Source organism: Mercurialis annua, linkage group LG5, assembly GCF_937616625.2.
Source record: "Mercurialis annua linkage group LG5, ddMerAnnu1.2, whole genome shotgun sequence".
NCBI lineage: Eukaryota > Viridiplantae > Streptophyta > Magnoliopsida > Malpighiales > Euphorbiaceae > Mercurialis > Mercurialis annua.
This window is the reverse complement of record NC_065574.1, coordinates 47,406,792-47,478,880: the sequence shown is the minus strand read 5'-3', so window position 1 is coordinate 47,478,880 and position 72,089 is coordinate 47,406,792. Positions and strand designations below refer to the sequence as shown.

The following is a 72,089-nucleotide window of genomic DNA, read 5'->3' as shown; positions in this document are numbered from 1 at the left end:
CCAAAGGTTTTTTTATATTTTTTTCCTAAAACATTTCTCATCCTTTATATATTATTCATAAATGTTTCATTCGTTTTTGTATATGTTTATTTCCTGCCATATATACAAGAATAGTTACTAAAATTTGTCAATTATTTTATATATCAACCATAAATTTACAACTCTTTTTTTATTAGTGTATAGTTATATTCTACTATATTTATAAGATTAATTACCAAAATTCTACCTTCTTTTTATAGATTTATCATAAATCTCTTTCTACTTTTGTATGAGTGTATGATTATGGCATATACCATATATGCACGATGAATTATTAAAATTTTCCTTTCCTTTTAAATATTAACCATAAATATACCCTTCCTTTTGTATCATTCTACCTTATACAGAAGACTAACTGCAAAAAATTGACTACTCCATAAATTTGCCTTCATTTTGTACCGGTGTATGATTATGTCCTAGCATATATACAAGACGTTACCAAAATTTGCCCATATATTTGTATATTAATGTCCTAAAAGACTTCGACTTTTTAATTTCTTTTCAATTTCACCTTTATATTATAAAATCGTAAATATTATCCAAATACACATTTTTGGTTTTTAACTGTACCGGGTGGGACTCTCTTTTTATTAAAAAATAACTAGAAAAAACTTCAAAATGACTTATGTAAACTGTTTTCTATTTGAAAATTCAAAATGAATGACTTACATGTAGATTCATGGGCAATTTTGTTCTTTTAGAGGATGAACCTGAATTAGATGTCTTCATGAAAGCTATAGGAATTTAAGTTAAAATTTTACAAAGGCGTTTGAATAAGTAAAATCAAATTTTGGAAAAACGAGTTATGCATAAATAGTTGGGATTATTTTGAAAGTACTAATATAAGTTTCTATTATTTTCTTGAATTATCACTAAGCAAACTTAAAAAATATGGATATATACGATTACAAGAGCATGTAAAATTAAATCTATTGTCAATTTCATAGGCAGTCGGACTGAGCTATCAAAAATGCTCGTATCTATCGGATATCTTAGTATTATCTTAGTGATTTAGTGAAGAGTCATCATGCCTCTACACATGCAAAAGGTTCAAGAGCAATTTTGTTATTTTTAGAGGACGAATGCGAACTCAATGTACGCTTAAAACTTGTACGTATTCGAGTCAGTTTTTCAAGGACATTCATATCAGTAAAAGCGGACATCGAAAAAACGAGTTATGCCATAAATACTTAGACGGAAAATAGTAGATTATACAATGCTCTACACGGGTAGCAGCTACAAGGGCGCTTTCGTCCATATCATGAATCTAATGCCTATATGAAAGATGTAGGTATTTCAATTAACTTTTTAGAAGTGTTTGAATCGTTTAAAGTGGATGTTCGGAAGAAAAGTTATGACATAAATAATAAAACTGCCGTTTAAAAATACTTTTTGTGTCTTTTGAATTATCACAAGTAAACTTAAAAAAAATGAATTTCAATTAAAAAAAATCATATAGAAATTGAACGCATGTTAAATTATTTGGATAGAATATTTATTATAAATTAATAAAAATAACATAAATTTATATTTAAAAAATAATTAAATATATATTTTACTAGAATTTAATATAAATAATTTTAAACCATTACCATATCCATATCATTTAAATAAATTCATCTAATGAAGACAAATGAACAAAGTAAACATAGAAAACCCCCTTTTATAGAGTTTGAAATCCAGTTGGTGAAAAGTTATATGTAGTTTGGTGAAGAGTCAACATGCCTATACACAGACAGCAATTTCAACGGCAATTTTAACCTTTTTAGAGGATGAATTCGAATAGGTTGTGTTTTCAAAAGATGTAGATATTTGAATTTAAGCTTTTTAGAAGCGTTTGAAATTGTTAAATTGGAACTGAGAAAATAGAGATATACTGGAAATAGTCTGCTTGGTTTACAGAAATACTTATATCATTTCTATAGTACCTTAAATTGCATCTAAGTAAACTAAAAAATAGATGGATATATACGATTATAGACAGATGTACACTTGTATCTATGAACCATGCTTCTTTAGAAGTAACAACATCAAGGGCGATTGGTCCTTTTTAGAGGACGAATATGAATATATTGTCTTTCTGAAAATTGTACGTATGCGAGTTAGTTTTCTAGGAGTGTCTAGATAAGTTAATTTAGACATCGAAAAAACGAGTTATGTCATAAATATTCATACTGAAAATAAATAGATTTCACCATGCTTTACACAATCGGAAGCGTCAAGGGAAATTTTGTCCTTTTTGGAGGAGGAATCTGATCACGTCTTTATAAAACTTGTAGGTATTTTAGTTAGCTTTCCAGAAACGTCCAGATCAATTAAATCGGATGTCAGAAAAAAGAGTTATGCTATAAATACTCTGACTGACTTTTAAAAATACTTAAAAACAATAAATATCAATTAAAGGAAAATTATCAAGCAATTGAACATGTGTTGAATTATTCAAATAAAATTATTTATTATAAAATAATAAATACAACTATAATTTAAATTAAAATATAAAATAATTAAATATATGTTTTACTAAAATAAAATATAAATAATTTTACACCATTAGTATGTCCATATTTTTAGAAATAAATTCGTCTAATGCGAATAAATTGACAAAATAAACATTAAAAATTCCCTTTTAATAGAGTTTGATAATCCAATTAGTGAAGATCTATAAACATTTCATCCCAAAAATAAGTAATGTCAACATGCCTCTACACATGTAGCTAGTAGCTTCAATAACAATTTTGTCCTTTTAGAGGAAGAATTCGAATTTTCTCTCTTCACGAAAGGTGTAGATTTTCGAGTTAATTTTCAACGGTCGTTTGAATCACTTAAAATTGAATTTCGGGAAAAAAAGTTTCTCCAAAAATAGTCGGAATGGGTTTTAAAAGTAAGTAAATCATTTTTTTATTCTCTTGAATTATTATTAAGTAAACTTCAAAAAAGATAGATAAATATATACAAATATAAGCGGATGTAAAATTATATCTACTGGCTATTCCGTAGATAGTCAGATTGAAATATAAAAAATACTCGTATCTATGGAATATCTTAGTGATTTGGTTAACAGATATCATGCCTCAACATAAAAAGTAGCTTCAAGGAGAATTTTGTTCTTTCTATTAGACAAATCCAATTTTTATGTCTTCACAGAAGCTGTATGTATTCAAATTAACTTTCCAGGAGCATTCAGATCAGTTAAATCGAATGTTTGAAGATCAATTTATGTCATAAATACTCATACTAAATATATATAGATTTCATTTAAATAACTCTACACTCACGGGTAATTTTGTCCTTGGAGGAATCCAAATTTGATGTCTTCTTGTAAGTTTTAGGTATTCGAGTTATCTTTCCAAGGCCGTTCGGATTAGTTGAATCGGATATTGAGAAAAAGGGTTATACCATATAAATAGATATAATTTAGATATACTGATTCGGTGAAGAGCCATCATGCCTCTACACAGACATCAGTTTAAAGAGCGATTTTGTCATTTTTAAAGGACAAAACCGAATTTTTTTTCCATAAAAGTTTAGAGTTTCGAGTTATCTTTTCAGGGTCGTTTGAATCAGTTAAATTAGATGTTGCAAAAACGAGTTATACCATAAATAGTTAAGCTTTCCATATGTTCAAAAAGGAGTGATGCATTTAACTCAAAGAAAGAGAAATCACGGATCTATCGAATATTTGTAGATTTATTCTGTTAAAATAGTTAATAATATGGATCACGTTAATTATAAAGTTATAAAAATAGCATACATTTAAATAAAAATATTAATCATTTATAAATTTCATAAATTTTATATATTATTAAATCTTGATATTAATAAATTTAAAATATTTTAACGTTTATTTTTTAAAATATGCAATAATTATAGAATATTAATTTCAATAAATCAAAATGAATTGTAAATAATATTTATGTTCAAACAATTAAATTTATTTATATTAATTAATTATCTCTAGAAAAACTGTATGCACTCTTTTTCATGAAAGTGAATTCGTAAATATTGAAATTTGTAATCTATTTTTACTTCAATCAATTCATCGGATAGTAAATTATTTTTATTTTATTCGTCCATTATAATACATGACTGTTTTTTTACGGAAGCGGTATACATGACTGTTTTTTCACGGAAGCGGTCTAGCATTGAACCGTAGTCCGTCTCTGAATAAAATAGAGAAAATTACTTTTAATCTCTACATATAAATCGAGTGTATCTATAAGATAAATGAAAGTGAAACGAAATCCTCGTCGAACTATGAGGAATGTGGGCCGTCGCATATGACGATAGTATAGAGTAGTACCAATCTTTTGGCTAATAATCACCCATGGCCCCTCAACTTTAGGGGTACGGGCGCTAAACCCCCTGATGTTTAAAAACGGGCGCTAAACCCCTAAGCTTTGTGTCGGCGCTCACTAAACCCCTTTTGGACGAAATATGACCAAAATACCCCTGGCGCCGTTTTTTCAGTCAACTGACATTTTAAAAAAAAAATTCTGACACTGTCATATCATCTGACACGTCAGAAATATATATTAAAAATTTGAAAAACCCAAAATACCCCTAATTTAATTTAAAAAAAAAATCAAACCAACCCAATTTAATATAAATCAATCTATCAACCCAAAAACCGACCCAACCACCACCCCACCAACCGACCCGTCACCCGACCACCGCCGGAAAATTTTCCGGTCATCTTCTCCATTTTGAAGATGACCGGAAATTTTCCGGTCATCTTCTCCATTTTGAAGATGACCGGAAATTTTCCGGTCATCTTTATCTGTTCCTCTGAGGAACAGATCGCCGGACCTGTTCCTCAGAGGAACAGATCTGGATCTGTTCCTCAACTGAGGAACGATCTGTTCCTCAGTTGAGGAACAGATCGATCGTTCCTCAGTTGAGGAACAGATCCGTCGGATCTGTTCCTCACTTGAGGAACAGATCACGATCTGTTCCGCAGGAACAGATCTGGTGGTGATGACCGGAAATTTTCCGGTCATCTTCGAATCGGAGAAGATGACCGGAAAATTTCCCGGCGGCGGCGGTGGTGGCGGTTCGGGTGAAAGTGATTTGGTTGGATGTCATTGGGTTTGATTTGATTGGGTTGGGTGTTTTAGGGGTATTTTAGGTGTTTTAATTTTTTAGGGTAGTTTGATGACGTGGCAGCTGACGTGGCGCCACTATTTATTTATTTTTTTTTTTGAAAAAAAGTCAGTTGACCAGGAAAAACGGCGCCAGGGGTATTTTGGTCATATTTCGTCCAAAAGGGGTTTAGTGAGCGCCGACACAAAACTTAGGGGGTTTAGCGCCCGTTTTTAAACATCAGGGGGTTTAGCGCCCGTACCCCTAAAGTTGAGGTGACATGGGTGATTATTAGCCCAATCTTTTTGACTTTATTTATGCATCAAATATAGGGTTTTACAGGGAGTTGAATTGTGTATTGAACACCACTTTCGCTGGTTAATGATAGTGCCATATATATGACACTATATCATATGTAGTAGCATTATGCCAACTTTTTGACTTGCTGAAATGATTATAGAAAATGCCAATATTTGGTGCTTGTTGAAATTTGGTATTGGTTAGTGGCATCAAAAATCCTACTCTAGTTTAAATTCCGCAAAGGGTCAATCTAGTTCTTTAATTTATATTTCAGAGTCAATTAAATTATTTTAAATTAGTTTGATATTTTTTATAGATATATAATGAGTATATTAGCTCAATCACAAAAACCGTAATTAGCAAAAGCTTTAAAAAGGACAAAAAAATCAAGCAAAATTACAGAAAAAAATTAAATTTCGATACACACTATTCCCAGTATGAGAAAAATCATGATTGTTATCTTTGTAATATATTCCACCGCCTTGCAAATCGCCATAAAAAATTAGTGTATCAATCAGTGTTTTAAAAACCGAACTGGTGGTCGAACCGGTGTGGCCACCGGTTAACGGTTTAACCGGTTCGACCGGTTCAACCGCCGGTCGAACTGGTAAACATGATTTTGTATATAAATTAATATTTATTTAAAAATAATACTAAATTAGAATAAAAAAGTATTCTGTTAGAATTATTTAATTAGTAAATTTTATTTAGGTATGCTATTCAAGTTTTTAACTTACCATTTCAAAATCCTCATATATTGTCATTCCTTAAATAAAATTTTAATTATTTGATTGTAACAAATATGGAAACACTCAACCTATTAAATATAGATATTTAAAACTTACTCCTTTAATCTCAATTAGTAATTAATATTATTTATTATGATTTAATTATGAATACTAAAAAATATTTGATATTTTAATTTATTAAATTATTAAAAAAAACACCATGTTATATTTTATTTCCAACGAATCTAATATTGTTGTATTTTAAAAGTATTCTTATTTGATTAGCTAAATTAGTAAATGGAATATATGACTTTCTTAATAAACAAATATATTGGCCATTAATTGTAAATTTAAATCATAAAAGGCAACTTGTTACTATTAGTTGATGAAAAATTACCAAATATAATTATCTTTTTAAAATTATATTGCTCAATTTATCATATATGAATTTATAAATTGAATATAACTGTAGTCAACTTTTTTCCAAAATTACATTACTCCAACTTATATATGACTTAAATATGAATCTAATTAACATGGAAACAAATAATTGATTTGGTTTAATTATTGCAAATTTTTTATTTTTAATTCAATTAATAATTAAAATCATCAATCATATTGTTTTTATCAAATGTGGAATGATTCAAATAAGTAATAAATTATTTAATTAATTTTATTAATTTTGGTATGGAAATATTAAATAAAGAAACAAATAATTAAAAAAGTAAAAATATTAAAAATTTATTTAGGTATTTTTTAAGAATATATATTAGATATATATTGATGGTTGAAACGGCCGGTCTTATCCGGTTCCGGTTCAATGATTTTGTCCGATTCAGCAGGTTTTATTCGGTCAAAACAGTTGGACCGGATTTACGGTTCTAGGGATGTAAAAAACCGGACTGGTGGCCGGTTTCCGGTTTAACCGATCGAACCGGCCGATCCGGTCTAGTTTTTAAAACACCGGGTATCAATCATGTGTTGACATTGTTGAACACCCTTTTCTAGTTTTTTTATAATTTCTAGACGTAGAAAATTAAATAGTCTGCCATAAAATTCGATATCTCTTAATAGAAAGAGAATTCCATAAAATGAAAAAATCGATACAATTATAAGGTAACATTGAATTAAATAAGTTATTTCACAACTATTTTGGTCAATATATAACATCTCAAACTCTTTTCGCTCAAGTAACCCTAATTTTTACTCCCTCTTTCTTATTTAAAAAGTCTCTTTACCATATTTTCTTCTATTCCACTTAAGGAGTTTCATTGTACAATTTGAGCATATTATTTTCTGTTTTTTTATCTTTATTTTAATTTAATAGTCGAATATATTTACATGAAAATTAATGAAATGTATAGTTTCAAAATACAATTAATAAGGACAAATAAGAAAAACAATATATTTTATGCCTTTCTAATTTGTATGAAAAAGTAAAGGGACTTTCTAAATAGAACAAAAAGAATATACATTGTTAAATGCATGATTTATAATTTGATTTCAAAACACAAGTTTTAAAATCTAATTGACCAAACTGATCTATTCGATTCCGAAATACAAATTTAAAAATTTAATTGACTAAAAAAATTAAAATAACTTATATAATTCCGAGTTACAAGTTCAAAACCTTTGTTGATCATTTATTCAATTTAAATCCAACTGCATACCATGAACTACCGAACTAAGCATTAATAATACTTTTTAGTAAAACAATTTTATTTAGTGTGATAATTAATACAAATATTAAATAATTATATTGATCCACAATATATTTATGTAAAATAAATTATTTTACTTATTAAATATAATATATGAGGCAAAGTGAGTTTTTCTATCCATAATCATGTTCATTTAAGTTGCTTTTCTGATAAATAATTCATATTTAGATAAATTTTCTTTTAGTTTTTTTAGTAATAATTTTTCTTCGTAATATATACAAATTATCATAAACTTAGAGTTAATATTTTTATAATCTTTTTCTTTAATTAGGAATTTAAGTTCTCATTAAAATAAATTAAGGGATTAAAAATATTTTAATTTAATCATTAATTTCTCTCTTTTTTATTTAATATATAAATATAATTATCAGGATTTTAAATAAAAAACCAACCAAACTATTATAATTAGTGTTAAAACTTTCTAAAACTATTTAAATTTATTTTTACGTGTATATACACACACGTATATTAAATAATTCTAAATCTTAAGGATATGATAGAAGATTTGCCCAGCTTGACAACTTTCTGCAAAGTGCAATTGTATTGCTTTACAGAGACTAATCTATTTGTGGCACTTGGTGGAAATTCGACCTTATTTAGTGGCTTACAAATATGATATACACAAATTGTCTACTCCATGCAATATCTTCACACAAATCCCAAAAGAGAAATTTGTGATACGGGTGTGAAGAATTTCTAGGATATTCCACTGGGATATTATACAAAATTCTATTTCTTTTCTTTTCAAAATAAAATGTAGAAAATAAAATCTTATCACTAATTCTATTGCTTATCTCTTAACCTACTTGCTACGTATGAATATATATTTATAGAAAAAATGGGTCCTGAGTTAACCCGTCCTTTCGAAAGGATTAACACCAATTAAACTAAAATCTAGATCGGACCTAATCTATTGTGATTTTTGTGATTGTTTTTTTATAATTTGGGGAGGGGGAAGCGTTTGTAGATGGAATCGAACCCACGACCTATCAATTTGCTGCTTAGCACTTATAGCATTTGAGTTATAACTCATTGGTTGATTTTTTTGTGATTGAAATATAATATATTCTATCTTTTAGGGTACGAGTTTAAATTCTAACTAGAAAATGATAATAAAATGTATTTCTTTTAGGTAATTGGAGAGTAAAAATGCTTGTGGAATGAATTGAACAAATGACCTAACAAATTGTTGCTAAACGATTATATTATTTAAATTATAATTCATTGGTTTGTACTTTATGTAATTAATTTTTACAAATTCGAATATGACTAGTTTGTACTAATAATAAATATATTTATTTGATAAATGATATTAATATTATAGCTGGATATCAAATGGCTAGACCAAGATTTATTCACCTCATGAATACCCTAATAACATTGCATATTGTCCGTAGTATATTAAATTATATAAAATAAGCATTTATAAAATCAAAAATCAATAAAATAAATTTTACAAAATAAATATATTTCGAGGTTTGAATATATATATATATATATATATATATATATATATATATATATATATATATATATATATTTTTGTGTGTGTGTGTGTATGTGTATGTGTGTGTATATTTATCTCAATAGATTGAAATGTTTAAATTATATTTTTAAGGGGACATGCACATTTATGTAAATAGCCTTTTAATTTATTAAATATAATTATTGATTCGTAATTTATTGAGATGATTATTTCGAGTTAGAATACTAATTTAAATAGACTGCTTACAAAACTATATTAAGATAATTGCTAGATTATTAATTTAAATAGAATACTTTATTTAATAATTTTTATTTTAATTATTATTTAATCATCTATAATTCGATCTAATTATGATAATCTAATTCTAATAAATTATTAATTTAATTATTATTTTATATTTTTTATTTAAATTCTATATAAAATAAACTATTCCTGGGTTAACAGCTATTTTAATATTTATTTAATGTTTTATATTTAAATACAATTTCAATTATAAAATAATTATTAATTAAATATAAATATAGTTTTTTTAATTTATAATAAATATAATTATTTTATGAATAACACTACGAGTCACGTGTGAACACGTAAAGCGATAATAATATTTTATAAAGTGACTTATAATTAACTCAATTTTTAATTCTTAACTGTCTGTCTTTACCAATTAAATGGTCGGACCACGGTTTGACAACATAGGGATATACTTTCCAGTATTTTCATCACTTACTAAAATATGCAATCACATTCATCGTGATAATATGGAATATAGACATAATTATATTTTACATGAATTTTTTTTCTTCTTTTTTATGGGTTTGACAAATTGAATGGATCAGGTTACTTTTCTTGCTTCCAACTATAACATACTTATCAATCTTACACCAAACCAATAATGTTTGAGGGACCCAAAATATTTGATTGATTTACACCAAACCAATAATGTTTTTGACTTCTATTTTTATTATATGATTTGGACAAATTTCAACAATGATTCTATTTTCTTGTGTTGTATTCCAACAGAACTACAACCTAGGTATAATTCTTGGCACACATATAGTATAAGTCTTAAAAATATTATATTTGAATATAGTAAATTCCGATTTTAATCTGTATTTGTATAATAAATAACAAGCCTTTTTATTGTGTTGATTTTATCCAACTATTTCAATAAACTGTATAAAACATATTTGGTGAAGATACAAAACATCCTTAAAGTTTTTAATAGAGAAGCATTCAAGCCTTTTATTATTTCTTTTACTATAAGGTACCGTTCGAATTGAGGGATTTTAAAATCAAAGGCTTTTTAAATTCATAAAATATGAGATTGGTGGATTGCTAATTCCATCTTTTGGATAAATTTAAAATCAATGGATTTAAAAGAATAATTTTAAAATAATAAAAAATTCAAACAATCCATCGTTATGAAAATTAGTGGATTTTAACTTTCCCACTTCTTAGTTGGGAAATCAAATGAAGAATTTTGAAAGATGGTGTGACAATTCATACCGTGAATTTTGTTTAAACACATGAATTGTGTAAAATTCATGGATTTTTATCATCTGAATTTTCTCAATAACAACAGTACTTAAAAGGTCTCAATATTTAACGGAGCAAATAAGCTCTAAAGTTTAAATACCGTATAAAATTATTTGTCAACATACTTATATGAAAATCACTAACCATTTAGAAAAATAACAAATTAAAGGTGTTCGCAACGGAGGATGAAAGAAATTGAAAATACTGCTGCAAAGGTCAGTGACAGGGGAGCATGTTTGCGAGTTCGAAGGAGGCAGGGCGAGTGTGGCGGCAACATAAATTATCAAAAATACTATTAAATTTGATGTTAGTGAAAATCGGAAAAAGAAAGCACTTATTTGATGTTATGTAATCTGATTTAGATCCTCATAAGTACTGATGGAAACCTGATTCCACATAATAATACAGTAAGTTGAGTCCCATACGATCCTCCCACTGAAGTAGACCTCTACGACTCGCCAAACATTAACAAAGTCAAGACAAGGGATCCACTCATGGATGGATCCCCCAAAGGTCTCAATAAAAGGACCAAGTCCCATAGGACTCGCTCATGAAGAACCTAGCTCTAATGGGTTTGCCCATCAGAGAAGATCGAGTCTCAAGAGACTTGGACTCGTTAATGGTAGATACTCTGAAATATTAGTACGAAGATCTTATCCAAAGACTTGAAATCCTATACCAAATACAATACCGATAATCTAGGAGATTTTAGATTCATTTAGAAGAATTGGACCTTCTAGAAGGCAAAAAAAAAATATTCATATTATGAATCATATTCCTATTTAGTTGCATGTTCCTATATAGAAAACATATTCCTTTTAGGAAACTTATTCCTATTCAAACCCATACCACAAATAGGAACGACTTTTCCTATTTGGACTCTATTAGATATACTCACCACCACTATATAAGGAGATTGAGGTATGTCTGAAACGACATATTACAAGTACTCTGCTAAATTCTATACTCAAGATACTGACTTAAGCATGAGAGTGTTGATAAGACAACCATATCCAATTAGAGTTCTAACCTTCTATTTTGCAAGTTGACATGTTGAGAAGACCGACTCTATCAATTGGCTTTGTCTATGGGAAAAGCTTGACAAACAAGTAACCGTAGGAGACCAAGAACTCAAGGATGATTCCTGCAAAAAAGAGAAGAAGAAACCTAGCTAAAGGGAACGACGTCGAGAATAATAATAACAAAGATATCCTTGAACAAACCTTTCATAGGAGTAGAAGAATAACAAATATGGACCAAGATGGCGAGAAGCAAAACGCATCATCCTTATCAAGCAAGCAATAGAAAGAATAATTCACATGATAAAAACGGGAGATCAAGCAATTACCAGCTCAAGAAAAAATAATGGAAGAGATACTAAATATTAGGGAATCACCCTTACCAACAATAACTTTCCATACGGAAGACTTTGAACGCGTAAGAAGTCCACATAATAATGCTTTGGTGGTGATAATGATCATCAAAAATTAGAATATGGAAATAATCTATATAGATGAAGGAAGCACAATAAACTTAATGACACAAAAAGCATATATGGCCCTCGGAGGGACAACATCAAGACTTAGAAGAGTCCCTATCCCACTCTCGGGATTTGGAGGACCGCCCATTAATCCTTTGGGTACGATCGCCCTAACGGTAAAGATCGGAAAATAAATAAAAAAGAAATCGCCACACTATTTAACATAGTGGATATGAATTTCTCTTACAATGCCATCTTATAGAGGTCTTTTCTCCATGACTCGGAAGCTGTTAAACAATATAAGGGCACTATCCATGAAAGTCCCAACTGAGAAGGGAGTCGTCACAATAAAAGGAGATCAGAAGATAGCCTAAAAATGATATGATAAATCAGTGGAAGAGTCCCACGAGACACTATCGATAGAGAAATATTAAATCAAGAAATGAAAATGAAGGATTCTGAACCTCAATGATAAATATTACAACTGGAGCTAGGCAAGTCAAAAAAGTTAACAATGGGACTAACTTAGCCCCATAAATCAAAGAAACGATTTTGGCGATCCTGATGGCGAACGTGGGAGAATTCACCTCAAAGCCTTATAAATAATTGGATTGATCCCCATGTCATAACCCACGAGCTCAATATAGATAAAGAAGTAGTAGCCATGAAACAAAAGAAGAGGAAATTCTAAGAGGAAAAGCAAAAAATAACTGACGACAAGGTCAACAAATTGTTAAAGGTAGGATTCATCAGGGATGTTCATTACCCTGACTGGGTCGCCAATGTGGTGATAGTAAAGAAGGCAAATAGAAAGGATCGAATGTGTGTGGACTGCACTAATTTAAATAAGGCGTGTCTAAAAGACAACTACCTGCTACCAAACATAGATCAACTAGTGGATTCAACTACAGGACACGCCATGTATATCATAGCCGACACTGTACAATACTACCACTAGACCCTAATGAAGGAAGAGAATCAAGAAAAAACTTCGTTCTTTACCAAAAGGGGAATATATTGCTATAAGGCAATGCCTTTCGGCCTAAGAACCTTGAAGCTACATACCAACGGCTCATGAACATTATATTCAAGGATGAGACTGGAAAAAGAATCCAAATATACATGGATGACCTAGTAATAAAAAAGTGAGAAGGCAGAGACCCATGCAAGAGACTTAGAAGAGGCATCCAGAATTTTGAACATGTACGAGATGAAACTCAATCAAGACAAATGCGCATTCAAAGTTGAGGGCAGAAAGTTTCTAGGGTTCATGATATCCTACAGAGGAATCAAGGCAAACTCATATAAATTAAGGCTATAAAGGTGTCTTCCTTTTTTCAAAGCTTTGAAAGGATCTCAAAATTCAAGTGGGATGAAGAGTGTCAAGATCAATTGGAAGAGCTGAAGAGATTCTTGACGTCTCCACCTCTTCTAAGCCGACTCATCCCAGAAGAAACCCTTTACTTGTACAATTGTGCAAGGAAGGAAACAATTTGAACATCCTAGTCATAGAAGAGGGAAGATATCCATAGATAGAAAAAATGGCGTTAGCAGTCGTAACTATGGTAAAAAAAAAGCTAAGATTATATCTCCAGGGCTACACTGTGGTGGTGAATACAAATCAACCTCTAAGGAAGGTGTTGCAGAGACCAGTGAAAAACTAGTCAACTGGTCAGTTCAGCAAAGCAAGCATGATATACACTGCAGATTTTATGGCTGAAATTACGCCAAGAGAGTAGAAAGAACCGACTGTACACCTCATTTGGGAATTATTTGTTGATGATGGTTCAAATAAGAAAGGAGTCGGAGTCGGGGTCATTCTAAAAGGATCAAGCAAAATGAAAATAGAATATGGTGAGGTTTGATGTGTGAGCTTAGTTTTAGAATCAAAAATGGTGAAATGGGTTGGTTGAGCATGGCGGGTCTGTTTCTTTTTTTGAATTTGAGAATGATGGTTAAAAAGCTATCTTGATCATCACTTTTGTTTAACTTAATCAAATGAATTCCCTTAGTTTTAATTTTTAACTTTGATTTATGGTAACTTTCTAATTCGTAATAAATCGTAATTGATATTTTGTAAAGCGATAATTAACTATAAAATAAGTTAATTTAATTACTCGGGTAATTATATTTGCCTTTAAATGTCGTTTTGTCAAAAGTTGGCTAAATTACAATTTAGCCCCTAAACTTATTTTATAACTTAATTAAGTGGATTTTTGGTTATTAACTTTATTGTTGGTTTTAATTATAAAATAAAAGTAATTAATTTGATTTTTGGAAATCAAATTGGCTAAAGTGCAATTTAGCCCCTAATTGGCAAAAGTACAATTTGGTCCCTAATTGGTTAAAGTACAAATTGGTCCCTGAACTTTATTTGACTTATATGATTAAGTTTTTGGGGTTGTAACTTGAGTTACTTGAAATTGAAGTTATTGAGTTCCGCTTTTAAATTGGATTATTATTTTGTTAAATTGTTTTATAAATATAAACTCGGGTTTATATTTGGTAAACGTTTTGAGTCGGATTAGACTTGGGTCATCCGACAAGTGAGGTTAGCTTGGTAGTTATTTGGTAACTCGGCAAACCCACTATTTGTAAATTATTTATTATTTAAAGTTATTAAATAATATTTATAAATTGGATTTAAGCGGGAACTCAATAGACTTATATTAATTGGGCTTTATTACCTTTTGGATATATTTGTGTTATTTTGGATTGATTAATTGCTACGTGATTATTTGTGCTAGTCTTGTGTGGTGTCTAGTACTCTCTAGAGTTAGGGTCTAATTTTTATAATTATTTTATTTGTCTAGACTCGTCTACTGTTCGTGCTTCAGAGGCGAACCAGAGTTAGTTGCTTGCCGGTATTCACGCGGATTAGCAAGCAGTGAGTTTATATTTACTATTTACCGCTTTATTAAGTAAATTGTTATTTTAATATTAAATATATATACTGTACGTATATTTCGAACTGTTTTTATATTATGGCTCTTAGTTGGAACGTGCTACCTAATGGGCATCATTAGGACTGCGTGCGCACCGGTATTGATCTGGGTAAGGTATTTATGGAAATGTGGTAACTCGGTGTGAGCATAGCTCTCGGGACCAGGTAGAGTAACTCGGTGTAGCTCAGCTCTCGGGACTCTGGTATAAGTGTGGTCAGTGGTAACTCGGTGTAGCTCCGCTCTCGGGACCAGACCTATTGGATTATGATTATTATTTAGAATTGTGGATTAGGGTTCCAACTATTATCCGTAATATCGTTATTAAATGTTTTAAACGTTTTAAAGGTTTTCCACTTAATAAATGTAGATAGTGGTATGAACTCATCTCAGTATATCTGACCCCGTTGTTTTCCCAATTTTCCCCAGGGTTATTATCTGAGAGAGTCTGGTGATCTCCGCATTTACTTTTCCTCGGAGGTTCCTTTTATTTTAATAAAATTGTAAAACTGTTTTATTCTTAGACCGCAGTAGTAACTAGACGTCCTTGTTATTATTATTTATTTTGTCGGATTGGTTCGACTGGTTATATTGCTTTGGCATGTTATATTATTTATATTGGTTCATGATAAATCTATTTTAGAATCAGAATTGAATAAGCATGTTATATTAATTGTTGATTATTATATCTGTTAGATTAGGTTGAAGTCTCGGTTGCCCCCGAGCATTGGTTTTCTGCAGGTTTATGTGTTTATGATTTATTTGGAGGCTAGCTACGGGTTTCGGTACTACATTACCCATACCCTAGCGCCGGTCGCGATTCATGAAAATGGGTCGTGACAAACTTGGTATCAGAGCTTTGGTTTCAAACCAAGGCCAATTGCTTGCTATGTGTTTACTCTGTTAAGTTTGGTTGTGTCTTAGGAACTACTGCGGATATAGGATTCTGTCATGTCTTTAAAAACGTCATCTTTTGATTTTAAAACTTTCTGCCTACACCAATAGGATTGCGTCGAGTCAGTCATTATTTGTTGATTTGATGCTTTTAATTGTTAATGCTATTTCACTTGGGTGAACATTTTATTGCTGTTGATTTCTTGGGAAATCATATATGTTGCTTGTTTTGTTCATACTTGGGTATGAAATATCTGTTATTTAAATTGTTGTTGTTCAATCTTAGGATATGGACAATGTTATTCGTACTCGTGCTCGTGCTGCGGCAGAGCAAGAAGCTGTGGCTGATGATGCGATTTCCATGGAAGTCGATCAGAACGCACCACCTGTTCAGGCAAATGCTGGACGTGGTCGAGGTGGAGGTGCTGGCAGAGGTAGAGGTGCTGGTAGAGGCAGAGGAGCTGGTGCTGGTAGAGGTGGAGCTAGAGGGCGCGGTGCGGCAGGTGTTCAGGCACCGAATGTGCAGCAGGCACCAGGGGTGCAGCAAGCACCAAATTTGCAAGCGTTCGACTTCACTACTTTCTTGGCTGGCGTTGTCGAGATGCAGAACAATCAGGCTCTACTGCAGAATCAGTGTAATATACTGGGTCAGTTAGCGCAGCAACAGCAACCTCAGGCTGGAGCTGTAGCTGGTATTGGTGGAATTGCTGGTGTCGGTCATATTCCAACAGACAGAGAGTTGGTGATGACCTACTTGAAGTTGAATCCGACTTCTTTTGATGGTACTGGGGATGCTCTTGACTTTTTGGAGGAATTTGAGTACAACAGTCAGAGGATTCAAGCGTCTGATCGTCAATCAGTGATGCTTGTGGAAATGTCGCTGAAGGGTCCAGCTAAGGATTGGTATCGCGATAATATCAGACCAGTTATGGATACTTTGCCTTGGGCTGATTTTGTGATCAGGTTTAGAGGTTACTATCTACCCTTCTCTGTTACTGAGAGTTTCAGAGAAAAGCTGCTCACTTTGAAGAAGGGGGATAGATCAGTGACAGACTACACTACTGAGTTTGTACGTTTGGGGCGGTTTGCTACAGATCTACAGGGTGATCAAGAGCGAGTGAACGACCGTTATGTTAGGGGTTTAGGCTCGGAGTTTCTTCCTTTGCTGATAGGGACAAACATGGAGTTTGCCCGGTTAGTGGATAGTGCGCGACGGATGGAGAATTCGATGGTTCAGTTTGGAACGATCTCTGACCCTTTCCAGAATCAGAAGGGAAAGAGTGACGTTCCTAGTGGGGGGCAGCAGGCCCCAGTGCAGCATGGTAGTGGGAACTACTACAGTGGCTCTTCTCAGGCCAACAGGGGGAGTCGTCGGACTCACAACAAAGGGAGGCATAGTGCCAGGAGTGCTCCGTACAGTTCCAGTAGCAGTGGGAGTAACCGTGGTTCAGGACGCGGGTACAGTGGTGGATCGAACATTCCGTTCTGCCAGAATTGCAGACGCAGGCACTATGGTCAGTGTCAGTTAGCTCCTGGAGGTTGTTTTACTTGTGGCCAGCCGGGTCATTTTTCTAGGGAGTGTCCGACATCTGGGCAGCAGATGTCTAACTCCAGTGTGGCGCAGTCATCTTATCAGCAGCAGAGACCTGCGTTTACACAGTCTGTAGGGTACTCTCAACCTGCAGCATCTTTTGGTGGCCAGCGGGGCCGTGGTTCTGGTGGCAGAGGTTTTGGTGGCCGTGGTAACGGCGGTAGAGGTTCCAACGGTTATGGTACCGGACAGAGTTCGCAGCAGCAGCCGCAGGGTCAGGCCAGAGTGTTCGCACTTACTCCTCAGGATGCGCGTGCATCAAATGCGGTGGTGCAAGGTACCATTCCGATTTCTTTTACTGATGCTTTGGTATTATTTGATGCGGGTGCGACCCATTCGTTTGTTTCTACTTGTTTTGCTGGGAAATTGGGTAGAGCACCATCTGTTTTGAATGAACCTCTAGCTGTGTCTACACCTATGTCTGAAGGTGTAGTAGTGGACGTTGTTTATCCTTCGTGTCCAGTGGTTATTCAGGGTAGAGAATTATGTGCTGATTTGATTGTACTTGACGTTCTTTCTTTTGATGTTATCTTGGGGATGGACTGGTTGTCACGCCATTATGCTTCTATTGACTGTCGAGAGAAGTCAGTCGAGTTCAGGATTCCAGGTGGTCTACCTTTTTCCTTTCAGGGAGAAAAGGCAGAAACACCTAAGAATCTGATTTCCGCCATCAAGGCGAAGCGGATGTTAGGCAAGGGTTGCCAGGGTTTTCTTGCTGTGGTTCGTGATTTGGAGGCTGGTGGTAGTGATATGCATAGTGTACCGATAGTGAATGAGTTCACCGATGTGTTTCCAGAGGAATTGCCTGGATTACCACCTGATCGTGATATTGAGTTTTGCATTGATGTGGTTTCTGGTACAGCTCCGATTTCGATACCGCCGTATCGGATGGCTCCTGCAGAGCTGAAAGAGTTGAAGGACCAGTTACAAGAGTTGTTGGATAGCGGGTTCATCAGACCGAGTACTTCTCCGTGGGGTGCTCCAGTTCTGTTTGTGAAGAAGAAAGACGGTTCCTTTCGACTCTGTATCGACTACAGACAGTTGAACAAGGTTACTGTCAAGAACAGATATCCTCTTCCTCGCATCGATGATTTGTTTGACCAGTTGCAGGGTGCGAAGTGTTTTTCCAAGATTGATTTGAGGTCTGGGTATCATCAGCTACGGATCCGTGATGCAGATGTGCCTAAGACTGCTTTCCGGACTCGTTATGGGCATTTTGAGTTTCTGGTTATGTCCTTCGGTCTGACGAACGCACCAGCAGCGTTTATGGATATGATGAACAGAGTGTTCAAGCCGTTTTTGGATCAATTTGTGATCGTCTTCATTGATGACATTTTGATCTATTCTCGGAGTGAGGAGGAGCATGCTTACCATTTGAGGACTATACTACAGACGTTGCGTGAGCATCAGTTGTATGCTAAGTTTTCAAAATGTGAGTTCTGGTTGGATCAGGTTACCTTTCTAGGACACGTGGTGTCGAAAGATGGGATCAAGGTTGATCCGAAGAAGATTGAGGCGGTCATGGATTGGCAAAGGCCAAGGTCAGTTACCGAGATCCGAAGTTTTCTGGGTTTAGCTGGCTACTATCGTCGGTTCGTGCAAGATTTCTCCAGAATATCTGCACCTTTAACTAAATTGACACAGAAGGGTGTCAAGTTTGAGTGGACTGACAAGTGCGAGGCGAGCTTTGAGAAGCTCAAGGAGATTTTGACTACAGCTCCGGTGTTGGCTTTGCCTTCTGGCATTGACGGTTTCACAGTGTATTGTGATGCGTCTCGGATTGGTTTGGGTTGCGTTCTGATGCAACATGGACAGGTGATTGCCTATGCTTCCAGACAGTTGAAGAAGCATGAGGTGAATTACCCTACTCATGATTTAGAGTTGGCAGCTGTGGTTTTTGCGCTGAAAATTTGGAGACATTATTTGTATGGTGCTACTTGTGAGATTTTCACTGATCACAAGAGTCTGAAATATATCTTTGATCAGAGAGAGTTGAACTTGAGACAGAGGAGGTGGTTAGAGTTACTGAAAGACTACGACTGTACTATTCAGTACCATCCTGGTAAGGCTAATGTGGTAGCCGATGCGTTGAGTCGCAAGTCTTCGGGCAGCTTGGCTCATATTTCTGAGATTGGGCGTAGACCCATGGTTAGAGAGTGGCACAGTTTGATAGCTTCAGGCTATGAGTTTCAGATTTCTCAGACTGGTTGTTTGTTAGCACAGTTGCAAGTGCAACCCGTTTTGATTGATCGGATCAAAGCTTTACAAGCTGAGGATCCACAATTGAAACGGATTATTGAGGAAGTTCAGCAGGATGGAAATTCTGAGTTTACTTTTGTGGATGGTGTTCTGAGACATGGTTCGAGATTGTGTGTTCCGGATTCAGATGGTTTGAGGGACCAGATTCTGGAAGAAGCGCACAAATCTGCTTATAGTGTTCATCCGGGTGCTACTAAGATGTACCATGATCTTAAGGGTACCTACTGGTGGGGCGGGATGAAGAAGGATGTCGCTGAGTATGTTTCTAAGTGTCTGACGTGCCAGCAGGTGAAGCTGGAGCATCAGAGACCTTTTGGCTATCTGCAGCCACTACCTATTCCAGAGTGGAAGTGGGAGCGGATTGCTATGGATTTTGTGGTTGGGTTACCACGTACTCGACAGGGATACGACTCCATCTGGGTGATAGTTGACCGTATGACCAAGTCAGCTCATTTCCTTCCGATTAAGGTTTCGTATGCTGCTTCGAGGTTGGCTCAGTTGTACATCGACAGGATTGTCAGTTTGCATGGTGTACCGGTTTCTATTGTTTCAGACAGAGGTTCTGTGTTTACTTCGAGGTTTTGGAAGGCGTTACAGGAATCCTTGGGTTCTCGGTTGGATTTCAGCACAGCTTTTCATCCTCAGACTGACGGTCAGTCTGAGAGGACTATTCAGACGTTGGAGGATATGCTCAGGATGTGTGTTCTCGATTTTCAGGGTAGCTGGGATACTCATTTGCCGTTGATTGAGTTTTCCTATAACAACAGTTATCATGCGAGTATCGAGATGGCGCCGTATGAGGCTTTGTACGGGCGCAAGTGTAGATCTCCTATCTGTTGGGAGGAGGTCGGAGAGCGTAAACTCTCGGGAGCGGAGATTATTCAGATTACCTCTGAGAAGGTACCGTTGATTAAGCGGAGGTTAGAGACTGCTTTTAGTCGGCATAAGAGTTATGCTGATCCGAAAAGGAAAGACATTGAGTTCCAGGTTGGTGATTTCGTATTTCTTCGGGTTTCGCCTATGAAAGGCGTGGTTCGTTTTGGCGTCAAGGGAAAGTTAGCACCGAGGTATATTGGTCCTTATGAGATTTCGGAGAGGATTGGAGCTGTGGCTTATCGTCTGGTTCTACCGCCAGACATGTCGTTAGTACATCCTGTGTTTCACGTTTCTATGTTGAGAAAGTGCATTTCTGATCCTTCGCACGTGATTGTGCCTCAGAGTGTTGAGATTGACCAGGAGCTGTCCTATGAGGAACAGCCAGTTGAGATTGTTGATACGCAGGTGCGTAAATTGCGGAACAAGGAGATTCCGATGGTCAAGGTTCTCTGGCGCAATCATTCTGTAGAGGAGTGTACTTGGGAGACCGAGTTGGATATGCGGAATCGCTATCCTTTTCTTTTTCCGTGAGGTACGATATCTTGATTTTCTGTGACTTGTGTAGTTTTGCTTGTGCTACGTGTTGTTCTGTTGTGATTTACTTGTCGTGTTAAATTCGAGGACGAATTTTTAATTAGTTGGGGAGAATGTAATATCCCGTAAAATTTTAAATTTATTTTTTTTATTTCCGACGTGGTTCCGGATGTATTTTATGGGGTATTCGAAGTTTCGTAAATTTTTTGTGGTTCGATTCATCCTCGGTTCGATTTTTTAAAAAAAAATATATTCTCCTTTGGGTCTTGGTTCAACCAAATGGTTGAACCAAGGGGGTAAACCAGGTCTCGTAAGAGACCTGATGAAATCCCGTATGGTCCCGTACGGGACTGGGCCTGTCCCGTACGGGACTGTGCAAAATTTGCACTGGTCCCGTTCGGGACCAGGCCTTTCCCGAACGGGATCAGGCCAAATTTTGGCCTTTCCGTTCGGGAATGGCAGCAGGCTCTTGACCCTTCCATCCGGCCCTGTTCGATCTCGTTTTCGGCTCACTTCCCTTCGTTATTTAAAGTCGATTCCTTCACAAAAACCCTAGATCACGCTACAAGCTAGCCCTAGCCGTTTTCCGTTCGTCCATTCGCTGAGAAACGAAGCCGAAATCATCATCCAAACTCTGCTGTTCCGGTTAGTCTTATAATTTCTCTTTTCCAGATTTCATTTTGAAACGCCTTACGGTTTTCTGATTCGTTCTCTTTCGTTTCTAGATCGAAATTGATTCCGTTCGATTCCAGACGATCTAGACTCACGTATCTACGTTTCCCTACCTCATTTTCGCTGAACGGTACGCCGTCGATCTCGTTTCAATCGCCGCACGATTTCCGTTTTCTGTTTTGTTCAAGCTGTTCTTGTTTCTTTTTGTTGCTGCCGATTTCTTCTTGATTGCTTGGCTTTAAATCATTCACTTTAATTGTTATAAATAGCTTGATAAGTTAGTTGCTGATTGATTAAACTCAGTTTGATGTCGTTTCATTGTTTCGGTTTGCTTTATATCCCTGTTTTGGGTTTTTGAAGTTTCTGCCGCACCCTTGTTCTTGAGTTTCTGTTATTGGGTTTTGCTAGGTGATTAGGTTTGTTCCTTGTTCATGAGTAATGTGTTGTTCTTGTATGGATTAAATTGCTTTGGTGATGAGGTTTGATGTGTGAGCTTAGTTTTAGAATCAAAAATGGTGAAATGGGTTGGTTGAGCATGGCGGGTCTGTTTCTTTTTTTGAATTTGAGAATGATGGTTAAAAAGCTATCTTGATCATCACTTTTGTTTAACTTAATCAAATGAATTCCCTTAGTTTTAATTTTTAACTTTGATTTATGGTAACTTTCTAATTCGTAATAAATCGTAATTGATATTTTGTAAAGCGATAATTAACTATAAAATAAGTTAATTTAATTACTCGGGTAATTATATTTGCCTTTAAATGTCGTTTTGTCAAAAGTTGGCTAAATTACAATTTAGCCCCTAAACTTATTTTATAACTTAATTAAGTGGATTTTTGGTTATTAACTTTATTGTTGGTTTTAATTATAAAATAAAAGTAATTAATTTGATTTTTGGAAATCAAATTGGCTAAAGTGCAATTTAGCCCCTAATTGGCAAAAGTACAATTTGGTCCCTAATTGGTTAAAGTACAAATTGGTCCCTGAACTTTATTTGACTTATATGATTAAGTTTTTGGGGTTGTAACTTGAGTTACTTGAAATTGAAGTTATTGAGTTCCGCTTTTAAATTGGATTATTATTTTGTTAAATTGTTTTATAAATATAAACTCGGGTTTATATTTGGTAAACGTTTTGAGTCGGATTAGACTTGGGTCATCCGACAAGTGAGGTTAGCTTGGTAGTTATTTGGTAACTCGGCAAACCCACTATTTGTAAATTATTTATTATTTAAAGTTATTAAATAATATTTATAAATTGGATTTAAGCGGGAACTCAATAGACTTATATTAATTGGGCTTTATTACCTTTTGGATATATTTGTGTTATTTTGGATTGATTAATTGCTACGTGATTATTTGTGCTAGTCTTGTGTGGTGTCTAGTACTCTCTAGAGTTAGGGTCTAATTTTTATAATTATTTTATTTGTCTAGACTCGTCTACTGTTCGTGCTTCAGAGGCGAACCAGAGTTAGTTGCTTGCCGGTATTCACGCGGATTAGCAAGCAGTGAGTTTATATTTACTATTTACCGCTTTATTAAGTAAATTGTTATTTTAATATTAAATATATATACTGTACGTATATTTCGAACTGTTTTTATATTATGGCTCTTAGTTGGAACGTGCTACCTAATGGGCATCATTAGGACTGCGTGCGCACCGGTATTGATCTGGGTAAGGTATTTATGGAAATGTGGTAACTCGGTGTGAGCATAGCTCTCGGGACCAGGTAGAGTAACTCGGTGTAGCTCAGCTCTCGGGACTCTGGTATAAGTGTGGTCAGTGGTAACTCGGTGTAGCTCCGCTCTCGGGACCAGACCTATTGGATTATGATTATTATTTAGAATTGTGGATTAGGGTTCCAACTATTATCCGTAATATCGTTATTAAATGTTTTAAACGTTTTAAAGGTTTTCCACTTAATAAATGTAGATAGTGGTATGAACTCATCTCAGTATATCTGACCCCGTTGTTTTCCCAATTTTCCCCAGGGTTATTATCTGAGAGAGTCTGGTGATCTCCGCATTTACTTTTCCTCGGAGGTTCCTTTTATTTTAATAAAATTGTAAAACTGTTTTATTCTTAGACCGCAGTAGTAACTAGACGTCCTTGTTATTATTATTTATTTTGTCGGATTGGTTCGACTGGTTATATTGCTTTGGCATGTTATATTATTTATATTGGTTCATGATAAATCTATTTTAGAATCAGAATTGAATAAGCATGTTATATTAATTGTTGATTATTATATCTGTTAGATTAGGTTGAAGTCTCGGTTGCCCCCGAGCATTGGTTTTCTGCAGGTTTATGTGTTTATGATTTATTTGGAGGCTAGCTACGGGTTTCGGTACTACATTACCCATACCCTAGCGCCGGTCGCGATTCATGAAAATGGGTCGTGACAACATCCTAGTCATAGAAGAGGGAAGATATCCATAGATAGAAAAAATGGCGTTAGCAGTCGTAACTATGGTAAAAAAAAAGCTAAGATTATATCTCCAGGGCTACACTGTGGTGGTGAATACAAATCAACCTCTAAGGAAGGTGTTGCAGAGACCAGTGAAAAACTAGTCAACTGGTCAGTTCAGCAAAGCAAGCATGATATACACTGCAGATTTTATGGCTGAAATTACGCCAAGAGAGTAGAAAGAACCGACTGTACACCTCATTTGGGAATTATTTGTTGATGATGGTTCAAATAAGAAAGGAGTCGGAGTCGGGGTCATTCTAAAAGGATCAAGCAAAATGAAAATAGAATATGGTGTACATATCAAATTCGATGCAATTAATAATGCGGCTGAGAACGAGGCATTAATAATGGGACTCGACCTAGCACATAAGGTAAAAACTGAAGTCCTGAAAACCCATAGTGACTCTCAGCTGGTGGTAAATCTGATTAAGGGAGAGTTCTATGCCAAGGGAGCCGGAATGAACAAATATTTGGCTAAGGCCAAAACGATGCTCCAACGAAACAAGGAGGAAATTAACCAAATCCCAAGAGAAAAGAACACAGAAGCGGATTTTATAACCAAATACTCCTCTGAATTATAGGAATTATTCAGCAAAATGCAATTGAAAGAAACAATAGAATCGCGGAAGAAGTCATACCAATTGAGGAGGAATAAATATAGATGACACTAATCATTAAGTATTTGGAAAGTGGCGAACTACCCCAAATAAAAACAAATCTATCTGCATCATTCAAAAAGCAGCTAACTACTCTTACTACGACAAGGTTCTCTACCAAACCTCCTTGACCCATCCATGGCCAAAATGCATGTAAGGAAAAGATGGAGGACTCATCCTACAGGAGATCCACGATGGAATCTGCGGAGGCCATGAAAGGGCTAGTACCTAAGTACGAAAATAATATGGAAAGGTTATTATTGGCCTACGATGAAGGAGGAAACTAAAATATTGGTTAAAAAGTGTGATAAATGCGAAAGGCATGTTAACATTATCCACCAGTCTGCCACAAAATAAGATTCCCTGGAGAGTGCTTGGTCGTTCGCCATGTAGGGAATGGATATAGTTGGACCACTCCTGATAGGATTAAATTTACTCCTATATTTCGAGTCGTTTCTAAGCGTCTTTAATTGCTTTTATCATATTATTCATACATTATTTAGTGTTTTTATACTTTATGGCGTGTGTTAGTGTTTCAAGCATTATTTAGTGATTATGGAGCGTTTTGAGCAATAAAGAGTATAAATCGTTGATTAGAGCGAAGTCGTAAAACTTGGGAATGAGGAAAGCACATTTGCACACATGAGAATCTGACCTCGACGCATTCACTGACAGTTTTGGAGCAGATTTCAATTGACTTCATATTCTTCATAAGAAATAAAGTAGACATCCTAAACTTTCCAGCGGTTTAAAAACCGACTCATTTGGAGTTCTCTACATCGAGTTATGAAGTTTTGAAGTTAGTAGATTTGCAGCTCGAATTAGGGTCTCGAACGAGAACTTAAGGTCTCGAATGAGAACTTAAGGTCTCGAACGAGACCTTTGAATTTTGCTTACCGAGAGTTTATTTCGTTCGAGAAAAGCACCGAAACCTTCAATTTAAGATGTGTCTCGAACGAGACATGAAAAAAAGGTTGAATCAGTGTTCGAATTGGATTCTTCTCCTATTTCAACTTCAACGCAACTCCAAATAGAACTTCAACTTGTATTAGGAGTAATATTTTCATGGACTACCTCCACTATATAAAGGCATTATAATAGCATTAGTTATCAACCAATCAATTAACAGATTAGACATTAGATTACATTAGTTATAATTTAGTTTTGGCCTAATGTCTTAAAAAACCCCGACCTTTTAGCCCCTTTTCAATCATACCCTGACGTTGAAAATTTGTCAATTTTACCCTATTTTGTATTTTTGTGTTTCAATTGTACCCTGAAAAATTAAATTAACGTCTTTTGCGTTTGGAAATTTGTTTAAAATATTCTACATGTCTCGCATATATTAATTGTATATTTTTAAAATTTATTTAAATTTAGTTAAATTAATTAAGAATTTAAATTAGTGTTAATTTGATTATGATTTTTAGTTAGTTTTTAAAAATAAAGGACTTATTTGTACTTTTTTGAATAAAAAAGAATTTAATTTCATGTTTAGACTTAATTAATTGAATGATTTCATTATTTAAGTAAAAAAATTAACAAAAATTAAAATATTGGGGTACAATTGAAAACGGAAAATTCAAAAGTGGGTAAAATTGACAAATTTTCAACGTCGGGGTGGAATTGAAAAAAAAATTAAAGGTGAGGGGTTTTTGAGTGATTAGGCCTTTAGTTTTTATTAAATAAGTTTTAGTTTAGTTTTTTCCAGCAGTTTATAAGTAGTTTATAATTAGTTTCTGCAAGACGATTGTTGAAGATTTTAAGTTTAATGAAGACGATTCTTTCCGAAATTGACAACTCTGATATTTATTATTCAATTATACTTTCTTCTTCATCATCCTTCCTGTTTTTTTTTTTCAGTTTTAATATGAGTAAATAATAATACACATACACATTATGAATAAATCTTGGACTAACAGTTTTATAGTTTAGTGTAATTGATTTAACCATAATAGAATCTGATAATGTCATACCAATATAATGAGTGTTCTAGCATAGTTAGGTCCCAATTTCATCCTTTCCAATTTAATCTTTTTGGAGTTAGGCTATTGATGGAGTCTGCTTTCTGATCCAATTAGTAAACCTGCAAAAGAGGATAGAAGTTAACCGGACGGTGGTTGTCCAATTAATCCTCCAATGCTAAAGTCAATTTTGGTTTTGAACAACATTTTGTATATATTAATATAATTGTGTTCTTAGACAATACCTCAAACTCTTTATATAGTATTTGAGAGAATACCTAATAGATTTTAAATAGGAAATTGATTTATATTTAGTAGTGATCATGCTTAAATAAGAAAGAGATTCATTATTCAAGAAAAAGTCTTATTCAGGAATATCTTCTTGAATAAACTTATCTTCCTAAATTTGAGTTTGCATTAGAACATAAAAAATATTCTGTATATTCGGTCTTTAATGATAAAATTCTTTGTATATTTGAGCTCTTGGTGAATCCTTTTAGCGACGCGTTTTATCCGAGATCTCCGGGATTTCAGTCCTTCTGGGATTCAGACGAATCTCCGTTTGATCTTCAGGTTCGCGAATCTCATGTACTTGGGCTCTGATATTATTGGCTTTCGCCTCTCGGGCGAGTATTAGGATTACCCACGAAGTATATCCTATACGATTTGGTTCCACTATAGTTATGCTGGAATTCGATTTCCATCAATTATAATCATAAATATATTTTGGGTTGTCAATATTTAAAGCTGAACGGATTGATCCCGCCTACTTTCAGCATGAGATAGCTTTATGAAGTTGTTTTTTTTTACTTTTAACAATTAGTTCTATTAAAGATAAAACTATTGATTTGAGCAGAATAAAAACTCAAACATTAAAATAGAAAATTACTCCCTCCGTCCCAATAGAGTTGTCCACTTTGAGAAATTTTTTTGTCCCAAAATACTTGTCTACTTTCAAAAAGTAACTAACTTTTACACTCAATTTTCCTATATCACCCCTATTTAAAATTCACTAATGGGTAAATTGAAAGTGGACCCTATATTAAATAGGGGTATGATAAAAAAATAAGGAAAATTTTGCAAAATCCATGAACAATAATTGCTTTTCTTAAACTGTGTGATAAAGGCAAAGTAGACAACTCTACTGGGACGGAGGGAGTATAAGAATTTAGATACCACTTGTATAATATTTGTCAATTAAACTTTTTTGTTCCTTATATATTGGAACAAGTAGGACTTTTTAATATTAGAATAACTTAAATTAATAAAAATATGATTAAAAAAATTAATTCAGTACCTCTTGTCTCGGCAAGCTCGCACATAATAATTCAGATTAATTAATAATTAAGCACAACATTTTTTTAGGAGAGCATGCATATGCAAGTCAAAAAAACAACTAGCTTGACATTTATTAAAAAATAATGCACAATAGAAGTTGACTTTTACAATACAAAGCTAAACTGTGTCCAAAAACACCAAAACAATGTGTATTACTATTACAAGCACTTTAAATATTTCTAGACATCGCTCATAAAAAATATATATATTTTTGGACATTACAATTTGGATTAGTGTCGAGATTTGTGTGGTTGTTGTTACAAGTTGTTTAAGTGGTTAAAATACATAAATTTAGACAAATAGCTTCCATTAACAAATACTATATATTATTATATAAAATAAATTAAGACAGTAGTTATGATTTTTTACATGGGAAGAATATTTAATTAGCACAAAAATTTATCTTTTTTCATCATTTATTTTTGATAATATGAGACATGAAAATAACAACAAATCACCAAAAGTTCAGGCAATACCCCTATCTAGGAGTGTAAATGGCTGAGCCGAACCGAATTTTAAGGTTTGACGTGTTTATGTACGGCTCGTTACATGAACGTGGTGTTCATGTTCGGTTCATGTTCGTTAACATTAAATAAGGTGTTCATGTTCGATTCATTTAAAATTTGTAGTGTTCATGTTCGGTTCATGTTTAGCTCATGTTCGTTCGTTTACCTACTAAATGAATAAGTTCGCGAATGAGCTCGCGAACCAGCTCGTGAGGATACTAAGCCAGCTTGTTCACAAGCTCTTTCATTTAACAACAAAACGAACGGACATGAATACGAACTAAAAACTATATAATTTCGATGTTGTTTTGTTGTAAGAACTACATAATTTTATTTAAAATGACATAGTTTTAATATAGGCCAAATGATTAAAAAAAATCAAATTTTTCATGAAAGTTTTACAAAAGTCCAAATCTTTCAATTTTATCCCATTTATCATGAAACGCAAGATTTTGTTTCAATAATGTCCAGCTCTAAAATGGCACACGATTTTGCTTATGTGCCACTGATGTGGCGTGGCACACAAGTGCCATCATGACAAACACTAGGTTAAAAATATAAATAAATTTTTTAAGTTTTCTTCAAAAATGTTTATAACCTCAAAATTTAAATCGTTTCCACTTAATTTTTAAATTTAATTTAAAAATAGCCCAATCAAACCTAAATATATTTATTAAAAATAACCCAATCGTTTTTTAATTTTTTATCGTAGTTCTCCGACTCCCACCACCAACACCGTTTTTCGGCCGCCTCCATTTTTTTCTGGCCGCCCCCACCGCCGCCATCGGGAATTGTTTTTTGGCCTCTGTTCTTCCTATGTTGGGAAGAATAGAGGCCGGAAAACAAAATTTTAGCGGTAGTGGTGGGGTAGCCGGAAAATGGTGGGACGGCCGGAAAACGGTGGAGGCGGCTGAATAACGGTGTCAGTGCTGGGAGTCAGAGGACTACGATAAAAAAATTAAGAATTAATCGGGTCACTTTTGATAGTTTGATTGATTTATATTTTAATTAAATTTAAAAATTAAGTTGTAAAGGTGTAAATATTCTTTAAAAAAACTATGAACTTATTTATACTTTTTACCTAGTATTTTCCATAGTTGCATAAGTCTGACATACCACATCAGCGCCATGTAGGCGCCACAAAAGCAAAATCTCATGCCATTTTAGAGTTGTAAATAATTGAAACGAAATCATACATTTTATGACAAATTATATAAAATTAAAAGGTTTGGATTTTTGTGAAAATTTCTTCAAAGGTTTGGCCTTTAAACTATTAAAATAATAAAGTATATTTTATTTAAATATAACTAACTAATTCGCGAACATTTTTTTCCAATTCCTATATGAACTAGTTCGTGAATTCTTTATAAAGCTATTATACGAGTTCATTCACGAACTCTTAATCGAGCCTATTCACGAACAATTAAACGAGTTGTTCGTGAATGAAAATGAGTCGAATACCACTTTGTTCATGTTCTGCTCGTTTAAATAAATGAACATATAACGCTCAAACTTGATTTGTTTATAATGCGAACAAACACGAATTGATGCTTTTATCGAGCCGAACGCCAAGTTGCTATCGAGTAGCTCGGTTTTTTACAGCACTACGCCTACGTAAAGCAAAGCTCAACTCAAAAATTCTATGATACAGCCACAATCACATAGCAAGTGTATAACTCAGACTCCTAGAACAAATCGAGGCACAACATCACCAAGAAACCAGCAATAAAAATACATAAAAAACTTCACCTGACGATAATAATAAATTGACCAACCGAGAAAGAACACGTTATGATAAGACAATAAGCATTAAATAGGACTACAGAGATCTCCAGACACAAGAAACGTCTAACATAATAGGACGTCTCTGCGCAACCCATTCATCTTCCACATTCTTCTAAAAAATAGCAAAAATGTACACTCAACAAATTAACATTCAGATAGGTAAGAGAAATCACAAATGAATCACAAACTCTCTATATCTACAGTCTTCTAGGTTAAACGCTAACTCTTCATTCTCTATTTTTTACATTTCTACATTCTTATTATTTGCTTTTAATATTCTCAATGGCATGTTTGAAATCCATTGACCCATCACTAATCATCGATAAGCTGGTAGGTTCCACTAGTGGCTATGAGATATATTCATTTATAGACGCAGCTCAGGGATACCGTCAGATAATGATGCACAAAAACATAAAGAGAAGACATCCTTCATAATTAATGGTGGAACATATTGTTAGAAGCAAATGTCATTTGGTCTTAAAAATGTAGGATCCACGTATCAAAGGCTAGTGAATTCTTTCTTTAAAAACCAATTGGGGAAACAAATGAAAGTGTATGCGGATGACAAAATTGTTAAGTTCGAAAAGTATAGGACCACGTTAAAGACCTCGGGGAAGTATTCAAAAACTAAAAAAATTCAACCTAAAGCTGAATCCGGATAAATGTGCGTTTAGAGTGCTCGCCGCAAATTTCATAGGGTACATCTCTCAAAAAGGAAAAGAATTCAACTTAGAAAAATTCAGACAATTATAAATATGAAGTAGTCTAGCTCAGTCACAAAGTATAAAAGCTAAATGGGAGATTCACACCGTAGGGCAGGTTTATATCATTCTTGAAAAAGAAATGCCTGCCATTATTCAACTTGTTAAAGAACATCAAGAATATCAAGAGGATAGAAGAGTAAAAAATATCTTTTAAAGAAGTAAAAAAATTCTTGAGAAGCCATCTTCCTTTAAGAAGGCTAAAACCTAGTTAGCATTTGTATATATAACTCACTACAATAAATGAAACAACAACTGGAATACTAGTTAAAGAAGAAAAAATAAGAGCAGAGACAAATTCATTATATCAGCAAAGTGATGAAAGGCCCAGAACACCACTACAAAAGGTTGAAAAAATCACAAGTTTTGGAAATGTTGGCATATAAGCTCAATGGGTAATTTGAAGGACACTTGATCATAGTTCAGACCAACCAATCTCTCAAAAAAACATTGCAAAGACCATCAATGTCTAAAAGACTCATGTCCCGATCAATACAACTTAGCTCCTACAATGTTAGGTATGAACCTAGACTTGCTTTAAAAGCTCAAGTCTTATTGACTTTATTTAAAACACTACATCACACGAGCAACAAGATGTTATTGAAGAAGTCATGCTAAGATGGATCCTCAAATCGACACAACATCTAACTCTAAAATCCCAAATAACACCTTAGAAGGGAGGGGGGGGGGGGTGAATAGGGTGTGCTTAAGAAATTTTAAAATATTTAGATAATAAGGAGTTTAAAGTTTAGAGAAAGTAGATAGGAGTATTTTAGAGTGGTTCGTATCACAAACCGATTATACATCCACTGCTCAATCAAAGATTGGGATTTGTAATTTACTAATATGGGTGGTTAAGCTTACACAAAACTAATTACAAAGAGCTTTTCTAAAGCTAAACTCAAACCCACAAAATAGATGATTTTTCAAGGCTAGTCAATGATTACCAACAAGAAAGAAAAGTAATCAATGTAAAATTACTGCACAAAGAAATAAGTAGATGAAAAATTGATTGCTTGTATTGAAAGTTATTCTAAGAGTGGCTAACCACATAAATGTGGTGGTTGAGGGGTATTTATGACCCCCAACAACTCTTCTCCAGGTTTGTAGGCATACTTTGGGTCCTTTTATAGTAGTAAAGGGAGGATACCTATTTGAGTTGGATTAGGAATATAATTTTCTAGATGTCACGACCCAAATTATTGAGTCGAGACCGGCGCTAGGGAATGGGAGTGGTAGCTCCGAAACCCGTAGCAAGCCTAAAATCACTCTAACTTTTTCGCGGAAACGCAAACACAACTATCCTATAAACGTGTAATAAGAAAGACACGTTTACAATCATTACATAACATCATATATAAACACATCATCGATACAATCATAGTGGGCATTTCACTTCCGTAACTGGTACGTACTAGCCCATCTATCGATCAATACAAAAACTGACAACCAAAAGACGTCACATCAAACAAACATTAAACACGTACATAACCTATAAGACCTAACTATACTAGGCTAAGACTCGTCACACGTATACTACTGCAGCACCAAGGGGTCTTGTACCCAGCACACCAAAGACGGTCTGTCTGATCCGACTCAATACACCTGGAAAACATCAATGTGAGGGGTCAGTATTTGGGGAAATACTGAGTGAGATAACACATTACTAAGGTATTATAGAAAATAACATCGCATTTAAAACAAAACACATATATACAAACATATTATACTTCAAGCATTTGATCCGATCGAAACCCTAATATCTTAGTATGCATAATGAACATTATCACAACATCTAACGATCGATCGATATGAGTCCGGGATAGTTCAACCAGCCGACTCGCAGATACAGGCCCCGGGATAGTTCAACCAGATAGGCTCTGTATCGCATGCACAAACAAGTATGATAGACGACCCATGAAATCTCTATCTATGACTTACCCGGATGCTGGTGATCACACAGCCTATTGACACCCAATAGGTAGCTTGTTTCCCCCGGATCATATACTAGTTTTCACAATCTATATATATATTCGATAATACGATGCACAAATTCATTTCTATCGATAAAATACTATAGCATGCGATGTAGTTTAATATTATATTTATAATATAAAAACTATCTATTGCGTAATAATACTCAAAGTAAAGTTTAACTCACAACGATCGCTATTCCTTATATCCAAACGTAAGCTCCACACGTCATTCACTCTTTTAACTATTCCAGCTCGTCGATCTCGTACCTCGTCGATGTATCCTTTTCCTATTCAAATCATACGTATGTTTAATTCATAAACGTTGACTTAGTATCAAAACCCTAAGTTATAAACTTAGGTTAACACAATCCTATTCTATATATGTCTTTTAACTTTGATCGTGTTCTAATACTTAGTCGAGATACTTATTATATCTCTTATCCATCGATTTCTAATCATAGGTTTCTTATATCTCGGAACCCTAATCGAATACGTCGTGTTCGATATTCAAATTTCTCGTTTTTGGGGCTTATGTTTCCTTTTCAATGTCCGACACTCTTAAAGTCGGAAAACGGGGTCATAGCGGGGTGAAAATACCGTATAGGTGCTTCACATAAACTATGCGCCCGCGTAGTCTTGTTGCGCGCCCGCGCAAAGTACTTGCGCGCCCGCGCAAGTTTGTTACGCGCCCGCGTAACATAGTTACGCGCCCGCGTAACATAGTTACGCGCCCGCGTAACTTAGTTACGCGCCCGCGTAACTTAGTTACGCGCCCGCGTAGGATTCGTCCGCGGCCATTCCGACGTGCTACTAGCGTAAAAACGCTCCAAACACATCCAAAACGCTTAATCTAAGCTCAAAACACTATAATCCAATTCTAATATCGATTAAAACGATATAATCGTTCCGTGGCCTAAAACTTTGAATCGATATAACTTAAAATATATCCGTTTAAACGGTAAAACGACAAGCTTACCGTGATTCGCCATTGAAATACGATCAATTCGAGCTATAGAACGTCGGAAACGGACGAGAAACGGCGAAGCGGCGACGAACCGAACATTTTCTTTTCTCTCGCTCTCACCTCTCTGGATCCTTCTGATCCCTTTTCATTTCCTTACTCATAAGGAATGTATATATATATTTTGGAAAAGTTATCACTTTAATCCTTCATTTCTTTAACTTAAACCACTTCTCTTTTAAACTTTCTAATTTAACCTAACGGTTAAATTATCCTTCTAACTCAATTACTTACGTATCATTTATCTCAAAATAAAGAATACTAACTCAAAATTATTATTTTTCATTAATAATCTTTTAATCGCTATTTTCTGGCTTGATTGGCTAATTTGCACTTTAGCCCTTGAAACTTTTCAAAAGTTACAATTTAGCCCAAACGCATCCGCGTCCAAATTTTAAAAGGTCTCCGATTGACCCGAAACTTTTACCACCTATACTATAAAACATTTCGCGGACCTTGGCGAAATAATTTCCATTTTAAGTCATAGTGGCTAAATTACCACTTTAGTCCCTGTACCTTATTTCGAGCTTTTCTTGACATTTTTCCTTCTAATTCCAATTCTAACGTTAGAATTGGAATATAATATTTAATTCTTCGCCATAATCTTTTTCAAAATCGTCCTACTAATATTTTATACTTATCTTAATTTCTCGGAAATCCTTCCGATATCGCTACTCCAGCGATGCAACATTGGACACGTGGTCCAATTAAATACTTAAATATTTTGGGGTATTACATTCTTCCCCCCTTATAAAAATTCGTCCTCGAATTTTCATACTACCTTTTAATTTATCTTAAATCGTTAACATCTTTAGCTCCAAAATGTATAATCGTATCGTCATTCCATCATTGACGATTTTCTAATATCACGCAATATTCACATCATCTTATCATAAGGGTAATCTTCTATCTTCAAAGCATAACTATAAGTTGATTCCTATACTCGACTATCCCATTTTCATACTTATATCATACAGTATGAACGTCCTAGTTCACCGTTCAATCATTTTCATTCCGCTATTCACGCACATCTATTATTCACTTCTTCTCTTATATCGTCATTTAAGATCTTTGACATCCCGTCAAAGAGATACTTACTTTCTAACTTACCGCTAATCGGATACATATCACTGTCCAACGTATTCACGGTCTTAGCTATATTCTAGCGCGTTGTTTCGAAACTAAGTTCATATCCTAGAAGCATAACGTCTATGTTTTCGCAACTATACGTATTCATTCGCCTCTTGGTCTTGACCGCAGCTTGCTCGCGAGCACTTTACTTCCGTCACAGAGTTCTGGTCTAGGTATACTTACATGAAAACAAAACTCTTTCAAAACTCTTTCGATAAAACGATTCATCTTGAACTTTAAATCAAATTTCATTTTCCATTTTAGCAAAATTGTGCACTAGGGTGATGACATCTCTCATCCCCAAAGAGTTGCCACATCTCACCTTTTCGTCCGAACATAATGCATATGATGCATGTCCTATTGATGTATGTACAGATATATGTAGTGATGCATTTCTATCAATGTCGTGGCACCTATCGATGACTGTCGCGGGTCTAGGCACAATTATGTTTTCCAAATTGTTTAAACAAACAACTTTCAAAAAGTTTTAAACTTCGAGTTTTGTAAGTTCTCTAGACATTTAAACTCTGTTCACGATAAGTTCTTCCACTTCTGTAACTTCATATTTTTTTCTTCATGTACATCTTAACCCTTCGATCGATTTTGATAATTCGATTTCGATACCATCTATACGTCATATACGTATTTCGCAAAGAAACAAACAAAGGTTTCACAATCCATCGATCATACTTGTCATAATGAAACAAACAAGAATTCTCAATCAATCAAAAATTCACAATCAATCAGCTCGATCTTAAAACAAATAATACAAACGACTTGGATCAGACATGGCTCAATTCTATAGCTGCAGTAGTTCCTAGCTTAGTCTAATGACCTAATACCTAGGAACAAACAACCATCAATCACAGACTCGCAGTGGTATCATGGACTAACTGCACTCAAATCATATATTAGCAGAGGTAACTGGACCAACTGCTCTGATACCAACTTTGTCACGACCCAAATTATTGAGTCGAGACCGGCGCTAGGGAATGGGAGTGGTAGCTCCGAAACCCGTAGCAAGCCTAAAATCACTCTAACTTTTTCGCGGAAACGCAAACACAACTATCCTATAAACGTGTAATAAGAAAGACACGTTTACAATCATTACATAACATCATATATAAACACATCATCGATACAATCATAGTGGGCATTTCACTTCCGTAACTGGTACGTACTAGCCCATCTATCGATCAATACAAAAACTGACAACCAAAAGACGTCACATCAAACAAACATTAAACACGTACATAACCTATAAGACCTAACTATACTAGGCTAAGACTCGTCACACGTATACTACTGCAGCACCAAGGGGTCTTGTACCCAGCACACCAAAGACGGTCTGTCTGATCCGACTCAATACACCTGGAAAACATCAATGTGAGGGGTCAGTATTTGGGGAAATACTGAGTGAGATAACACATTACTAAGGTATTATAGAAAATAACATCGCATTTAAAACAAAACACATATATACAAACATATTATACTTCAAGCATTTGATCCGATCGAAACCCTAATATCTTAGTATGCATAATGAACATTATCACAACATCTAACGATCGATCGATATGAGTCCGGGATAGTTCAACCAGCCGACTCGCAGATACAGGCCCCGGGATAGTTCAACCAGATAGGCTCTGTATCGCATGCACAAACAAGTATGATAGACGACCCATGAAATCTCTATCTATGACTTACCCGGATGCTGGTGATCACACAGCCTATTGACACCCAATAGGTAGCTTGTTTCCCCCGGATCATATACTAGTTTTCACAATCTATATATATATTCGATAATACGATGCACAAATTCATTTCTATCGATAAAATACTATAGCATGCGATGTAGTTTAATATTATATTTATAATATAAAAACTATCTATTGCGTAATAATACTCAAAGTAAAGTTTAACTCACAACGATCGCTATTCCTTATATCCAAACGTAAGCTCCACACGTCATTCACTCTTTTAACTATTCCAGCTCGTCGATCTCGTACCTCGTCGATGTATCCTTTTCCTATTCAAATCATACGTACGTTTAATTCATAAACGTTGACTTAGTATCAAAACCCTAAGTTATAAACTTAGGTTAACACAATCCTATTCTATATATGTCTTTTAACTTTGATCGTGTTCTAATACTTAGTCGAGATACTTATTATATCTCTTATCCATCGATTTCTAATCATAGGTTTCTTATATCTCGGAACCCTAATCGAATACGTCGTGTTCGATATTCAAATTTCTCGTTTTTGGGGCTTATGTTTCCTTTTCAATGTCCGACACTCTTAAAGTCGGAAAACGGGGTCATAGCGGGGTGAAAATACCGTATAGGTGCTTCACATAAACTATGCGCCCGCGTAGTCTTGTTGCGCGCCCGCGCAAAGTACTTGCGCGCCCGCGCAAGTTTGTTACGCGCCCGCGTAACATAGTTACGCGCCCGCGTAACATAGTTACGCGCCCGCGTAACTTAGTTACGCGCCCGCGTAGGATTCGTCCGCGGCCATTCCGACGTGCTACTAGCGTAAAAACGCTCCAAACACATCCAAAACGCTTAATCTAAGCTCAAAACACTATAATCCAATTCTAATATCGATTAAAACGATATAATCGTTCCGTGGCCTAAAACTTTGAATCGATATAACTTAAAATATATCCGTTTAAACGGTAAAACGACAAGCTTACCGTGATTCGCCATTGAAATACGATCAATTCGAGCTATAGAACGTCGGAAACGGACGAGAAACGGCGAAGCGGCGACGAACCGAACATTTTCTTTTCTCTCGCTCTCACCTCTCTGGATCCTTCTGATCCCTTTTCATTTCCTTACTCATAAGGAATGTATATATATATTTTGGAAAAGTTATCACTTTAATCCTTCATTTCTTTAACTTAAACCACTTCTCTTTTAAACTTTCTAATTTAACCTAACGGTTAAATTATCCTTCTAACTCAATTACTTACGTATCATTTATCTCAAAATAAAGAATACTAACTCAAAATTATTATTTTTCATTAATAATCTTTTAATCGCTATTTTCTGGCTTGATTGGCTAATTTGCACTTTAGCCCTTGAAACTTTTCAAAAGTTACAATTTAGCCCAAACGCATCCGCGTCCAAATTTTAAAAGGTCTCCGATTGACCCGAAACTTTTACCACCTATACTATAAAACATTTCGCGGACCTTGGCGAAATAATTTCCATTTTAAGTCATAGTGGCTAAATTACCACTTTAGTCCCTGTACCTTATTTCGAGCTTTTCTTGACATTTTTCCTTCTAATTCCAATTCTAACGTTAGAATTGGAATATAATATTTAATTCTTCGCCATAATCTTTTTCAAAATCGTCCTACTAATATTTTATACTTATCTTAATTTCTCGGAAATCCTTCCGATATCGCTACTCCAGCGATGCAACATTGGACACGTGGTCCAATTAAATACTTAAATATTTTGGGGTATTACACTAGATCTGGATGAATCCTAATAGATTTATACTTCCTTATCGGTAAGTCCTATTTAGGAATAGACTCATATAAGGGTGGACTCTCAAATAGGAGATAAGATCTAATTAAGATATTCTTGCGAGATCCGAGGGATTCAGATCCTGTAGAATCTCTTGGAGATATTTGATCTTTAAGACTCTCTGCGAAGCACGTTAGATTTGAGATTATAGGAGATACCGATTCTTCTGAGGTTCGATATCCGATGTCATTGGGTGAATCCTCTGAGAGTCTTTATGAGGACTAGTATACTTCAGATTCGGTAGTGATCTGGTTGGGTGAGTTCTCTGATCCTGCTTTATGGTGGATCTCGGCGTGACTCGGTGCTCTATCAGATATTATGGAAGTCGGCTTCCATCATCAGCCCCCCCCCCCCCCCCCCCGCCCCCGCGCAAGTTAGCTAAAGCCTTGTAATTTATACCTTGTTGGTTTTTACCTTCTTTCTTGGCAAGTCGATTCATTATCTCTGGCGAGTCTTTTTGTCTTTCATCACCAAATGTCCCGAGTCATCCTTTTTCCTCTTTTCTGGCAAGTGTCTCTAATTTACTATGGATTTTTGCCATGTTTCACTTTTTGTGATATGTCTCGATCATCCTTCAGATTGCGTCTGATTGTGTCGCTTCAGTTTCTTAACTTCCATCATTGATTTTTCTCGTGAATCGTGCGTGGTGATATATTCATCTTCTTCTCCCTTATTTCTTCACTTCCATTTCTTCGTTTCACAGAAAAACTTTGATTTTTCTTCTTCCAAACTTCCAAACTTCGTTCAAACTCCGTTTAGGTTTCCTCTTTCCAGATTCATCATGTTCGTGTTGCGCCATACCTCTCTTTCGACATCATCTACTTGATTTTCAGGTATTTCAATAATTTTATTCTTTCGACTTTTCTGGGTTTTCTTCTATTCTTGACTTTGTTGTTCATTTTTTCTTTAAGAACTCGTTTTTGATCTATTTTATTTCGAATCTTCATACTCCTCCGTGTTTCCCTCTAAAAACATTTATTTTGAAAATCGTTCTCTTGCTTTCAATGTTATGTGCCTTACAGAGTCTTCTTTGTTATAGTAGGAAATAAATGATTTTCATTCCCAATATACTTTTCCTTCCGAGTATGTTGTTAAGAAACTCAGCTCAAGGAAAGGGCATAATTATCATGGCTCTTCCCAAGATATCGTTCTTTGGGAAGAGCATCTTTTTGCTGGTTTGCGATTTTCCGTAGATCCTTTCACTCTTGAGTTGTGTTTCGAGTTAGGCATCACCTTTGGGAAACTTCTTCCTGGGATAATCAGGGTACTAATAGCTTTTATCGAGTCTTGTAGGCTTTGGGAAATGTCCCCTTCTTTAAACGTTTTTAAGTATTTTGCTGGCTTTCAAAAAATGACAGATTCTTCAATATACCAATGGCAGGCAAGGTCGACATATCATTAACCTTCCTAGTATCGAGGGTTGGCGGAAGAGGTTTTTCCTTGTTAAGCACAAGTTTGTTTTCGAAAATCTTTCTCAAGATCTCTCCTTCTTCAAGTTAAAGGTTCCGCCTGCGCCTTTCACTTTAGCTGAATCTATTTTGGCTTTCAATATGTCCTTCCATTCGATCTTTCAGAACCCTCTTTTACTGGTTTTGATAAATAGTCACCTTAGGTGTCGGTGGTTGCCTTCGGAGGAACCGTCTAAGGGGCCCTATTACATGTTATACGAAGAAGTTGTTGAAGGTATTCTTCTAATGTTATTTTTATTATTTCTTTTGTAGGATGTCTACTCTTGATGATCTTTTTTCTGACTTCCACGTAGATATGGCGGTTCAGATGTGCGGGGTTCTTTTTATATTGCGGAAGACATTAGAGAGGATGTTGTATAGGATGCTGTAGAAGGTGATGTTGACCTGATTCTCGAGCTTGATGTGGTGGAGGGGCCAGTCGGGGAATTTGCTCCCTTGGTTTTAGTAATTTCTCCTACTGAGGAGATTACTAAGGTTGGTGGCTCCGTGTCAACTCCTGATGGAATGGACTTCAGAGTTATTCCCGGTGATCCTTTGTTAGCCGGTATTGAACCATCGTCAGTTGGCGTTGAGGCATTGGTTGGGGTGCTGGGTGATCCTTCAAAGAAAAGGCGTTAGCTCGCAAAAAAGTCGCTCTTTAGGGAGCTGTCTGCCAATGATTCTGTTCCTAGTTTGGCGGAATGGGCTGAAAAGCAGGATCCGCCAAGTCTTCTGAACCCGTCGGTTTTAAAGAAATATATGAGGAGTCTCTCTCTTTCGAAAGACATTGAAGAATTCGCGCAGGAGCCCTAAGATAACTTGGCTCATCAAGCCTGTCTTCAAAGTCTTGCGGCATGTGACTTCCCTCCTTCTGGGTTTATTATATCTTTCCAGTTTTTTATTTTAAATAATGATCTCTCCTTTTTTTTGCAGACGATTCAATGCATTCTCGTACTCAATGAACGTCTTTGTGTTTCCAAAGTTGAGAATCATAAACTCACCTATATGCTTTTGGAGTTGGACTTGGAAAGATCAAGACTCAAGAAATCTTTGAAGGATCATGATTCTCTCCTTGCCGAAGTAAACGTTCAAGGGGCTACTTGTGACCGGAAGATATCTCAATTGGAGGAGAGGTCTGCTGTTATGAACAAAGAGATTGAAGAATTGATCTGTGTTAACTCCAGCGTCAGAGGTGAGAGAGATCAATTGAAGAGGGAGGTGTAGCAGCTTCATATCCGTATGCTGGATACCAAGTGCTTTTATTTTGCTTTGATGAGTGAATATCACCTTGTGATTGGCGATAAACTTCGGGAATAAAATCCCAACATTGATCTTGCTGGAGTTAGCAACCTTGATCCTAAGCATCTGGCTAAATCTGTTATGGAGCGGATGAAGTCCAAAGGTGAAGCTGGGCCTTCCTCCGATTCTTAGGAGTTTTAGTTTTGTTTTGGGGAGTCACCTTTGTATTTTTTTTTGTAGTTTCCCTTGTATTTTGGGTCTTTTGACCTTGTAACTTCCCTTCATTAATGAAATTTCTTCTTCGTTCATGTCGGTTCCTTTATTGCGAAGCTAATTTAAGCTTTTTGCTGGAGTTAAACTTTGCTAGTGAGTTGATTTGGCCTCATCGTTTCATTTGGGTTAATCTAAACCGCTTTGTTTTTCTTTTTAAGGTTAGTCTAAACCTTTTTATTCGAGGTTAATTTAAACCTCGATTTTCCGGAGCCAGTTTGGGTTCTTTATTCTTTTTAGGGTTTGTTTAAACCCTATCTCTTCTTTCTATTTTGGATGGACTTTTACGTCGTCGCCTTTAGTTATTTAAACATCATCGTCTGCGGTGAAATAAATCTTTATTGATGATAAAAAACAGGCTTACAAGCTACTTAAAAGAAAAAAGAAATTTTTTAACATTCGGGTAGGTTTAGAGTCCCTACTAGCGATGTATATATTTTCTATTTTTCGTTAGTGTTTTCCTCCTTTTTTTGCTCTTGGAGATCTTCTATTGATTAGTCATAGCATTTCTTGGCGATTGTTTGGTCTCTTTTGATGGTTATGACCCCCTTCTCTGTCTTGATCTTCCTGCCGAGTGCTCTAATACTGGTCACGGCTGATGAGTCATGTAGGAAAGGCCTTCCCAGGATTGCATTGTATGTCAGCTCCATGTCTGTTATACTTAATAGTGTGGCGATATTTTTATTCACTCCCTCTTTGGGTCCGATATGCACTATCAGAATCATTTCTCCAAGTGGATTAATGGGCGGTACACCGAATCCTGGCAGGGGGATTGGGACCCTTCGGAGCTTCGCAGTTGGGCCTCCTATGCTCCTATAAGAAACGTCGGTCATAAAGTTCACGACGCTTCCCTCGTCGACCAGGATTCTTTTTATGTTCCAGTTTTTATGATTGTCGTAACAACCAGCGCATCGTTGTGCGGAGCTTTGACTTGCTCGTAGTCTTCGGTGTCGAATATTACCGGAGGCATGGGTACTCCCTTTATGTTCATCATCTTTCGCCTTTGCCATTTCCTTATGGAAGAGCTGCTACAACCTCCCCCTTTGATCATGTGGATGGTTCCCAGGATATTTCTAGGTCTTTCTTCCTCTTTCTTTTCTTTGGGTTTTTCATCTCTGTATATTTTCTCGCCATGATGGTCATCACTTCCTCCTTTCTTGGAGATGAATTTTTAAGTTCACCAGATTCAATCATCCTTTCTATCTCCACCTTCAGGTCTTGACATTGTTTAGTGCTGTGTCTGTGATCTCCATAGAATTTCCAGTATCTTTTTGTATCTCTATCTTCGATCTCAGCTTCGGTGGCCATCTCACGTTCTTGCTATTTTCCTTGATCCACATTAGTACGTAGATTCTCTTAGTGTTGAGTGGTGTGAAGTTTTTATCGTCGTCTCTTAATCGTACTTGTTCTCGTGCCTGCTACATGAGGCAAAGCGTCTGTTTTCGTCGCGGCGGTGGCTTTTCTCTTTGTTCTTGGATCTTGATTTGATTTGTACATTTTAGCTTCCTTTGCTTTTGGCCTCTTTTCCTCATATGGATCTTCTTTCTTCGTCGAGTTCGAAGTATTTCTAGGCGATGCCATTAGATTAGAAAACAAACTCGGCTTGCTGATCAATAGTTTGTCGATTAATTTTTCGAATCTCGTTCATTTTCATAAGGCTTCAACGGCGATATTGACGTTGAGGTTGTCAATTTCATGGAAACTTTGTTGAATCTTTCAACATGGCTTCTCAACGTTTCGCCCTCTTCTTGAACGCAACTTCTCAGGATGCCGGTAGTAGTTTTTGCCAGTATGTTGGTGAGGTACCTATTGAGGAATTCAGTTGATATGGTTGTGAAGTTCTTGATCGATCTCTCTTTGAGCTTATAGTACCTCTAAGCTATCCCAGTCAGGGTGGTGGAAAAACTCTATATAGAATGGCGTCTAAAACGCTCAAGAATCCCCATTGTTTCCGAGAATCTCGATGTATGATCTCTTAGGTCGCCTTCGCCATTTAAATTTGGAGGGATTGGCAACTTTATGTTGTGAGGAATGGTTTCTTCCATGAACTCAGCAGGCAAGGGTGAACCTTTTAGTCTTAGATCATCTATATCCAATTCCTCAGCTTTGAGCTTTTTTTAACGCTTTGGCTATTTTTCTTCTAGGTTTCTTCGGCTACGTAGGTTGTTTTACTCTAAGGTGGGGATTCAGAGGACTCTCATTCTCCTTCCCCTTCCTCTTGAGCTTTTGTTTTCAATTGTGTCTTTTGGGCTCCCATTTCTGCTTCCTTGTCTTTTGCTCCTTTTCGGGGTTTTTTCCCCTCATTGGCCCTTTCTTCTCTCCTTGTGTTTTTCCTCTTTGCATTTTCATTTTGTTCTTCCCCTCTGTCATTCCTTCTGGGATTATGCCTATTGGTTGTTTCCCCTTGCTCTTCCTCTCGTACTCGTGATGGATTCCATTCTGGAGTTGAGCCCTCATTGTTGGCATCTTGCTCTTGGGTCCTTTTTGCTGTTTCTGCGTGTCGTCCGTGACGACATGGCGGTGGGGGCCTGAAATGATTCCTTTTGACGTTCAGATTCTCCACATGCGCGTCTATTGACCTCCTTGCTTCTTTAGCTATCTTGTCTAAATTGGCCTGGAATTGTTCCAACATTTTGGCTAGCATTTGGTGATACGCTTGTTTGAAACTGGTGTGAGGGGGACCTCTATTGTTTCTCTTATGACATCTAAAGATGGGAAAGATTTGGGATTAGATCCTCTTATGGGCTGTGTTTGATACCCAATTGTGGAATTTGTAGGGTCCATGGTTGAGCCCCCTGTTGTGGTGGAATTTCCGGCTGCCGTTGAAGTGCCTTCTCCCATGGGCCGGGTTAGTGGTAGAGTCACCTCCGTGTCCTTAGGATCCATGGGCTGCTTGTTTTTTTGGATCCACTCGTTGCTTGTTCTTTGGGTCAGTTCTATTGGAATTCATCATTCAATAGAATTTGTTTGAGTTCAGAAAATCTTCTTCGGGTTTGAAGTTGGCAAGCTCTTCGCACAAACGGCGCCAGTTAATGGAGTTTGATCCTCACATCGGTGGGTAACCTACAAAACATAGTAGATAGTCAATCGGACGGTGGTTGTCCGATTAACTCTCTGATGCTAAAGTCAATCACGATTTAGATGGAGCTTGTGCGTGATTATTCAGGTCGTGTTTGTAGGCATACCTTGAGTCCTTTTATAGTAATAAGGGAGGATACCTAGTTGATTTGGATTAGAAATGTAATTCCTAGATCTGGATGAATTCTTTATATTTCCTTATCGGATAAATCCTACTTAGGAATAGACTCTTAAATAAGGGTGTACTCTCAAATAGGAGATAAAATCTAATCAAGATATTCTTGTGAGATCCGAGGGATTCAGATCTTCTAGAATCTCTTGGAGATATTTGATCTTTGTGAATTTCTGGCGAAATGCGTTCGATTCGAGATTATAGGAGATAGCAATTCCTCTAAGGTTCGGTATCCGATGCCACTGGGCGATCCTCTTAGACTCTTTAAGAGGACAAGTCTATTCGAAATTCGCTAGTGATCTGGTTGAGCGAGTCTTCCGATCCTTTTTTATGGTGGATCTTGGCGTGACTCGGTGCTCTATCAGATATTCTGGAAGTTAGTTTCCATGAATTGCATAGTTAAACTAATAAAAATAATGTAATGTAATGTACACTGGTGATGCACATTTGAAGTTGACTTAGGTAGAAAATGCCAATAAACAGTTGGTATTTCCTTTGGACCGTTTCTACAAAATCTAATATCTAACCTCCCCATGTGTGTGCCCTTTTGCTATATTCCAATCATTCCCAAAGTCAGCCCATAATCTCCACTAACGTTTTACTATTCTTTAGTCTATTGCTTTCTAGGTAACAGTAAAGCCCTATTTTTATATTTTTGATAAAAAAAAAACAAAAACTATAATGTGGGTTCACCTACTATTAAATTAGAAACTGCTGTTTATTTGGGATAAAATAGCAGTATCTTCTAAGTTTATTCCTTGAACCCTTTAACATCAAATACACTATTGTAAACATGGCCACTATTCAGAAACTGATAATTTCAATTTTTATATCAGGTAATCGTCAATCGCACCCAAATACACACTTTTAAACTTCAACTCCACCATTAAATATTAAAATAATTTTTTTAAAAAAAAATTCCAAAAAATTATTCATTTTTAATATTTTGAGTAAAAAAGAGTTCAAATAAATATTTTATAAGGATTTTTATAAAAAAAATTGAGTACAAAAATGTCCAATTTGATTTCGAGAATCGAATTGAAGTTTAAAGTTGTGAATTTGGATGCGAATTGTAAATATCATGGGAAATTGAAAAGGGGTGAAAAGGTAAGTGGATTTTTTAAGTCATTAAGCCTGTTTTTAAAATTTATTTATTTCAGCTTATTACTTTTCAAATGTTGTCACGTTTTGAGCATGGTAAATCTTATGTGAAACGTCTGCGTATAACACATTTATCTTAATTGACATATATGATATGGTTTCATGCTAGATTGCTATGATCCAAACAAGTCATAGATATATTTGACGACGCTCGAAAAAATATTGAACCATACTCATAAAGTTTAAAGATTATATAGAAAGTCCCATATAATTATAGCTTGTTGATAGAGAAACTAATTTTTTTTTAAAATAATAATAAGGTATCTCGATGATAATATGAATATTAGTATATTTTTTGTTTTTTGGTGGTTGAAATTGCTGAAATTTAATGGCCGAGATTTCTTAAAAAAAAAATTAAGAAAATTCCTTAAATTGCTTGAAAGTGATGGAAACCGAATTCCAGCGTAAGTATAATGGAACCAAGTCGTATACGATCTACCATTCTGGGACTCCTAGCACTCGCCCAAAACGCGAAAGCCTGATGATATCGGTGCTCGAGTCCACGAAACTCGACGAGCTTGAAGATTAAAGAAGGATCCGCCCGAATCTCCAGAACGACTGATTCTCAGAAGACTCGGTAAAAGCGCGTCGCCCAAACGTATCGCCAGAGACCTAATATATGAAGAATAATATCAAGAAGACCGAATATACGAGATCTCTTTCATATTCGGATACAAACTCCTATTTTAGAATATAAGCTTATTCAGAAAGATATTCTTGAATAAGTCTTTCTTTAAATAAGGAATCACTTTCTTATTCAATTATAATCTTATTAAATAGGAATCACTTTCCTATTTGAATTCTATTATGTATTCTCTTAACTATTATATAAAGAGTTTGAGATAATACTTAAAAACACAATTAGATTCAATACGCTAATACTCTGCTCAAAGTTCAATACTGACTTTGACATCGGAGAATCAATCGAACAATTACCATCTGATTTACCTTATACCCTGTTTTGTAGGTTTACTCATCGAATCAGAAGGCAGACTTCACCAGAAAGCAAGAAAGTTTTAAGATTGAGTCTTCTCAAACTTCCGGAAGATGAAGAATCATCTTTTACCATAGGTTTGGTATCAAATTTAATTTGAATAAAATGTTATTATTATTTTATTTGATACATTAATTTTTCTTAAAATTTTAAAATTGTAATATCAAAATTTAGTTAAAACGGTGTTTACATTACTTTTTAACACATAATTAATATTTTTAAATGTTCAAATAAAACATATTTATATTAATGATTTTATTTAAATCTAATGCTTCATGATATTTTCTTCGTCTATAATCTATTGGTTGATTTTTATTTTTGATATATCAAATTAGAACAATATTTTCCTGCTGCCTCATGCAGCAGGAGCTCCTACAACTTGTTATGTGGCAGCCCAAGAGGCTGCCACAGATGTTCCCTTCATTCTCACATTTGAGTGGTTAATTAACCATTCTAACACTAATTAATTGACTACTCTATATAATAACATATGTTCTTCTTTCAGGATATATTTTAATTTTTATCGATTATATAGGAAACAAAAAATTGGCCGTCAATTTTCAGTGAAAATAATTTTGAATATATTTAAACTATAAAACTAAAATTAAATTATTGTAACTTATAGCATAATATAAAAATTAAAGAGCCAAATATATATTAGATAACACTCCCAAACAATTACGATATAAAAGTCAAAGAGCAAAAATATAGTTTAAATATATTTTAAAATGTTTTCACTAAAAATTGACAGACAATTTTGCGTTCTTCATATCGACAAAAATTAATCAATTTTATCCTAAAAGAAAAATATGTGTTATAAAATAATTAAAGTGGTTAATTAGCCAATTAATTAACCATTTTATGGGCATGAAGGAAACAGGTGAGGCAGCCTCTTAGGCTGCCACATAACAAGTTGTAGGAGCTCCTGCTGCATGAGGCAGCAGGAAAATATTGTTCATCAAATTATATACTTGTTTTATTTTTAAAAATTTCTTAATTAAATAAACATGTAAAATATCCTATACTTTTAATTGATTAAATTAAATTGATTATGGTTTTTGATTGCAAATAATAATTATTAATTATTGATAACTTTTATATTTAAAATAGTTTTATATATATTTTATAAGTCATTCTAAATTATTATTTAATAAAATATTAGAAGAGTGAATGAATGAATTATTTAATAAAAATATTACAGATAGTTAGTAAAATTATAATTACAAATTTAATTATATATATATATATATATATATATATATATATATATATATATATATATATATAAGTTCAATAAGTCTGGACGGAGTGATATCAATCATATTTTTAATAAATAGATTATGTTTTTATAATTATGTTTACATACTCATGAAGAAACAACCTGAATCTAATGAAAACAATAAAGAAAATCAAATTCAATTTCTAGTTTTTTTATTTCTTAAAGACCAATTGGAAACATTTAATATATTTAGCCTTTTTAATAGAATCGTTAAAGTCAACCACAATATAGATGATTTAAGTATAAGTATATTATTTCATATATTCAAATGTATTGGTCAATTAATTTTAAAACTAATTTTATTATTAAATTGAATTGAAATGTCTTTGTCATTATTAATGTGCCTCCATTCGTGCACCCTCGTCCCTCACTTGTATTAGATATATTAAATCAAATTGATAATTATAAATACATTTTCAATTTTGAAGAAAATTTTTAACGGTATTTTATTTTAAAATTTAATTACCGTTGGTTTTTTATCTCATAAATTTTTATTTATCAAAATGACCTTATTTTCATTTTTAATTTTAAAAATTTATATTTTCTATTATTAATGTTTAATTTCTTTCTTTTATTCATTTTTTTGTATTTTTGGCCGTGTTTTTTTTAACGTATTTCTATGTGTATTTATAGTATTTTTCTATGGTGTTTTAATAGTATATTTATGGTGTATTTTATGATTGTTTTAGTGTAAATACATCATAAAATCACCATGAAAAACATATATCATATCGTTGTTTATAAAATAAGTAGCATCAAAACACCACTAAAACACCATAAAAACATAAATCATTTTGTTTTATATGAAATTAGTAGCATTAAAAACAAGAGAACAATTAAATGAAAATAGAGAACAATTATGCAAACAAATGAACTGATACATGAAAGAAAGTACAAGAGATCTAAAATAATCTGTGTGCAAAATATCTAACCAATCGCAAAAAACCTAAAATAATCTAAACAATCAAAAAAAACTAAAAGGCAAAAGTAAGAAAACGAAGATTGAAACCACCAAAAGAAAGATGATGACGATAAAACAATTAGAAAAAATGACGGTGAAACCCCAAAAAAAAAGACGACGACGATAAAACCACCAAAAGAAAGAAGACGATAATAAAACCAACAAATGAAAGACAACGATGATAAAACCAACAAAAAGAAGACGTTAACGATGGATGTTGTGCTCGTGGATTTTAGAGGAAAAAAAAAGAGGTAAAAAGAGAAAGAGAGAAATTTGATTGAAAGAAGAGAAGTATACAAAAGAGGTGGGCTATGTGAAAAAAATGAAAAATATTATAAAATAAACCCTAATTAAGAAGAAGGTTAATTTTTAAATTATTTTAGTAGATATGATAACGAAAAAATTAGATAAATATGATTAAAATTATTTTTTAAAAATAGAATAGTTAACAATGTCCTTAAAATCCCTATCAGCAGAAATCTCCCGCCGGATAAAATATTCTGGGTTCACAACAAAAACGATTATTATTCGGTGAAGTCGGGATATTACCAAGCGTGTAAGATCATCAATAGGAACTCAGCTTCTTCTTCCTCCAGCTCCCCAGACAACGGTCTCTGGTCCAGAATATGGCGCATTTCGGTTCAACCCAAAGTTCGTCACTTTCTGTGGCGAGTTTTGCATGAATCACTCCCATGCAACGTAAAGCTTTCTCAACGCCTCCCTGCTTTTTCTAAGTTGTGTCCGAGATGTGGTTGTGACGATGAAACTCAGCTGCATGCGCTAAAAGGCTGTGAGATTGTGAGAGGCCTCTGGTTAACATCTCCTCTAAATTTGCGTGTTGACAAGATTGAGTGCAATAATGTGGGAGAATGGCTATCTCAGATGTTTACCATTCTAAAGGAAGCAGATTTAAAGGTGTTTGTTATGAGCCTTTAGACGATATGGGCGGATCGTAATAATCTGGTGTTTGGCAATGTTCGATAGCCTCCTGATTTTCTATTTCGTCACATTATCCCCATTCAAAAAGAACGGGCTGCTTCTGATCGACAGTCTGCAATTCTCAGACCTGTATCTTCTTCGAATGGGAACCTCCAGGCCCTAGGGACGTGAAGCTTAATACCGATGTTGCTATTTCAATAGCAGGCCAGTTTTCAGTCGCAGGGGCTGTTTGCAGAGTTGCTGATGGGAGTGTTATCAGATGGGGAGTTAAGCGTTTGGAGGGCATTACTGACGTCGAACAAACTGAAGCACAAGCTGTGTTGTTTGGCCTGCAGGTAGCAGTAGATATCCCACGCCGCCTTATTTGCGAGGCAGACTCTGCTACCGTCATCAGCAGATTACAAGACCCTTCGAAAGCCATTGATCCCACCCAGCTCATTATTGACGATTGTTTAGATGCAGTCCGGGACCGAGATGCTACTTTCAGGCATGTTCGTCGACAGTGTAACCATGTTGCACACACCCTCGCTAAATGGGGTATTTTTATTGGCAAAGATTGTATTGCTAACAGGAATATCCCTTTTCCGGTTAATAAACTTATTAATATTCTTGTTTGATTAATAAAGTTCATATTTGATTCTAAAAAAAATAGAATAGTTTGAAAATAATCACTTTTAGCTAATTATTGAAATGGATTTCTAAATTGATATTTAAGTCTCAAACACAGCAATAGAACAAATGTATGGAAAGAAATGCTTCCACATCCAACAAACACCCCTCATAGGATACCACCGACCATGAAACTACTAGATCAACTGCATTATATTTTATATTTTATATTTTATATTTTATAATAGGAAATAAACTTTGGTTATGATGACTGTTTTTAAATTATAATAGTCAAACATATCCCTTCATTATTACTATTTGATTCTGTCACATAAAATAGACAAATTTATTTAATATAAATAATTAACTTATATATATATATATATATATATATATATATATATATATATATATTAAATAGTATTAATTTAATATTTTAAATATTAAATTATTTTAATTTTCTCGTGAAAATATAAAAAGTCATAGTATATTAAAAAAAATTACCTCACTATTAAAAATAAATTTTAAATAATTAAATTAAAGATTAATTTTTATTGAATAAAATGACTATTAATGATTATTAAAAAATATTGGTAGCTGTTGGAATAATTTGATGTCATCCGCTAAAAAATAAAAATCGAGTTCAATTTACACTAAATATTAAATTATATAGTTACTTATTGTATATATGGAAAAATATAATTATACATTGATGCAAAAGGAAAACTAATTATGATTAGTATTTAAAAGGAAAAACAATTATAAATGAAAATAGAAAAATAATCATGATTAATACTTAAAAGGAAAGATAATAATAAATACATTCTACTTCTGACAAAAAAAATTTGGAGATGGAATTAAGTTATCCAACCACATGTGATTTTAAATTTTTAATATCATCTAAGAATTTCTCCCTTGAGGACATTAAAGTAATTTTCTTATCTTTAAATTTTGCCTATAAATCAAGTGGCCAAAGACTTCATAAGTTAGAGAAGAGCAAACATATCTGACCAATACAAAGACATGAAGCCTAATTTCACTTTGATCCTTCTCTTATCTCTTTTCTTGGTAAATATTTCAAATCATTATTTATATTCTATTTCAATTGCTCAATATTTTTTAAATTTAGTGAATAAATTTCTAATATATTTATGTAAATGTAATTTTTGTATAGTTTTCGAGCCTTAACGATGCAAGAAAGCTACCGGCCGAGGATTACTGGAAGAGCGTGATGAAGGAGCAGCCTATACCGAACGCAATCAAGGACCTGTTTGTTCAAGATCCAACTTCAGATGCTTTAACAAGTATTAGATCTAATAAGAAGAACCATTTTGTTAAGAATTTTGATACCAAGTCTGTTGCTGTAATTTATCGCATGCAGCCATGATGAATAGTGTGTGTTTGTCCTTATTATGGTAAAAATGAAAATCAGATCGATTTAAATCTGAAATTCTTGTTTTAAAATGGTTTGCAAGGATTTTTTTTTTTAAGGTTTTGTTTTGATTTGTTTGATATTTTTTAGGTCTTTTTTGTTGGCTTGATTAGCTGCTTTTGGCTGTTAATTACTCATGCCTGTAATTAATTTGCAGAAAATTTGTACTTTTGAATATAAACCGGCAGTTGCGGTTCCGAATGAGCCAATTCACAGTTCAAGAAATATTATGACAGGTCTTGAACCGCTCCATGGACAGTTTTGGGCTGCTTCAAAGTTCAAAACTGTCTGGTTCGGTTCACAGTTTCAGGAAATACTGTCACAGGACCTGAACCACCCTTGGCCGGTTTTGGACCGGTTCAAAACTGTCCAGTCCGCTCACAGATTCGGGCGTTCAAAAATAAATAAATAAAAAGTTAAAAATTGAAATTAAATTTAAGATAAATAAATAATCATACTCCGGATTTGGTGGACATTTTCGCACTCCACTTATTTATAATTGCACTCCACTTATGTATTACATAGTCATATATGACTATATTGTCCTTATTTAATAATTATTTAATTTTTGTTTTTTTTATCTTTTTATACTAAGATTATATAACTGTTTTCCGATTAACTTTTAATTGCAAACAACTATTTTTGCTCTTATTTATTTATTTATTCTATTTTTTAAAATGATAATTAAATAAAAGTGAATCCGTAAAAAAAAATAGATTTGTTTTTGTCCAATAGTTCAAAACAATTCAACATATACCATTTTTATCAACTCCAGAAAAAATTTATAATTTTTTTATTTTGAAATATTTAATTTCAATTATATTTTGTTTATCTCATTTGATAAATTTAGTACTTTTGAACACTTGACATGCATTGTATAATGGCCTACTAGAGATGATCAACTCAATTGAATAATAATAAAAGAGAAAGAAAATAACCATTCAATTGTTGTTATATGAGTAAAATGAAATTAAATTGATTAATTGAACGGATTTGACTATAATATTGAAAAAAATTATAAAATTCACTTAGAATAAATAAACGTGCAACTCTTTTAATTTTTTTGAATTACAATATCTTTTTATATTATTTATAAATATTTATTAATTTATTAAAAGCTCAAAAGTTTTTAGGGTTAATTCCATAAAAAATCACGAACTTTACATGAAGTTTCATTTAATCACGACGTTTAAAAGTTGCCATATAAAACCATGACCTTTCATTTTTTTTTCAAATCTATCACCGATTATTTTCCGGTGTATTTTTACTTTTGTAGTTTTTTTTTTTCAAATGAGCCGGATTACGGTTGCCACGTCCGCAAAAATACACTGAAAATTAATCTGGTGATAAATTTGAAAAAAAAAATGAAAGTTCATGGTTTTATATGACAACTTTTAAAAGTCGTGATTAAAATAAAAATTCGTGTAAATGTCAAAAGTTTTTAAAAAATTAACCCAAGTTTTTAAATTCTAATTCATTTATATTTAATTTATGATTTTTTTATCCAAATGTTGAAGTGATATAGCTGTAATTTTTTATTTGAAATTTGATTACTGGCAACTAATTAAAGCATTCCATATAATTAAAAAAATTGGAGAGAAAAAAGAAACATTTTAAAATGGATAGTACTTTCTACTGAGGGGCTATAAAGTCTTTTGTAATTAAAATGGAGTGCAATTATAAATGGATGGAGTGCAAAAATCTCCACCCAAATTTTAAAAAATCATTTTACCATTATTTTATCCATTAATATTATATAAGGTTGATACTACCCCATATTGCTATAAATGGAAAACAAATTGTCAATACTTAAAAGAAATAATAAGTTTAGTAATTAATAATATGTAAATTATAGAATATAATTAAGTATATAAAAAAAGAAAGGATAAATTTATAATTAATATATAAAAGGTATGTTAATTTTAGTAAGTAGTTTTTTTATACATAGTAGGATAAAATCATACATGATAATGAAAAGATAAATGTATTATTTATATAGAAATAAAAACTATTTTTAATAATTAATTATAAATATTTGGTAAAATGTATGAAAAATAAATAAATAATCTCATATTTATAGTAGAATATATTAGAAATAAATAAATTAATATTATACATATATCTATAGAATGATAGATGATAATTAAATATAGTAAGATATATTAATTTATAATTAACTATATAATATATAGTAGAAAATTTAGAAGTCTTAAAAAAACCTATTTAAAACCGGAATCACTAGTTTTGATTCTAAAAAATGTTGAGTTGGCTTAAAATCGGCTTTCTCAGTTTCAGGCCATCTTGGATGCAATTTAGACTTAGAGTTTGACTGATGTCAAACCGGCCTTGATCGGTTGTTTGACAGTACAACCTGACCATGATCACCTCTACGTTTGTGTATATTAATTTTTTTTTTTATGAAAGTAGATTGCATTAAAACAGCCACAAGGAGTGGCTAAAATCCAAACTCAAAACGAAAACAACTCTGAGATGGAAAACACAAAGTTACGGTATAAAAGTACAATCCGAATTTCGGTAAACATCTAAGCTTGAATAAGGAAAAGAAGTAAAATGGAATTTGTAGAAGAATGCAGCCCTGACGAAACATTCAAATGCAATATCATTCGGAGTAGATTGTTTGTGTTGATATATTCTTTTGTTTCTGCTATTCCATAAATTCCACACCGCTTGTAATACCTCGTAAAAAATTTAAATTATTTTTATGAGTTCCGATAATTTTTGGGTCGTTTGCGGATTCATTGTTTGTTTTGAGTTTGGTTTGGTTCAGTTTTGGTTTGATTACAGTCGACCCTCTAATAGTTAATATTCTATAAATTAATAATTCTAATAATTAATAGAAAATTGAGAGAACCAACTTCGTTCCACGTCGGATAATTAATAATTCTATTATTTAATAATTAATAAAATTTAAAATATATTCTACATGAATATTAATTATTAGAGAGCTTTTTTTAAAGAAATATATAACAATTGATGATTTATTTGAGGCAATACTAACCTTAATTCATAAAGTGGAAGTTAAAATACCATCAAATTATGACTTTCTTATTCTTTTGAGAAATTTAAAAGAAGTTATTAGATAAACAAATTAAAGTAATTAAAGTATCTCTAGTATAAAAAATATTAAAAATTATTTTATTTTATGAATACAACTTCTTAATAATTATATTTTAATTTGATATCAATTGATATTTTTTAAATTGAATATAAAATTATTTCTTTTAAATTGAGTGATTGTAAAGTGTATTTAGTTAGTTTTTTTATAATATAATATTAATATTAGGTCTATTAATGTAGATGCTTTAAAATATCTTTTATAATTTTTTTTTATATAAACTCAATAATTAATAATTCTAATAATTAATAAATTTTTGATCCACCATGTGTATTAATTATCAGAGGGTCGACTGTATTTTAAAGTTGAGTTTGGGTCTGGGTTCGGGTTGTGGTTCAACCAATTATTAGTTGAACCGAACCATGGTTTAACCTTTAGGTTGAACCAGGTCTCGTTTGGACCATTGGTCTCAAACGAGACCTGGTAGCTCGTTTTGTCCCGAACGAGATCTGATGGTCTCATTCGAGGCCTGTAATTTTTAGGCAGGTCTCGTTCTAGACTAGCAGGTCTCGATCTATACCTGACTGCAGCTAATAGGGGAACGTTTCTTTCCTAATTTAGCTCGACTTCTACCCAAATTCCCCCTATTTATAAGTCGTTTTCTAACTAAATTCTTCCCAACACTTTCTTCTAACCCTAACCGTCATCCATAGCTTATAATCTCTGAGAAATCTTTGAGCAATCATCATCAAACTCTAGTGTTCATTCGGTAAGTTTTGTTCTTAATTTTCAGTTTTAGTTAAATCGACACTTCCGTAATTTGGATCGTTCTCTTTCGTTTTAGCGTTATTTTTGGATCTGTTTCGTCTCATTCATAGAAGACTCGATCCCCTACAATCCCAAAAGCTTCGGAATCAAATATGGTATGTTTCTTTGTCTGTTATAGCCGCCGTCGTTTCACCGTCTTTGAGTTTATTTACAGCCTTTGCCTTCATTAGAGTTGCTGCCGTTTCCTAATGATGTTTCCGATGTGTTCTTGGTTTTTGTTTATGTTCTTATGTTGTCTAATGTCCATAATCTCATGTTTTGATTATCTTTATCTAGATCGATGGTTTTTGAGTTTGATATCATCGTTCACAAGTTGTTGCCCTGTTTCAGAGCCTGTTCGCTGTTCTTGTCCTTCATTTGGGTTCTAATCTTGTTATATTGTGTCGGTTTTGGAATGATCTTGTTGTTTAAAATCAACTTGCCTTGGCTGCCGTTTTGTGGTTCTTGTTGTTTGATTATTCATGTTTCGTTAGGAAAGTTGTGGTAGGTTTGAATTGATTTTTTTTACTGTTACATGTTGAATCGAGATTTGAGTTGGCTTGTTCGATTTTGAGTTCCTAACTTGATCAATGAGTTATTGAAATCAGATACATTCTTGTTGTTGAAGTTAAGGTTTCTGTGTTCAGTTTTGGGTATGGCGGGTTTCAGTTTGAAATTTGAGAAGATGGTCAATTGTTCTTATAAGTCACTAAAGTTATTGTTTTGTATTTCAATGTTATTGGTTGAGATTATTAGTTGGTGGTTGTTGTTGCTTTGATTTATATTATGTTATGTGTTGACTTAAGTGAAATTAAGTCATTGTGTTATTTTGTTTTACTAAATTGAATCTCTTTAGTTAATTTCCGACTATTTGCATTTTTTTACCTAACAATAATTATTTCGATTTTAATCTACAGTTTTAGTTTCGATTTATAAATTGGCAATTTGATAATATTATATTTTTTATTATTTAAATCATTTTGATAACATTATTATTTATTATTTATAATAAATTGATAACATTATTATTTATAAATTACTTTGTAATATCATTTTAAATCTAAGAATAATGTTAGATTTATTTATTGTATAATTTATTTCGGTTATTATGTTCGGAGATCGATAATTATATTTTTAATCAATAATTTATAATTACTCGGGTAATTATTAATTTTGAAAATTTTGACTCGACGTGTCAATTGGGCGTTTTAAGATTTTTACGGTTTTCTTATTTACTTTATTAAAGTAAATTATTTGTAATCTTTCGTTACTTGAGTTATAAGTTATTGAGTTCCGTTTTAAATTCAACTATTATTTTATCAAAGTTGTTTTGGTAATTATAAATTCTGGTTTATATTTTTGATGAAATATTTTGGGTCGGGTTAGACTTGCGTCAACCGACATGTAAGGTAGCTTGGTAGTTATTGGTAACTCAGCTAACCCACTATTTGAGAAATTGATTTAAGCTATTATTTAAATATTATTTATGTAATATTTCTTTCCGCATTAGATTTTAAAGCGAGAACTCAATAAACTTTACTTATTTAATTATTTGAGTATTGTGTTACTCGATATTGTTCGTATTTTGACTCAGGTCATTATGTGATTAATTGTCCATTATGTTCTGGCTATATGTGTGCTTGACTCGATATTGTGCTAGTCCTATATGATGTCTAGTACTCTCTAGAGTTAGGGGTTGATTTTAATATTGGTCTCTACTCTGTTCTTAGACTCGTCGACTACTCGTGTTTCGGAGTTAAATCAGGTGTTGTCGCTTGCCAGGTTTTTCACGTGGATTAGCAAGCAGTGAGTTTGTAGTGCTATTTACCGCTTTATTAAGTACCGCAGTTTATTTTAGTATTATAAATATTTTCAAACTGTTTTAAGCGATTATGGATATGGATTGGAACGAGCTACTCGATAGGCTTGTATCGAGATTGTGTGCACCGGTAAGTACTCTGAGATCGGCAGACTAATGTCTTGCTTACGCTGGTATTTGACGAGGATTTGTTCGCGTCCACTTTGGGTTTTTCGGTATGCTATGTCATACTTATGCTGGGACCATTTCAATACTGTTATTTCATAATCTTATATATATTAGTATAAAAGGATTTGCTTTAAGGGGTTTAAACTTAATAAATGTAAATAGTATTATGAACTCATCTCAGTATATCTGACCCCATTGTTTCCCCATTTTCTAGGTTTATTATTTTGAGCTAGTCTGCTGATCTCCGATTTTTTATTCCTTAGAGGTTTATTTCATTTTAATGAATTGTCAAACTAATTTTATTCTTAGACCGCAGTAGTAAATAGAAGTCTTTATTATTCTAGTTTGTTTGTCGGATTGGTCTAACTGGCCTTATTTTATCCTTTGGAATTATTATGGTTTAACTTTGGTTATTCATTATTTAATGGAAGTATTTATATTTAAATTATTAGTTTAAATTGGTGTCTCGGTTGCCCCCGAGTAGTGAATTTTCTGCAGGTTTTTATGATTGGTTGTTTTCAGCAAGACTTGCTACGGATTTTGGTACAACCATACCCATACCCTAGCGCCGGTCGCGATCCATGAATTTTGGTACAACCATACCCATACCCTAGCGCCGGTCGCGATCCATGAATTTGGATCGTGACAAACTTGGTATCAGAGCTTTTGTTGTAAACCAAGGCCATTTGCACGCTATGTGTTTACTCTGTTAAGTTGTTATTGAGTCATAGGTACTACTGCGGAACTAGGATTCATGTCTTGTCTTTTGAAACGTCATCTTTTAATTTTAAACTTTCTACCTACACCGATAGGAATGTGTCGAGTCACTCATTTTTATGTCTTGATTTGATGATAATATTTTTGCTGTTGATGCTGTTTAACTTGGGTGATTTTAAACTGATTGTGATTTCTCGAGAAATCTTATATTGGTAATTTTCTTTAAGTCACGCTTGGGTATGATACCATTTCCTTATCTTGTTGATAATATTTTGACTTTTATGCCTTTAATGAAATAATTGACGTTAAATTATTTGTGGGTACCTCTGGCTTTAGCCGTGAGCTTTGATTTCTAAAAATAATATTTTATTAGGCTTTGGAATTGATTTGGATTTGAATAATTTTTGACGAAAAATCTTTATCACATTTTGTGGATTATGTTGATGACCACGTATTGGTTTTAAAAGAATTTTTTTTAAAGTATCTTAATGAAATTATTTTTGCCTAACTGGTGTTTTGACGCAAAAAGTCAAAGGAATAGTCTGGACACAACACCCTAAAATATTATGTCCAGTATCTTGCCAGTAAAATGAAATTCATGTATTTCAAAATTTTATATTTGACTAAGAATTGAAAAAAGGTTGTTCTATTGAAATAAATTGAATTTCTCGTATTCTGTAAATTAAAATGTTACGTTTAGCTTAGTGTTTTTCAAAATGGTTGATTTAAAAAAAAAATTAGTTTGAAAGGTGATACCGTTTTGACGATTTAAGATAACTTTTGTGATTTTACTATTTTGTAGTTTGTCAACATTTTGGTGTTGCTAGTCTTGTGCTCGATTTGCTAGTTTTGACTGAAGCTTATATTTATGAAAAAGTTGTTAAAGAATAATTGTTTTCTCACTTAAGTAATGAGTCTGATGTTGTTACTGGGTGACGTCGAGCTACCTATTTTGAAAATATTGAGATTTATTTTGTAATGCGTTTTTTTGGATTTGAAAATGTGTTATTTACGTTTTATAAATGGTTATTGTGGGTTGACTTGGGTTACCCAAATTTGGAGTTGAGCTTGGAAGTTGTGATCACTCGGCTAACTCGATGATTTTAAATTGAGGCGTTTGGGAATAATTTTTTTTTCATTATTTGTAAAGAGGTTTCCGAAAAATAAATTTTTAAAAGTGTGGGGCTCGATATGAACTTGAAATCTAATTTGTAAATTTTATCTACTTTTTGATCAATATCTTTATTATTTTGATCTGATTTGATATTTTTAATTGATTCAATAATTTAGTCATTGTTAGACTGTTTGGGTTACCATGTCGGTAAGAATTCGTTGATCCAGTAAGATATTGCATGCTCAACTCTTTGGTATAATATTGTTTACCTACCCTGATGATTATTTGTTTTATTGCAAGATGTTTGAGTGGTTTGCGGTTGTGTGAAAATTCATGACTTATATGGTTGTGTTATTATTTATGTCTCTCATGTTTGATTAAGTTATGCCATATCAATTATTGTCCTCGTTGGCCTCATTGTGTGAAGTATCACGTAAGGACACTACTCACTAGTTTTTCTTTGGCTTAACTTTGACATGGTGTCGATATGCGATTCGAACCTTTGTATTGACCCTGCTATTAGTTTAGATGCTTTAATTGCTTTAGCCAAATTTATAGTTTGAACTCTGGAGATTTTAGATGATTAAATTTGATATCAAGGATTTTGAGGAGCGACTCTTCGGATCAGTATCAGATCCTGTTGAAGAATCTATCTTTGTTAAAGGAAGTTGATTTGAGTCATATTACTCAACACCGATGGAATATTTCTTTTTTTAAGTGTCTGCCTCATGCGTTTAGCTTCGAGCGTTAGGCATTTCAAAAAATATCGGGTTCGCTGTAGAAATTTAGAGTATCAATTTTTTTTTCGGCTTTTGGCATTCTGGAAAAAGATGTGGAATCTATGAATCGAGATTAATCAGTGTAGTATACACTGGTGTTTACATCCGGTAGATCGGTGAAATACCGAAACTGATGATGGGTGGTCGTGTTGCATTGTTTTTATTGAAAAATTTTCAATTTGATTTGAGATGGAATTTGTTGTTAGGTAAGTTTTAGTTTCGTTGTTGATTTGGTTATTTCTTTAATGACGATTCAAATTGGTGAACTAGGATAATGGAGATGGTTAAATATGTCAAGATGGACGAATGCACGTCTCACAGAGTGTAATGTCTAGAAAATATTTTGAAGGGAAATTAATTTTAGACGTTAACTTGTTAAAGTAATTGAAATGTTTTTATCACGTAATTGTGCCCACACATGTCATGAACATGCATTTGAAATGCCACGAATAGGAAACTGCATTGAGCATTGAATATGATCACTAATTAAAAAAAATTGATACATGCATTTAGTACATTCATCAAAGCATTAAATGATTAGGGTTGAATGCAACTCTTTGGGGATGAGAGCTGTCATTACCCTGCCGCACAATTATGTAAAATGAATTTTATCAGTAAAGGCTTTTTAAGAAAAATGTTTTGTTATAAACTCGCGAGTTACATTGTGAAAATGGTGTTTTAAAAGTTGATAAATTTCAAACGGTTTTGAAATTTTGGTTGGTATCTAGAAGAATAATCTGTGATGACGGTGGTGGCTTAAGAGTAATTGCATTGTAAGGAATTGTTTTATATTGTTGAGTATTCGTATTTGATAAAGAAGGGCTATGGTTATAAGGTTGTACTCGAGGTTTAGTTGTGGTAAGTGCGGAAAAATATTGAGTTTGGATTAAAGAATCGTGTCAGCTTAGAGTATTTAATTTGAGGATTTTTGATTTAAGGAAATTAGTTATGCTCTGCGTGTTTGTTTACACTGAAAGATTTAAAAGGAATTTTATTTTTATAGATTCTATTTCTGTCCAAAAAGTTTTGATACCGATATGGAATTTTTCGTAAATAAAGGAGTTCTTATTTCTGAAATTTTAACTTTTGAGAAGTGATGGAACTTTGCCAGTTGCGATTTAAAAACGGATTTTAAATTTTTCTAAATGAACGATTTTATAAAATTGTGAAATTATTTTGAAAGTAAGGATTCAGTTATGATTTTAAATTGAGAGTGTTTTATTATGTTGATACGGTTACGAATAAAAATTATGAAATTATATGATTTCAAATTTAGCCTTATTTAAAATATCTTTCTTTCTCTTTCGTCAGTCATTATCACGTTATGCATGAAAAACAGTTTTATTTCATCTTTCTTTATTACCCGTGCCTCATTACAAATGTCATGATATCAATTTTCCCGCTTCGTGTATTTATCTTTCTTAAATTCACATAGCACACCCTTTTTGTTTTCTAAATTATACTTTACTTATCATGGAAAATCACTTCATGTAAACACCGACCTCATACCAATGTCAGAAACATGTCAAATGTACATATAAGTAAAAATGATAAATATCATCCAAAATATACATAGCGGTCAAGACGACAGACTGTTAATACACTATTACTGCTATTGCGGATCTACTAGAAGTAAGACGATTATACATACTTCAAGATCCTAAAAATATCTTCCATGAACAACAAAGTCAAAAGTCATCCTTAATGACGTGAACCAATACCTGAAAATAGTTCAACTTTAAAACGTCAGTTAAAACTGGTGTACGTTTACTAATAAACATTAATAAAATGATATAATTATAGTACATATAACTGTATACTGAAACTAGACAAACCCCTAATCCTTAATTCATAATTATCACCTCAAATCTTAATTCATAACTATCACCTCAAATCACATTTATTCATAATATTTCAATCCATGGGTTAACCACGGAAAGGAGAAACAACTACTATTAATTGTTTAGACTGGGAATACTCAAACGATTATCCATTCAATGTAAACAATAATCATAACCAACATCACAACCCAATGGTAAATTTCAATCAAACGTAATCACATCAATTCCAATCAAAATCAAGTTTACATATGAATATTTTATTTTACATGTAATTCACATGTTGGCCCAAATCGCCTTTTAGCCAACCAACATATTGTTATTAACTGAATTATCACAATGCTGGCCCAAATCGCCATATAGGCAACCAACATTACGCTATTGGCCCGAATCGCCCATTAGGCAACCAATAACTGAATTATCACAATGTTGGCCCAAATCGCCATATAGGCACCCAACATTACGTTATTGGCCCGAATCGCCCTTTAGGCAACCAATAACTGAATTATCACAATATTGGCATAAATCGCCATATAGGCAACCAGCATTACGTTATTGGCCCGAATCGCCCTTTTGGCAACCAATAGATCATTCTCATGTCGTTGGCCCGAATCGCCATTTTAGGCAACCAACGACTATTATCAATTCTCATTGAATATCCAAATATAAGCATGACATGATTCTCACAACCAAACATCACACACGTCAATATTTCAACCATGATTCACAAGCACATTTACATTTCAAATCAACACACACTTGTAATCTGCAAACAAATATATATATCAAGTATAACAATATCTATTCATTGACATTACTACTTTACACGCAATCCTATTGTTGCCTAACATGTACGCTCATTTCGTTGAAACTATATCGGCTTTTGAAAACATATAATATATCTTTTCCAAACATTTCATATATATAAAAATAATTCATAACATTAATATTAATTAATAGTAAAGTACAACTCACACATCGTGCTCCTCATTACGACAATACGAACTCACAAAAGCTTGAATCTCGATGCATCGACATGCAACGAATCTTCAAGATACCGCTCTTCAAAAATCAAGAACTTTGCCCAAAGGATTTGAGGGATGAAGTTTTCGTAAGAACGAACGAGAAAATTGGTCGAAGCACGACGAAATGAACACGTCGTTTTTGAAAGAGTTTTGCTACCTAAATATAAAAATAAAGCAAGTTTATAGATTACAGGACTTATAAATTTACAGCCTTTTAATTACAAACCCAATATATAATTCAGGCCAAAAATAACATATAGAGGATCAATATAAGTAAAAACAGGTTTAAAAAATGAGCTTAACTCCAAAAAATTAGCTAGCTTCAAAATGCTATATACAGACAGCCTAGCTCTAAAAAAATGGTCCCCATAAAAATTGCAACTGCAACTGCAAAAACGGAAACAAAAAGAATGAAATAAGTTTTCATAATAAAACAATAAAGCCAAATTAAACATTAAATTCAAGACTAGCTAAACAATCATAAGCTTGGCTCAGCATCTTAGTTTTTAAGTCAACATTAACTCAACTCTTGAAAGGCAACAAAAAGTAGATGTCACACAATTAAAAATCAAGTAATTGTAGACTTAAATTTGGAAGTTTCATCATAGCCAACATAAATCAGAAATTACCATAGACAGAGAAATCCATCTATTTACAGTGATTACAGAATAGCAGAAAACTATACAAGATAGATCTAATCATCGTCAAATGCTAAACCAGGCTCAAATCAAATTCAAAACTAGCTAAATAATCATAGGTTAGGCTCAGCATCTTAGTTTTTAAGTCAAATATTAACTCAACTCTTAAAAGGTAACAAGGAAAAAAACTGATGTCGCACTATTTATAATCTATTAATTCTATACTTAAAGGTAGAAGCTTCATCATAGCCAACAGAAATTGTAAATTAACATAAGACAGAGGAACCCATCTATTTGCAATGACTACATACAATTGCAACAAACTATACAAAGACAGATCTAATCATTGTCAAATGCTAAATCAGGCTTAGATCAAGTGCATTTATCAAGTATGAAATACCTAAGATTATAAAAAGGTGGCGATAAACAATATAGTGCCTCAACAATTCACAACCTTAAGTTTTCTAACTATGATGTCGAATCATCATAGCCATATATTAAACAAAGAATAATAAGACAGAGAAATCATGGTAGAACATTAAGAACAACCAAGATCTCTACTATGTCTAAAGCTAAGATATCATTAATATCAGAAAGGGGCCATAAATGTAAGCATCAAACTTCCACCAGATTAGATAATCAAAACAGCAAATAGTTAATAAGTAAATGACAAAAGATTAAGCAGTTATAGACAAACTATTAATCATCTGTTTAATCTTGATACCCTGCAAAAGAAACATAAAAAAGTTAAACAACTATCCAAAAAACATAAGTAAATTAAAACACAAAATCAAAATATAAAGTTATATTTTTCTAACTCCTCCAACTCTTCCAAAGCCTGCTCAACAGAAATAGGCTTTGATGGGTGTCTAAACCAATCTTGAGTGCAAATCAAGGCCTCAACAATCTTAGGAGTAAGACAACTCCTAAAGTCATCAAGGACTCTACCATCAGTGCTAAAAGTAGATTCTGAAGCAACTGTAGAGACTGGTACATCAAGTACATCACGAGCAATCCTTGAGAAGACTGGGAACCTTTGATAATTGAATTTCCACCATTTCAGAATATCAAAACGACCATCATTTAGAACTACTGCCTCACTTAAGTAGACATCTGGTTCAAATTTTTTACGTCCACCTACACCACCAGTCTCCAACATTTGTTGCATGAACCTCTCTTTCAACATTGAATTGGCTTGAGATAACTGGCCGGAAGTTTTATTTAAGTGGCTATTCTGGCCAGCAGTAGCCAATTCTTTCTTGTATTGCACGTCATAATCATTAAACAGAGAAGCTAAGTCTTCCATCAAACAAGCAAACAAGAATTTTCCCTTTTGAGACTCATACATCCCACAAAGTGTATACTCTATAAACACAATTCTATCCCTAGAATCTAAAATACTAGCAAAGAAAATAATCTAATTCATCACAAATGGTTCATCCCAATACTTGTCAAATTTTTCTTCCACTTTAGTTCTAATTAATCTCAAATATAGATCACTAGAAGCAATCCAATCTTCCAAAATTGTACACAAGTCAAAAATTTTATTCAAATGGTTGTTAGCAGTCACATAAGGAGAACCAAAAATTCTCAATGTCATTTTGTAAAAGCACTCTAACATACCATATAATTCCCTAAAGTTTTCCCAATCACTGAAATCACGCACATTTTTGCCCAAATCTGTTTTAAAACTAGACTCAACTTCCTCATACTCTTCAAAGACTTTCTCATAAAGTAAGATAGTACCCAACATAGGATATGTAAAATTCCACCTAGTTGGGACATCTAAACATAAAGAACGCTTACAAACAGTTTCACTTGACACTTTATATTCCTTAAATTTACTTAACCTAAGTGGTGAATTCTTAATGTATCTTACTGCCCCTCGAACCTTTTCATACGAGGAACCAGACTCCTTCAATCCATTAGAAACAACTAGATTAAGTATGTGAGCAATGCATCTCATGTGTGCATACTTGCATCTCTTAGGTGTAGTACCCCAACTTAACATTTTTTTCATGAAAAAACCTATTGCAATACTATTATTTTCTGCATTATCAAGAGTCAAAGAAAATATGTTTTTCACCCCTCACTCTTGCAAACAAGTTTCTAATGCCTTAGACAAGTTTTCACCCATATGCTTAGAACAAGGGACAAGAGATATAATCTTTTTTATTGAGCATCCAATCATTATCAATGTAGTGGCAGTGATGCACATATAATTAAATCTTTGATTAGATGTCCATGTATCACTAGTTAGACTCACTCTCTCTGTATACATGTTTTCAATATTTTTTCAGTTTTAATTTCTCTTCCACAAACATGCTATAGCAGTCTCTATTCACAGTGAATCTAGAAGGAATTTTAAACATTGGATAAGCAATACTCATTAACTTCATAAACCCCTATTTCTCAACAAATTTAAAAGGCAATTCATCAACAACTATCATATATGCAACAACCTGCCTAATTACATCTTGATCATATTTTCATGCAGCAGCATTAAACATACCACCAACATCAGGACCAACATTTGAAACAGGTTGAAAAGAGAGAAGAGCTTGCCTGGTTTCAACAGTGGAGGGTGTTTAGTGCACCTAATCATATGACTCCTCAACATAGTTGTTCCATTTTTTTTGGTATTGCAGTTATACATACGAGCACAGTTTTTACACTTTGCTTGCATTATAACACCTTTCCCATCTTTAATGGAATCAAAATTTCCCACACCACTGATCTTTGCAGGCTCTTTTTTTTAGATTTACTTTCACATTAGCAGTTTGTCCAACAATAGCAGGGTCATGTCCAGCATTAGCTTCCACTTGTACATTAGCATTTTGGCCATCACTATCAGAGTCATGTGCAGCTTCCACATCAGCTACTTGGCCAATTTGTGGCTCAAGTTGGTTAGCTATTTGATTTGTTTTCATCTACTAAAAAGCATCCAAGGACAACAAAACCTTAAACATGCAATAGAAACATAACATCAAACTTCCATAATCGCAACCATATAAAAATAGAACATTAGGCATAAGAGCAGGACAAGAGTCATATTACCTTTTAATTTTCCTTTCAAAGCTTCCACCAAGTGTTTTTTTTCAAATAACCTTCGAGATAATTGTTCATGAAAGGAAAAAAACAAACATGAAGACACTTAATAAGCAAACAGAACCCTAAATTCATAATATACCCAGAAATAACAATGGAAAACAAGGTTAACCTCAAATATACCTCAAAATCTAGTTATTTTGTTAAGAAATACAAGATATGCAACAACAAACAACAAAACACAAAAAAAGTTAGATCCAGAAGATTAAAACAAAAATTTATAAACAAAAATTTAAAAAACCTTTGAATCAAGTTTATTTACCTTAAAGTTCAAGTATTTCTTCACAAAATCAACACAGATTTTGTCGATTCAAACTTTTAGAACCAGAAACATAACATGCAAGAGCAAATCGGGTTTTACTTTGCTGTTAGTACAAGAACGATGCCTGACTAGTAAGCAGATGATGAATCCATTAGGAACGAAAAGAGACTAAGGTTGTTAGAGAGTGGTGTGGTGTTGAATCCATTAGAACGAATATAGATGAAGTAGAACAGGGTTTGAATCCATTAGCAACGAAGATACAATAACCAGATTAGGGTTTGTTAGGGTTTAAATCTTCAAACGAAGAGAGAAGACGAAGAGAGAATAGATAGAGAGAGAATCTTTTGGTTTCAGAGAATCAGAAATGAAAGGGAGTGAGAGAGTCCGCGAGGGTTTTTTTTTGGGGGGGGGGGGTAGAATAAAATTAGGGCTTCATGTTTTAAGGGTAAAAATACCAAATAGCCCCTCCCCTCTATAGGTAAAACGATGTAGTTTTGATATTCTCGGTTTTCGGTTCGGTGCGACCATAACAAAAAACTGGGAACTTTAAAAACCCTAAATCAAACCACACCGTTTTAACCATTATAACCACTCCACAATTATTTCCGGTTCGATTTAGTTCGGTTAACCGGTTTGGTCCGGTTTTTGTTCAGTCCTATGTGAGATGTATAAATTGAACCATTTCCATTGTAATCAATTGTAATAACATTTCAATTGTAATCAATTGTAATAATATTTCAATTGTAATCAATTAGATAAATTTATAAAAAAACACCAATTTTTTTAATTTTTTTCATAAAAGGTTACCTATTAAAATTAGTTTATACTTGACGAATTAAAAGGTTTGCTCATAAATGAATAAAAAAATTAAAATATTTGGCTTTTTTTAAATTAAATAATTGGATACAAATCATATAATTTAAATGTACTTATCAAAATTGATGTTTTTAAAGAATTGAAATATATAAAATAAAGTTAAAAATTAGACCTCTATTTTTGCACTTTATTTTTGTGAGCTCAGGCTGTATTTTTTCGGGGTTACATGTATACTTATATAATAATTGAAGTCCGATCCTACCTATAAAATAGTGGGTTTTTTTTGAACTCGGACTTAGATCGGGTTTGATACCAAAAATTACTACATTAGGGAAGGCCTAGGGACGGGCCTGGACGGATATTCATGCCCATGAACAAGTGTGTTAAAAACCAGACCGGACCGGCCGGTTAAACGGGGATCCGGTTCAAAAAACCCAAAAACCCAGAAATCTGGTTGAACCAATTATTAAAGCACCGTCAAACTGGATGAAGAGAATTAGCGACGGAAAAATCTGTCGCTGAAAACATAAAATCCGCCGCTAATTTTATTTTTTCTATTTTCAAAAATTTCATTGAACCGGTTAAATCGACATTTGAACTGGAAACTGGTGGCTTTACCGGTTCAGCCAACGATTCGGTTTAGAAACACTGCCATGAACAAGTCTACCATTACTACATAAGTATAGGATCCAGCTGCTACTTAACTACATAGGTATAGGATTCAGCTGCTAAAGAATTTCTCCACTACAAGACCATATATATCACTATATCTATACGTATGCCTCACTGATCCAAACTAATTATACTAAATCTGAATAAATAACCAAGAATTAGCTACAAAATAATCAGATATTTCCATATCAAACAACCAATGTTCTACGCTCAACGGTAACAAGAAGACATTAGCATTTGCATTTATTAATTTAAGTTGAGAAACAAAATTAATCGATCCAAATCTGACATTATTTTCCAATCCAAATAAAATAAAAAGTTTAACATCATGTTTAAGAGAATTGAATTGATTTTTTATTGAATTATATATGTTCAACCAAACAATAGAAATTGATACATTATGATGAATACAATAACGTAGTTGCAAACAAAACTTGTGGCTCTCAAAGAATATAATCAAAAAATTGGATGAACTTATAATTTACTATTTAGGACAAACTGCATTCTGTAGGCATTCCTTGAGGAAATCTTTTGGTGTCTGTGCAGTAATTATAGATCATATAGTTCTTCTTCACCCACTGCAGCCTCTCTTGACTGGTTGAATCAAGTTCTTCTGCGAGCCATGCTTTGTTATTGAAAGTAGAAGGTGATGAGTTTGAAGCACAAGAAGAAGCGCCATTCGAGACAACACAAGCATTTGCATTGAAGTTTCGGTAGGAAGCAGTGAACGGAGCATTACTCCAATCAGTCTTCACAAGTCCGCCTCTCGTAGCCCAATCATCAGCGTTCCATAGACTCGAGTATATTCTCATCGGTTGATTCTTTGGGAATGGCACGCCATTGCTCTCCATGTTCTTGAACTCTCTTATAGGAGTCCCATCCACAGAGAATCTGAAAACATAACAAGTCAAAGAAAATGTCAGACATCGAAATATATATATAAAAGAACTGAATTGGATAATCGGGTTTGTGATTAAAATGCTTACATGATGCGTTGAGGATTCCAGAGGATGGAATAAGTGTGAAAATCAGCAGTCGGATCGAACCAAAGGTAGAATTGTTGCTCTCTGTTGCCTTTGCCTTGGCTAAACACATTAGTGTGAAGAATGTAAGGATCGCCGCTCAAATTTCCCAAGAACTCAAAGTCTATCTCGTCCCATGTCGACCCTTTTGATGATAACTGCATTTTCAAACATTTCTATTAGCAAGCTGAACAAAATAGTTCAAAATATAAGCAAAAACATGGATGCTGAACATACGTAATAGGCGGTGACAGTTCCCGCAGAGTTGCCAGGGACAAGCTTGAGCTGCATATCGATCTTTCCGAAGAGAAACTCATTCCTGGATTGAAATCCAGAACCAGAAGCCTTGTCAAGATTGAGAGTAAGAAGGTCACCATTGTTGAGTATCTTAGCACGACCGTCGCCCCATGTAATGTCAAAATCGTTATAGAAATTGCTGGCAGAAGCAGCAATTATTAACGATGCCAAAAAGAAGAGGAAGAATAAGTAATCCAGTTGAAGAAGCCATTTGATTTGAGTGTATTTATTTGAAAGATGAGAAAATGTTTGTTTGGGAAGATATGAGGTAGTGGTAGGTTTATATAGTACTAGAACAAATCGGAAAAAGTGTACGAGAAGATGCAGCGAAACGAGGTTCACTTAGCTGTAAAATCAAAATTGTCCGAAGCCAAGCCACTACTACCAAACATGAACCAACCTACTCAATTGCATTTTATTTCTTTGGGCTACGCGTTTTCTTTCTTTTGGAGTAATATTTTATTTGTCAAATACTATCTAATATATTTTGGAATTTTAGTTGGCAAAAGTTTTGTTTTTTTTTTGTTTATATAAATTTATAACATATACAATTAACACCTAATGATAAATTAAATCCAAATATTTACGGAGTATTACAATTTAATCAAAATCTTTTAATCTTCGTAATAATAGTCACATTTCAACATTTTGTTGCTATTTTAGCCATGCTCAATCAATTTAAATTTATTAATTTTCCACCTTAATACAATATCTATTAGTTTTGTCTGCAGTTTAGTGTAATTTTTAGCTTCAATTTGTATTTTTTTTGTTTTAATTGTCAAACAAATTAGAGATTATTGAAATTCTGAAAAATGAATTTTATTAATTACGTAGTTAATTTATAAATTTAAATAAGTATTAGAACAGTTAAATAATTGAAAAAAAATTTAACTAAATTACAACGCATATTAAAATTAGCTATTATTATAAAAATTATAAAAATTTACAATAATCTTCAAATATTTGAGTTCATTTTGCTATTAATTGTTTGTGCATGAGTATCGGAATTCTCAAGAGATTTGAAAAACAATTTGTATTATTAAATGTTTTAATATAAATATTTGAT

At 33.6% G+C, this 72,089-nt stretch overlaps 2 protein-coding genes and 1 pseudogene across 2 annotated transcripts; 2 read left to right on the top strand and 1 right to left on the bottom strand.

Moving 5' to 3' along the window:
- Positions 1–50,095: 50,095 nt before the first annotated feature.
- Positions 50,096–51,441, top strand: LOC126681974 (uncharacterized). Its single transcript, XM_050377529.1, has 3 exons — positions 50,096–50,136; positions 50,326–50,800; positions 50,950–51,441. The coding sequence occupies exons 1-3, from the start codon at positions 50,096–50,098 to the stop codon at positions 51,439–51,441; spliced, it is 1,008 nt and encodes a 335-aa protein (XP_050233486.1).
- Positions 51,442–52,390: 949 nt separating this feature from the next.
- On the top strand, positions 52,391–53,062 carry LOC126682372 (uncharacterized). The gene is made up of 2 exons (XM_050378023.1): positions 52,391–52,501; positions 52,608–53,062. The coding sequence occupies exons 1-2, from the start codon at positions 52,457–52,459 to the stop codon at positions 52,818–52,820; spliced, it is 258 nt and encodes an 85-aa protein (XP_050233980.1). The 5' UTR covers positions 52,391–52,456; the 3' UTR covers positions 52,821–53,062.
- Positions 53,063–70,035: 16,973 nt separating this feature from the next.
- On the bottom strand, positions 70,036–71,249 carry LOC126682275 (probable xyloglucan endotransglucosylase/hydrolase protein 23; annotated as a pseudogene).
- Between the last annotated feature and the right edge of the window lie 840 nt (positions 71,250–72,089).

Bases quoted from the DNA above. Each gene is read 5' to 3' on its own strand.
- LOC126682372 (XM_050378023.1), top strand. From the start codon at position 52,457: ATGAAGCCTAATTTCACTTTGATCCTTCTCTTATCTCTTTTCTTG. The intron at 52,502-52,607 runs GTAAATATTTCA...ATTTTTGTATAG, and splicing joins TTCTCTTATCTCTTTTCTTG to TTTTCGAGCCTTAACGATGC.
- LOC126681974 (XM_050377529.1), top strand. From the start codon at position 50,096: ATGGATGTTGTGCTCGTGGATTTTAGAGGAAAAAAAAAGAG. The intron at 50,137-50,325 runs GTAAAAAGAGAA...TTTTAAAAATAG, and splicing joins TTTAGAGGAAAAAAAAAGAG to AATAGTTAACAATGTCCTTA. The intron at 50,801-50,949 runs GTGTTTGTTATG...TGCAATTCTCAG, and splicing joins TAAAGGAAGCAGATTTAAAG to ACCTGTATCTTCTTCGAATG.